Here is a 72,089-nt window from a genome sequence, read left to right on the forward strand (position 1 = left end):
CAATAACAATACACTTTGTTATTACTTATACTTTGTATAATATAGTCAACATTTGAAGCGGATCAAAACCTTTAATCAAAGGTGTCCTAACTTTTTTGATCCACTTCAAAAGTTGACTACTGTACTTTGAATTACATAATCTCACACAATACAGTTGTGCTACTATTTAAATACAGTTTAACACTTTTTCCCAAAGTTGAATGCATTTGTTTTCAAGGCCACTAAATTAAATAAAATATAAGAACATCACTAATGAAGAGACATATTTCACTGACAAATCCAATGGTTTTTATTTAAACTTAACATAGATTCAGCAAAACTTACCATGTTTTTCATTAAAGAAAAAAAATATTGGACCATGGTGACCCTCAATACACAAATAGGCCTACAAATTACACATTATATTCCATTTTCTGATGAGCTTCTCATTGTGTCTGATGGCGTTAAGAACAGCATCTGTTGACAGAATATACCAAAGATATAAGACAGCATGATCAACTCTTTATTCACGTTTACAATAGTCTGTCTAAATCCTACATTGAACCAATACTATTTTTGAACAGTAAATGAGGATTAGCAGCAGGAACTGTATCAGTATGGCATGTATTTATTGTTTTCGGTACATAGACAAGCATAAACACTTTATGAATTAATATCGTACAGAATACGGGCCGATTTGACCAATCATACAAACATGTGCCATAAACCACCACACACAAACTCAAAAACGAGATATCAATCTGAAATCTCGCTCTCCATTTGTTAAAGAAAATAAAATAAAGTTTGTTAACTGGTAGACTACAACTCACCTCCCAATAGCAGCACTTTTCTCCGGTTCTTTCAGGATCGCGTAGGACATTAGATTAGCCGGTTGTCGTCGCCATCACGGTCAGTCTGCGATGTCACTTGATTGAACTGGTCAGAATCCCCAAGATTGAGCGATATATTGCGCTTTCAGTGTTTTATTAAATAAATCATACATTGCGACATTATACTTCACCTGAGTGACTGAGCGAGAGGATTCAGACGACGACCGTGATGTCAGCCGTTCTGATTGGCTGCCCTAGTGAAAAAAAAGTATACTAAGTATACTTGCAGCAAGACTAATTATTAGTATATTTCAAGTGTGTTAATGATTAGTTCATTTAAAGTGTGCTATTTTGAAACAACTAATTTTGTACTAAGTATATTTAAGTTGAAATTAAGTAGTATTAAAATACAACTTTAAGTATATTTAGTATGCTTATGTGTACTAAATTGGAACAACTTCAAGTATACTTAGTACACTTTAAGTATATGTCTGTGTAGGGACTAATTACATGCTTGATTAGTGATATTAAAGTGTACTTAATTTGTGTTATAAGTATACTTTATTTGTGTTAAAAGTATATTTTTTGTTATAATATACGTTGTATTATAAGTATACTTTATTTCTGTTATAAGTATACTTTTATTTGTGTTATAAGTATACTTTATTTCTGTTATGAGTACACTTTGTGTTATAAGTACACTTTATTTGTGATTTAAGTACATTACAAAATAATTACGAGTGTCTTCAGAAAACACAAGCAACATACACTGAATATATTATTTTACAGGTAATAGTATATACTGTATGCTCAGTACCTTTGGCTTATTCCAAATATTAAACATTACACACTTTGCAGTCAATAACAATACACTTTGTTATTACTTATACTTTGTATAATATAGTCAACATTTGAAGCGGATCAAAACCTTTAATCAAAGTTGTACTAACTTTTTTGATCCACTTCAAATGTTGATTACTGTACTTTGAATTACATAATCTCACACAATACAGTTGTGCTACTATTTAAATACAGTTTAACACATTTTCCCAAAGTTGAATGAATTTGTTTTCAAGGCCATTAAAACAAATAAAATGTAACAACATCACTAATGAAGAGACATATTTCATTGACAAATCCAATAGTTTTTATTTAAACTTAGATTCAGCAAAACTTACCATGTTTTTCATTAAAGAACCCTAACCCTCTATACACAAATACAAATTACACATTATATTCCATTTTCTGATGAGCTTCTCATTGTGTCTGATGGCACAATGATGACCGCAGAGACTCGTGAAGAACAGCATCTGTTGACAGAATATACCAAAGATATAAGACAGCATGCTCAACTCTTTATTCACGTTTACAATAGTCTGTCTAAATCCTACATTGAACCAATACTATTTTTGAACAGTAAATGAGGATTAGCAGCAGGAAACTGTATCAGAATGGCATGTCGATATTGTTTTCGGTACATAGTCAAGCATAAAACACTTTATGAATTAATATCGTACAGAATACGGGCCGATTTGACCAATCATATGAATGTTTTGATGCTGCATACAAACATGCGCCATAAACCACCACACAAAAACTCAAAAAGGAGATATCAAGCCGAAATATCGCTCTCCGTTTGTTAACGAAAATAAAATAAAGTTTGTTAACTGGTAGACTACAACTCACCTCCCAATAGCAGCACTTTTCTCCGGTTCTTTCAGGATCGCGTAGGCCATTAGATTAGCGGTTGTCGTCGCCATCACGGTCAGGCTGCGATGTCACTTGATTGAACTGGTCAGAATCCCAAGATTGATCGATGTATTGCGCTTTCAGTGTTTTATTAAATAAATTACACATTGCGACATTATACTTCACCTGACTGACTGAGCGAGGGGATTCAGACGACGACCGTGACGTCAGCAGCTCTGATTGGCTGAAGGCAGTGAGCAACAAAATCTGATTGGTCACAGACCAAGTTGAAGAGACATTTGAATTCCGATAAGTTTAACCACTCGACATATTTTTTTTCGCATTACTTGTGCTGCTGGTGTGTTGTTTAATATAGATTTGTGTGTACGATTGTAAAATGATTCTGCCAGTGTAAACTTAATAAACATTTACACATATTTGGAAATTGTATAGGCTACACTGCATATACTAAATGGGCTTGTAATGCATTCATACTGAAATAAATAGCACATGTAGGCTAATATAATGAATTCCAAGGATGAAGAAGTAAACTTAAAAATATACTCAAATTTAACATTAGATACACTACAACTTCAGGATATTAAATAATGTATTTTTAAATATACTTTCAGTGCATTGTTACAATGATCATTTTCAGCACACTGTTAAAATATACCTCAAATAAATTTTTATAAAGTGCAAATAAATACACTTTTAAAAAATAAACTGAACTTACACTTCGTGTATATTTTTCTAAAATATATTTTTTGAAAATATACTAAAGTACAGTTATTTTAAAGTGTGTTAAAAGTTGCATTGTGAAAATATGATACTAATATACTTTTTATATATTTAATGATAGTACATTTTTTGTTAGTATATTTGCAGTGTACTATAGAAAAAGGGAATATATTTAAAATACAATAAAGTATACTTTTTTTTCACTAGGGTGAAGGCAGTGAGCAACAAAATCTGATTGGTCACAGACCAAGTTGAAGAGACATTTGAATTAATTTGAAGTCTCAAGTTTAACCACTCAACATATGTTTTCTCATGTAACATTACTTGTGCTGCTGGTGTGTTGTTTAATATAGATTTGTGTGTACAATTGTAAAATGATTCTGCCAGTGTAAAATTAATAAACATTTAAACATATTTGGAAATTGTATAGGCTACACTGCATTAAATGGGCTTTTAATGCATTAGTCATAGGCTACTGAAATAAATAGCACAAGTAATATAATGAATTTCAATTATGAAGAATTAAACTTAAAAAATATACTCAAATTTAACATTAGATACACTACAACTTAAGGATATTAAATAATGTATTTTTTAAATATACTTTCAGTGCATTGTTACAATGATCATTTTCAGCACACTGTTAAAATATACCTCAAATATATTTTCATAAAGTGCAAATAAATACATTTTTAAAAAATAAACTGAACTTACACTTCAAGTATATTTTTCTAAAATATATTTTTTAGAAAATATACTAAAGTACAATTATTTTAAAGTGTGTTAAAAGTTGCATTGTGAAAATATGCTACTAATATACTTTTATATATTTAATGATAGTACATTTTTTGTTAGTATATTTGCAGTGTACTATAGAAAATGGGAATATATTTAAAATACAATAAAGTATACTTTTTTTTCACTAGGGGGAGCTGCCACGGGACCTGCCACCGTTATATGCGCCTGCTTCGGGACCTGCCACCGTTATACGCGCCTGCTTCGGGACCTGCCACGGTTATGCGCGCCTGCCTCGGGACCTGCCACGGTTATACGCGCCTGCCTCGGGACCTGCCACGGTTATGCGCGCCTGCTTCGGGACCTGCCACGGTTATGCGCGCCTGCCTCGGGACCTGCCACGGTTATGCGCGCCTGCCTCGGGACCTGCCACGGTTATACGCGCCTGCCTCGGGACCTGCCACGGTTATGCGCGCCTGCCTCGGGACCTGCCACGGTTATGCGCGCCTGCCTCGGGACCTGCCACGGTTATACGCGCCTGCCTCGGGACCTGCCATATGGCAAGCCAAAGTACTCACAAACGCCTGGTCGGACGTCTGATTGCACACTGACGCGTCAAAAGCGCGCGTTTTGACAGCAAAACGCGCGTCCTCGACGTGTGATTTGCGTTAAGAACACGCGTTCTTAACGCGCGCTTTGGTATCATGGGAAACGCGCGTCAATAACGTGATTTGCTATTAAAACGCGCGTTCTTGACGTGCGCTTTGGAGTGACCAAAAACGCGCGCTTTTGACGTGCGTTTATCATAACAAAAATGGGCGTCGAATACGTGCGTTTTGAGTCAGACAAAACGCTCGTTATGAACGTGTGAACAGGTAAACCAAACAGGCAGTGCAAACGTGTGTTTAAAGTGTCCATCAGGCGAAGAGAACGCGCTCTTTCCTTAGAGTTCTCAAAAGTGCATGTCGAAAGCGTGTGCTCACTCTTTAGGGCTTTGAGTCTGTTATGTTTTTGTCCGCTATAGGTTTAGGACAGTATTATCATTAAACTCAATCAAAACAACATGGAATTGTCGAGGATAAATTTGGCAGATGATTATAATGGTTGAGTTATAATCCATAATAATTAATATGAAATATGCATATGAAAACGTAAAACTATTATTTAAAATAGCCGTGGGGGATTACAGTGGATATTCCTTCGATCAAGGCCAAAACTTTGTAAATTTGTAAGGAGCCAATAAAATACTACACCATATGTGTGATCATCTTGGCTATATATTACGGTGGCGTATTGCCTCATACATAATATTTTTTCCCTCAATTATGTCGTTAAGACATCTTTTCTCGTAATAACGAGAATTTATGTTGTTAAGACATCTTTTCTCGTAATAACGAGATGTTATGTCGTTAAAACGACATTTTGTTGGCATATATGACGTGAATGTATAGGCTATACCTTTATCTGATTTATAATAGAGAATTTATCATGCCTTTATCACACTTCCGCACTCGAAAAGCAGAAGCAAATATAGTGTAAAATACCTTTAGATGCCTGTATCGATGGCAATGCCCATAGAGTTATGAACACAATATTATTGTTTTATTGGCGTGTAGCCTATGCAGTTTATAATAGCCTAATAAAACACAGTTTTATTATTTAGCATTACTTACTTTCTGGAAAATAACTCGCACCTGATTATGCCACATGCACAAAGTCAGAATTAAGTTTTTGAGAGAAAAAAATTATCATTGGTGTTTCAGTCGCATTTTATTATAGGTCTATTCAAAAATAATTTTGCTAAAATACACAGGCCTGCGCTACGGATACAAAAATAATGCTATATTGTCATAGACCTATTTATCAAAATAAAACTGATGAATGAAAGTGGAGACAATACCTCAAAAAAGGTCTTCTGTGAACGAAGAAAAAACAAGATGAAATCTTATAAAAGGAATAAATAGCCTATTTCTAGCTAGGCATACACGAAATATATTAAACCTAAATGATTAACATATTAAGAAAATGAAAGAAAAAAAATGCGACAAGTAGACCATATGATGAGTTTCGATTCATTTTTGAGAAGTTCACGGAAAGGCATTGCTTGTCTTTATTTTTCAAGCAATGTTTTATTGTGTGAGTGCAAATAATAGTTACAATAATAGTTATACCTACACAGATTCGAATGGTGTTACTCTTATGACCATAAATGTCTGAGTATTTTAAGTTGTTTATGCTTTTATAAGAAAATTCAAGTGAACGCGCCGGCGCCATATCAGTTTTAGCTAGGCTACTATAACTTGACATCGCATGCAGCCTGTTTATTGTCAAAACAAAATACATTCAACCAAATACAGAAAAAGCCACTGCTCATTTTAGTCTGTGTACAATCAGGGCTGAATTTCCCGAAACCTTGTTAACTCTACGTCGTTAACGTTAATACATGTTTCCCGAAACGTTCTTGTATACCTTCTGTAAGTCATACTTTCGTAAGGTTGGTCTGGACCACTCTTAACTATACCTTATCACTGCTGACAGTCTATACGAATATAATTCTGAAGTTGTAATGCACCCAGTGTTCAATTAGGATAATGACAAAGAATAAAATGCAAAGATTCACTTCAAATGTGCTTTAGCTCTGATCCAGAGACAGACGCGCTCAGCTCTTGTCATATATCACAACTATATTTAGTGTTTTCAACCCCACATCAGGTTTATTTAGATTTCAGTCATTTAAATACACATATGAATGAGGCACTAGGCTATATAAAAATACATTTATAGTTTGTTAAATTCAAATTCAATACACCGATGTCTATAGAAGCTGCAATAATAACCCTTTCAATTATATAATTTGACGAAGTGTTTTATTAATATCAGATACACATTGTGTATGAAACATAAGTTTACTCTATTCTTCTCCCAGTTCACCAGCCACATACTTTAATGTATTTCGGGGAAAATTAAGTAAATCCGACAGCTCTGAATTGCGGTGCAAACTCATCGCGCGACAAAAATTCACTTCCACATATTTTACAATCGGAATATATCATAAAATGCTTGGTGTAGTTAACAAGTTAGTGGATATTTTGAATAACAAAGGAAAAACGATATAAACGAGTTACATACATATCTGCCAGCTGCATGACGTGTCTCCAAGGAATTAATACATTCTAAAATTATGTTCTAAATAACTGTCGCCTTAAACTCGCGCTGATGGGGGCTCCGCACCCCCAGAATATAGATAAATTACAAGATAGATTTAGCTTGTAATTTGGATTATTTTTATAAGATCCAATGAGTCCTGATAAATGCATTTTCTACTTCTGAAGTGCTTCTTTTTATAAAGAACACTGATTTCTCACATAACATAGTGAAGCAGCCCCTGTATAGAGTGAATTATCGATTCTCGATCCATCGATATCAACCAATTCAGCTTCAGTGCCATGGGCAGCACCTGGTAACGTCGCACTTAAGAAGGTATATCTTAAGCAACCTCCTAAGGTATAGTTTGGGCAACATGCCTGAAAAAGGTATACATTCAGTTAAGGTATACTTTAGGGTCTTCGTAGCGCGCTGAGAGACAACGTTATCGGGAAATCCAGCCCAGGGCTGCGTTTCCCAAAAGCATCGTAAGCTTAAGTTGATCGTAGCTCTATTGAAACCAATGGAGCTTGGAGCTACGATCAACTTAGGCTTACGATGCTTTTGGGAAATGCTACCCAGAGCGTTTAAATAATAAATAGGCTATAGGATCCAAATAGTGCATATGGAAACATTTGGATTTATGCCAAATGGGTTTCTATTTCAGTTTAGCTTTAAATTAATTTGGTTTGGGGTTGACGTTTATATATTATATTTGTCATTATTGTTCTGTTTATCTGAATACCATTAAATTTAAAAGATTTGTAGCGCAAGGGGAACTAAAAAAGCCTACGCAGTGGTGGGATTAAATACCCCTATGCCAACCATGAAGCCGGGCTAGCCGGTAAAAACGAAATTTTTACAAAAAAATATGCTAAACATGTATTTTAGGCTATTTCCACAACAAATCCTTTAAATTGTTCTATACAAAATATAAGTATTAAATAAACATAAATTATATTGGCATTCATTACCTACAAACAATATTTTAAAGCCTAAACTACTAAATTTTGTTATACATTCAAGTTAATTTTACTGCACAGAAATAGAGTTTAAAAAAAAAATAGTGTTCAAAAGATTACATGTATTGGAAAAAATATTAAAAAGAAAATGTTAGCCACATATTGCCAATCTAGACAAATACATCCCAAAAATAGCCTAAAGTTTGTCGATATTCGTATTGAATATTCATGAATATTTAGAATGATTAGAAATAAATTCAACAGGGATTGACTTGATATAGGCCTCCTATGTATTGTTCATGCATAACATTTATTAAATAGGCCTATATCGGCCTATAGCATATATATATTTTTAAATCCCTCATTTGGGGCTGAGCCCCACTAATATTGAAATTATCGACCCTGTTCCAAACATGTTTTTGCGCATGTGAGTGCTGTTTTGGGACACGAAAGCATTGTTTAACAACATAATAGGCGTAAATATATTTTAATGTCCAAGTGCTAATACACAATTGGATTTGTGCCGAATGAGAGCCCAACAGTGTCAATTTAAATACATTTTTTTAGGCTTTTAAATAAATATTGTTTGTAATGAATGCCATAATTTGTTTATGATTATTTTATACTTTTTATAACAATTTTCAGTCTTGTTTTGTATTGAATACCATTATGGATTTGTTGTGGAGATAGCCTAAAATACATGTTTAAAGCTTAATGCTTGTATAATGTGTGACATAAAAGACCAAACTCAGTAAACACCATACTAAACCATACTATGTACAGCAAAGCAGATGAGCCCAGAATATGAACGCAGTTCGTTTAATTAGCCTACATTAAGTGTTTTTCTCTTATAGAAAACCGTTATAAAGAAAAAGCTCAAGGTCGCTTAATGTAGCCTACTAAGTGATAGGCTATTAAAAGATCAAATTCTGCACGAATACAGTTTTCTGTGTAGTACCTATGCTTTCTTAGTAGGCTACAACGTTTAATATATATATTAATTATATATATATTAATTATATATATATATATTATATTTAATATATATATATGTAGGCTAGGCCTACACATTTTTCTGGACATCGCTCATTGTTTCTACCTTAATACATTGTTTAAATTAATATGTTAGCTAACTACATATAGCCTATGTAGGCTATATATGTCTGAAATTAGGCCATAACTTGTACAGTCACCTTTGATAACAGATTAGGTACTCCAAATTGTAATGTTAAAGCATTTCCTATAAAGCTGCTTTAAAACTATAGGCCTAAGTATTGTGAAAAGCGCTAAAAAAAATAAATGTAAATTGAACCGATATAGGCTATATGAGCTCTATAGATCAGACAAAGGTATAAAGGTATTTTTCGTACACGTCACGTACAAAATATGTGATTTTAACGACATAACATCTCGTTATCACGAGAAAAGATGTCTTAATGACATAATTGAGGGGAAAAAAATATTATTTATGAGGCAATGCGCCACCGTAATATATAGCCAAGATGATCATACATGTCGTTATTGGCTCCTTACAAACTTACAAAGTTTTGGCCTTGATCGAAGGAATATCCACTGTAATCCCCCACGGCTATTTTAAATAATAGTTTTACGTTTTCATATGCATATTTCATATTAATTATTATGGATTATAACTTTAACCATTATAATCATCTGCCAAATTTATCCTCGACAATTCCATGTTGTTTTGGTTGAGTTTAATGATAATACTGTCCTAAACCTATAGCGGACAAAAACATAACAGACTCAAAGCCCTAAAGAGTGAGCACACGCTTTCGACATGCACTTTTGAGAACTCTAAGGAAAGAGCGCGTTCTCTTCGCCTGATGGACACTTTAAACACACGTTTGCACTGCCTGTTTGGTTTACCTGTTCACACGTTCATAACGAGCGTTTTGTCTGACTCAAAACGCACGTATTCGACGCCCATTTGTGTTATGATAAACGCACGTCAAAAGCGCGCGTTTTTGGTCACTCCAAAGCGCACGTCAAGAACGCGCGTTTTAATAGCAAATCACACGCCGAGAACGCGCGTTTTGGTACACAAAAACGCGCGTTCTTGACGCGCGTTTCCCATGATACCAAAGCGCGCGTTAAGAACGCGTGTTCTTAACGCAAATCACACGTCGAGGACGCACGTTTTGCTGTCAAAACGCGCGCTTTTGACGCGTCAGTGTGCAATCAGACGTCCGACCAGGCGTTTGTGAGTACTTTGGCTTGCCATAGCAGGCGCACATAACCGTGGCAGGTCCCGAGGCAGGCGCGTATAACCGTGGCAGGTCCCGAGGCAGGCGCGCATAACCGTGGCAGGTCCCGAGGCAGGCGCGCATAACCGTGGCAGGTCCCGAGGCAGGCGCGTATAACCGTGGCAGGTCCCGAGGCAGGCGCACATAACCGTGGCAGGTCCCGAGGCAGGCGCGCATAACCGTGGCAGGTCCCGAGGCAGGCGCGCATAACCGTGGCAGGTCCCGAAGCAGGCGCATATAACGGTGGCAGGTCCCGTGGCAGCTCCCCCTTCCACGTATTAAAGATTTTACTCCTACTGCAGCGCTGCCCAGGCTCTGTCCGCCTGTCAGCGCTGTGACACCGGCAACGGTAAATGGCAGTGAGCCCAGCCCACACATCAGAGAAGTGTCAGCTCTTATTTTGAAAAGGGCTTATTGAGGGGGCGTGACATCACATTGAAGCAATACCCCTGATTGGCTGACTACACGTGTGGATCGTAGTCACACACTCTGCGGAAAGATAGTGCCAAAAAGATCTGTAGACGTGTGCAGAGGGATCTGTGAATGCCCAGTGATCTGCAAACACAGATTCAACACTTGCATGCTGAGCTTTGCACAGAATGTGTACGAATGTCTTTTTACAGTGGTTTGAAAATACAAGTTAGACCATGTTTGTTTGCAAATTGTAAGGAGGGCATTTGTAGATTTTTTAATGGAAAAAACAGCGAAACAGCTGTGCCAAAATTCTGAAAACAAATGCAACACAATCTACAAATAAAAAATGACCCTCATGCGCAGACAAATCACTTTGCATTCATTCAAATTCTGGTTGTCAAGTACAAGTCACTGATTTCTATTTGTGAATCATGAAGAGTCTGTTTGTGGATTTTTTATCTATTTGTAGATTTTGTTTTACATTTGCGGATCATGAGGAGTTTGTTTGCAGATTTGGAATCTATTTACAGATTGTGTTTTACATTTGCAGATTTTAAATTTATTTGTAGATCTTGTTTTGTGTTTACAAATTGTAATATGCATTTTTGACTCACAGTCTCTTCATTTTCAATGATTATGGCATTATTTTGTCACAACAGCGAAACAATAGTGTCAGAATTATGAAAACAAATGTGACACAATCTACAAACAGAACATGATCTTCACCTGCAAACAAGTCACTTTACATTCATTCAAATTCTGGTTTTCAAGTACAAGTCACTGATTTCTATTTGTGAATCAGGATGTGTTTATTTGTGGATTTTTAATCTTTTTGTAGATCATGCTTTATATTTGTGGATCACAAAGAGTTTGTTTGAGGACTTTGTATCTATTTGTAGATCTTGTTTTACATTTGCGGATCATGAGGACTTTGTTTGCGGATTTTTTATCTATTTGTAGATTGTGTTTTGTGTTTACAAGTTCTAATATCTATTTGTGACTTTTAGTCTGTCCATTTTCAATGGTTTTGGCATCAATTTACCCCCATACTAATGCCCTGTCAGAACAACATCAGGACCAAGACTATTCATCAAACACATCTTACTTTGAACATTTAACTAGTGGTTAAATTAAGGGTTAAGGCTTCTTTACATGCAGGCTGATATCTGACAGTGAACTAATGCCGTTTTTGTTCAAAATGGTGGAATAATTGTAGTCTATTTTTAGCTTAATTTAGCAAACCTGTCATTTCTTACAGTTGTCTGAAGTAGTGCAGTGGAGAAGATGTTGGTGTGATTTGAGCTGCCTATCTAGACATCATTTAGTCATCTTCACACTCCACAATATGGTTCATGTTCCCACTATCAGAAGCAAAATTATGCTGTCTTGTAAGATTTCTCATTTTAGCAAATTCTGAGGCAGTGAACATGTATCCTTCTCAATTAATATAATCCCAGAATACGTTACAATGCAATATTGATTTTACAACTATATCTGTCTGATTACAAATGAAAAACTATTTCACTCGATTAAAGGATTAGTTCACTTTTAAATAAACTTTTGCTGATAATTTACTCACCCCCATGTCATCCAAGATGTTCATGTCTTTCTTTCTTCAGTCGAAAAGAAATTAAGGTTTTTGATGAAAACATTCCAGGATTTTTCTCCATATAGTGGACTTAATGGGCACCAAACGGTTCAAGGTCCAAATGACAGTTTCAGTGCAGCTTCAAATGGCTTTAAACAATACCAGACGATGAATAAGTGTCTTATCTAGCGAAATGATTGGTCATTTAAAAAAAAATAAAAAAGTTTAAGTTTTATAAGCACAAATGCTCGCCAAATCTATGACAAAATAATCCAAAATGTCAATGTTAATTACATATTAGTATATTTGTTACAGCTCTGTTAATGTGAAATACAATTACAACTTCATCCCTTAAGGTTAAAACAACTGCATACCTTTTTAGTTTTAGTAATATTTATAATTATCATTAAATACTGTCAAATATAAATGTCAACATATAAAGACAATTTCTCTTTCATTAATTTCATATAATTCAAGTTTTCTTAGTGTGTTCTTCATGTTTATCATGCTTCTTTACTCTTCTTGGGAAAAGTTTTGAGATCTTGGGCAGAGCAAGTGTTCTTCTGGTTCCTGAATGTTCCTCAGACTCTGGGATGGACCGCAAAGATCCGAATCCTGAGCTGTGAGATGAGACTGTTGAGCGTGATGAACTAAAAACTGAACTGCTGTCTGCTGATGATAGTGATCCGGATGAACCAGAAGCAGAACTTCCCAAAGACCTTGTGTCTGACCGCTCATCTCCACTCACTGTGGGAACAAAATAAATCAGTAAACGACTTAAAGAACAATATGTTCCTAAAAATAATGTAGCCTATTAGTAGTCATTATCAGCTGTTCTTTAAAAAATTAAACACATACTTTATTAATCAGATGGGATTTAAGACTTACTCCTGTTTTATCTATGAAATTTCTGATCACTATTTATTGCAAGTATATAAAGCTGACCATAAAGATTCTGGAACTTTCAAAATGAGGTCAAACTAAATATTAAATGAGCTTTTTATTTTATTTCAGATCAGGTTTGCATTTATTGCCATAAATTAAATATCAGTATTGTTATTTGTGTTAAAATTGACAAAATGGCAGATAAAAAAAAGGGTCCAAATCTTGTGATGGGGAAAAAAATGTGGTAACAGATTTATGACAATCTACATTTAAATATTACATTTTCACAACAAAGCAGAAGGGATAAGTAGAAATCACAGGCTCTAATGCTTTAAAAGAAGGTCACAGGGAAACCAAAGTTACTGAAAGTGCCAAATGAAACTAAAGACACTCACTGTTTGGTGGTGGCCATTCATTGCTGTTATGTCGTTTTATGGCCCCTGACTCATAACTTGTGTGAGATGAATCTCTGGAACGTGATGAACTGAAAACAGTTTCTGCTCCTGATCGTGATCTGAATGAACCGTAAGCTGAACTTCTCAGAGACCATGAATCAGATCCATCATCTCCACTCACTATAATAATGAAAGCAGAGAGCAGATCAGAAGAACATTTGCATTAATGTGTTTGACAGACACTTTTATCCAAAGAAACTGACATGGCATTGAAGGAATATATTCATCAATTCATGTGATTGTAATTCATTCAGATGGTCAACATTACATCAACTCTAAATGAGTCAATGGAAGTTTCAATTCAAGCAGCACTTTGATTCACACAGAAACAGAACATTAAATGATTACAAGTTATTTGATTTTGACCCTGTAGCTCTTGCCTGGTTTTCCTAATGAAGCTAAACATGATTAAACCTGGTCAAAATCAGGATAGGAAAACATCTGAGAAAAATGAAGACTGTAAGAGATGTTAGTGAGTGTTAGAGCTCAACCTGAGGTCTGTGTGATGGACAATTTTAAATTATTTATAACTATTTATAACAAAAAAACTCTAAAATAATGATGAGGATTGTGAGACTGTGTGTAGATAATATTCATACAATTTGATCATTTCACTCACTGGTCTCTGATCTAATGTCTTCTCTCCATTTGTCCAGTCGCTCTTCTGCCTTCTTTCTACCATCCATCTTCTGTAAAATCTTTCTGTCTATTTCAAAATGGTGACCATTGTTTTGTGCCACTGTCTCCTCAATCTTCTCCAGTAGCTCCTTGATCTGAGTGTCGTCACTCCTGTTGTGATTGTTGAGAACATGATACCTGTTCCCACATTTGTCCAGCAGCCGCTGGAGATCCTGTCCTTCACTCTCAATGTGCTGCTCTATAGATGTGTCTAACAGAGAGTCTCCAAAGGTGAACAGAACTATAGTGTGACTCCAGATTCTCTCACTGAGAAGATCCAGATGATCCTGAACTGCTTTTCTGTGTGTCTCTTTAAATCTAATGACTACAGGTATGATCAGCAGTACAGCGTGTGGTCCTGGAGGACACAGAGACACACTGAGCAAAATCTCCTGTTTCAGTATCTCAGGACTGAACTCTACAGTGTGATTCATCCTCCATCCTGGAGCTTCAATGACAGTGATGTGTCTGTCTGCTATTTCGCCATCTCTTCTCACACACTGAGCAGATCTCTTCAAGTCAAACTTGTCTCTGCCCAGGATGGTGTTTCCTGATGAACTCTTACCAGCATATCTATACCCCATCAACACAATCCTCAGATCTGCTGAGAGATGTTGAGTGTCACCTGAAGCAAACAGAGAACGAAACACACAAATGCAAAATTACATTGTACTGAGAACATGTACTGTATCTGTATGTCACTGCTCTATATAAATCTAATAAATAGTCCATCCATCTCAAGTGGTCCAAAAGTTCTAAAGATAGTTGTTCATCCATTTTTTTTATTTTCCTATATATATTGGTAACTGCAAAAGCACCAGTTTTTCATTTTATTTGGTTTAACCACACTGGCTGTCTTTGTGTCATGGCTCATACAGGCCCTATGGAAACTTCAATATCTCATCTCAGGAAGGTTTTTGCTGCTTGGAACAAAAACTGATCTTTAAAGCACATTAAAAGATTATAAAAATATATAGTTATTTTGCATATTCTTGTTCCTTAGACTTATAATTTAAAGGTACACTATGTAACTTTTGACTTTCTAGCAGTTAATAAACAAAACTATATGCATCTTACAGATAAACATTGAAGCCAGAGCTACTTCTCTTTGTTTATGTCTATGACAAGTCACGCAGGTACTGGGATACTCCACAGCAGTTGTCGTCTCTGTCTAAAATAGTCAAAATATAAACACTTTTTATAGGTGTACAATAGTGATTCAGGATAAAACAAAAACACGGTTTGGAAGATGGATTCATGATGTACTCACTCATATACATTTTGTACATTTTGAACAAACAAAATTTACAAAGTGTACCTTTTAGGCTAAATGTAATGATCAAAATTCCTCAAAGTTCCACATTCAGGGTCGATTTATAATGGGAAGGATTTGGATCTCTTTTTAGGGAGTACCTGACTAAGAATAGTGTGGATGCAAACTTTTTCAGTTTTGAGACTTAAAAAATAAGATCTCAAATCTGTTTATGTGTTTGAGGATTAAAATTTGATAGATTGAAATTTTGAGAATTTTAATTTTTGATTTTCTCTGGTCGGGAGCAGATAGGAGGCTGAAATTGTATTAAGTATTATTTGTAAGTTTTGGGAAATAAACAGTATTTTTACATTTGTCAATGTTTCCATCTGTCACAACCGCACTGCCTGCACCATCAGACATGGACACTTACGCCACGCCCACTCGTTCACAATCACCGGAATTCTGATCACCTGTGCATCATCACCAGAGCCACATATAAGCACGCCACACTCAACCACTCGCAGTCTGGTCTTGGACCTCACCCTGACTGTTACCTGCTACTAACCTGTGGATTACTTACCTGTTCCAGTCTTCCTCATCTCCTGCCTCGTCTTCATCGTCTTCCTCGTCCTCCCCATCTACAAAGGAAAGTAAACAGTTATCATCCATAAAGTATTCTACGTGTCAAGATATCCTCCTGTGTTCAGCTTGTGTCTGATACCTCTGTTTATTAAACTGTTTCACTTTGCATTTACCTCTGTGTCCTCGTCTGTGTCTGACAGAAGACCAGACCGCATGCAGAGCTCTCCGGACACAGGCGGAGACCGCACCGCTGACCCATTCACTGCCCAGGTTCAAGCTGTATGGTCCTCACTGATGCAATACACCAACCCTTCACCACCAGCGGCTAGCACGACCGTACAGCCATCACCATCACCTGCGGCACCCGTCACTTCCTCAGCTGCCTCTGCGAGTCCCATGGCCTGACCAGCGACATACAGCGGCGCGGCGGAGGATTGCAGCGGGTTTCTGTTACAGTGTTCGCTATACATGGAAGCGAACTCCCACCTGTTCCAACATGAGAGAGGCCAAGTGGCATTCATCATCTCCTTGCTCTCAGGACGAGCTCTGCAATGGGCGCAGTCCTTGTGGGAATCGAATGCTCCGGTCACTGGCTCTGTCTCCACCTTCTGTGCTCATTTAAAGGAAGTCTTCGGTCAACATGCTGCCCAGTTGACCTCAGGATTACCACAATACAGGGAAAGCCGCTGGGCCAAGGTCGTGTCCGCCATTTCTCCCCCACACTTACTCTCCGCATCGGTCGTCTGCATGAGGAGACCATCACATTCATTGTGCTGGAGGAGTCAACCGCTGACATCATCCTGGGACGCCCATGGTTAAAACTGCATCAACCCCACATTCACTGGTCCTCTGGCGAAATCCTCAAATGGGGTGAAAACCGCTTCCAGAACTGTATAACTCGTTCAATTAAAGTTAAACCCAAATCCTCTCCAGTCTACCAACAACTTCCAGTGCAGTCTACATCTGTGGAAAGTCCAGACACCCACGTCAGCATAACCATTCCTCCAGCCTACCGGGCGTTCCAGGATGTCTTCAGTAAGCAGTTGGCTACCAAACTTCCACCTCATCGGCCATGGGACTGCGCCATCGACCTCCTGCCTGGGGCTACCTTACCCAAAGGCCGCATCTATCCACTGTCCATCCCGGAGCAGCAGGCCATAGAGGAGTATGTGCATGAAGCGCTCCAACAAGGTTTCATAAGACCATCTACCTCCCCTGCCGCTTCGAGCTTCTTCTTCGTGGCAAAAAAGGATGGAGGCTTGCGGCCGTGTATTGATTATCGTCATCTCAACTCCCAAACCGTCAAATTTAGTTATCCCCTTCCTCTTGTCCCTGCAGCCCTTGAGCAACTCCAAGGTGCCACCATCTTCTCCAAGCTCGACTTAAGAAGCGCCTATAACCTCATTCGCATCCGGAAAGGTGACGAGTGGAAAACCGCCTTTATCACCCCTTCCGGGCACTACAAGTACCGGGTGATGCCGTATGGGTTGTCCAACTCACCATCCGTCTTCGAGAACTATATGAACGAAGTCTTCCGTGAATTCCTGAACAAGTTTGTCATAGTCTATATAGATGATATCCTCATCTACTCTCGAGACATGAGAGAACACGAAGAACATGTACTCCAAGTCCTCCAAAAACTTTGGGAACATCACCTGTATCTCAAGCTGGAGAAGTGTGAATTCCATACCACCTCAGTCCAATTTCTAGGATACATTATTGACAGCCACGGCGTCAAGATGGATCAGAGGAAGGTGGACACCATTCTTCACTGGCCGTTACCCAACACCATCAAGGAACTACAGAGATTCCTGGGATTTGCCAACTTCTACCGATGCTTTATCCACAATTACAGTCTGTTCAGCTCACCTCTCACCTCCCTGTTAAAAAACCGGCCCAAGTCTCTGTCCTGGAACACCACTGCCAAGGAAGCCTTCCATCAGTTGAAGCTCGCCTTCCAGTCCGCTCCGATCCTGGTCCATCCAGATCCTAACCGCCAGTTCATCGTGGAGGTGGATGCCTCCTCTACCGGGGTCGGAGCGGTGCTGTCACAGCGGCAGGGGGAACCCTCACGACACCATTCATGCGCCTTCTTCTCGAAGAAGCTATCCCCGGCAGAGCAGAATTATGATATTGGTAATCGGGAACTCCTAGCTATCAAGCTCGCCCTGGAGGAATGGAGACATTGGCTGGAGGGAGCTAAACACCCCTTTGAAGTAATCACAGATCATCAGAACCTCAAATATCTGAGAGATGCCAAACGGCTCAACAATTGCCAAGCTAGATGGGCCTTATTCTTCACTCGCTTCAACTTCAAGGTCATGTATCGTCCTGGAGACCAAAACAACAGAGCTGATGCTCTATCTCGACTATATCAAGATCCTGAACCTGAAAACCCCGAGACCATTCTCCCTCCAGCCATGCTCGTCAGTCCCATTCAGTGGGCCATCCATCAACAGATCCAACTGGAGAACACCCAAAACCCTGCTCCGCCGGGAGGTCCAGAGGGGTGCCTGTATGTACCACCTAACCATTGCATTCCCCTCTTGGACTTAGCTTATTCCTCACCGGGCTCTGGACACCCAGGCAGGAGAAGGACCCTCTCGCTCCTACGTCAGCGCTACTGGTGGCCCTCCATGCCTCAGGATATCTCCCGATACGTCAAGGGGTGCTCAGTCTGTGCCATTGCGGATACTCCTAGGAGATTGCCTGAGGGGAAGCTATTGCCGCTGCCCATCCCAGAACGCCCTTGGACTCACATTGGGGTGGATTTCATGACGGATCTCCCTCTATCTCAAGGATTCACCTGTGTCTTGGTCCTCGTGGATCACTTCTCGAAATCATGCAAGCTCATTCCCCTCAAAGGGTTGCCTACCGCTCTGGAAATGGCGGAGGCACTCTTCCAACACGTCTTCCGTCACTTTGGACTCCCTGAGGACATCGTATCTGACCGTGTACCCCAGTTCATATCCCGAGTCTGGTCAGCCTTCTTCTGCCTCCTAGGAGTATCCGTCAGCCTATCCTCCGGGTACCATCCTCAAACGAATGGCCAGACTGAGCGCAAGATCCAGGAAATCGGGAGATTCCTGAAGGTTTACTGCCATCGGAACCAGGATTGTTGGAGCCAATATCTACCCTGGGCCGAGTACGCCCAGAACTCCCTCCAGCAGTCTACCACAGGGCTCATCCCGTTCTAGTGCATCCTGGGATATCAGCCTCCTCTCTTCCCATGGTTGGGTGAGCCCTCGGAGGTCCCAGTGGTAGATCATTGGTTCCGACAGAGCGAGAGGGTCTGGTACTCAGCTCACGTGCAACTCCAGCAGGCAGTCCGGAGACACAAGGCACAAGCTGATGTCAGGAGAGGACCAACACCGCAATACCAACCTGGGCAAAAGGTTTGGTTCTCCAGCCGGGACATCCGTCTCCGGCTGCCTTGCCGTAAGTTGAGTCCCCGCTACATTGGACCTTTCACCATCGAGAGGCAGCTGAATGAAGTGACATACCCACTCAACCTCCCTGCACAGTACCGTATATCACCATCATTCCACGTATCACTACTCAAACCCTTCACTGACCCTTTGTCTCCTCCTTCCACAGAGCCAGGTGATGATGCCGGACCTCCTCCTCCTGTCATCGATGAGGACCCCAACATCTACCGGGTGAGAGCTATCCTCGACTCGTGGCGGCGGGGATCACAGCTGGAATACCTTGTGGACTGGGAGGACTACAGTCCTGAGGAGCGGTGCTGGATCAACCGTAATGACATCCTTGACCCCAATCTTCTGACTCAGTTCCACCAGGACCATCCTGACCGACCCGCTCCTCAAGGCCGTGGTAGACCCTGTCGCCGCCAACCATCGCAGTCGTCAGGAGCCGCCCGTGGAGGAGGGGGTACTGTCACAACCGCACTGCCTGCACCATCAGACACAGACACTTACGCCACGCCCACTCGTTCACAATCACCAGAATTCTGATCACCTGTGCATCATCACCAGAGCCACATATAAGCATGCCACACTCAACCACTCGCTGTCTGGTCTTGGACCTCACCCTGACTGTTACCTGTGTCTACTAACCTGTGGATTACCTGTTCCGGTCTTCCTCATCGTCCTCATCTCCTGCCTCGTCTTCATCGTTTTCCTCGTCCTCCCCATCTACAAAGGAAAGTAAACAGTTATCATCCATAAAGTATTCTACGTGTCAAGATATCCTCCTGTGTTCAGCTTGTGTCCGATACCTCTGTTTCACTTTGCACTTACCTCTGTGTCCTCGTCTGTGTCTGACACCATCCAAAGTTTCAAATTTAAGTTATGTGCAAAATGAGAATATTGCATAAAACATTTGCGAATAAAGCAGCGTTTCCATCCAGTGAGATGAAGAGAACAAAATCATTACTTCCTGATAAACTGGTGCTAAATATCACTAATGCCGAGTTCACATTGATTTTAGCCTTGATTTTCACTCGCTGACAGATTTAGTGACAACCCCGACAAATGCCAGACATTGGAGGCAAATCGGTGCTGGTGGATCCAAAATGGTCAATTTTCTCATATTCATGCATTTTATTCATATATATGTTAATCATTTATGACTAATGATTTATCAATATTATTTTTGATTTCATATATTCATGTACTCCTAATCCATATATTAATTCTCATCATATTTTCAAGTATTTACTTGTTATTGTTCCCTTATGGTTATTCTTATTTTATATTTAAGAGTATGTATGCTTGCTATATTCAATTGTTCTTCAAGTGTTCCAATGTGACTGGTCATGTTGACACGTTTGTGGTTAGATATTGGACGTCTGCCAAGTACTGCAGAAGTGATGTTTTTGGAATTAGTTGCTCATTTGAAATTAATATGTCTGTTATTATTTCTGCTGACATTTGATAATGTAAGATTTGCAAAAATTCCCTTAAGGGGGTTAAAACAACCCCTATATCTATTTCTTTTTCTTTTCTTTTTTTTTTTTTTTGACATATGACCAGTCTATGATATAATGGGTAAAACCATTTAACCTTTTCTTATTAGAACAAAACATCAGTTTGAGTGGGATGTACATTTTCCTATATGCTTGTTTTAAAATGGACTGAGTGGTTGATAGTTCACCTTTTGTTTTTGTTTTTTAATATTTTTATTATCGACTGAAGTTTGCGTGTGAAGCTAAATTTAATTGCAATGAATAAATAATTTTTCTTCAATGTCATCAATTGCCTGGATCTCATTTTCTAAAGTTTTTGCATCAGAGCTCGTTCACATTAGTGACAATCACGCAAAATGATATTAGGCATGTTAAATATCTGGACCCGTCTGTGATTCAAAGTCCAGTGGCACGTTCAAGCTCAAACTGGTGCGCAACGTTTTGCTACGGTTTCTGGATTGAATGACATGTTTCCTGGAAACGGTGTGCATTGGGGTTTGAGATACGTTTTCTCTTGTTTGGTGGGTGTCTCAAAAATGCATGGGCGTCGGAAGCAAAAAAAATGTGGGTGGGTCCTCCCTCCAATTTATATATATACATAAAGATAATAGATATAGATAAAATGCCATTCAATCGGTAGTTATTGATTTTTTTTAATAGAACAACGAGACATAAACCTTTACATTCAATCGCGTTTTTGCTCCCATTTATTTTCACACATTGATCACACAGTGCATACAAAGTTTAGTCCCAAAGTGCGCACAACTGGAGAGATACACGATTACCTTTGATTTCGTTAGATAGAAAAGAAGCTGGGCCGTACGCAGGGTTTTATATTTACCGAGGTCACAAAATGTATTATGCTAGGGGGGTTTGGGGGCATGCTCCCCCGAGAAAATTTTGATTTCCTTGGTGTACATATATGCATTTTTAAGACGTTTTAAGGCCAACAAATTGGATAACAATAGCTTTAACCATGTCAACAAATACATAGCCTACATGCATGCACAGTTTTGAGGCAGATTTAATCGCATGTTTGGTAATTCCATGACTATTCACCATCATTATTACCTCAGAATAATGGTGCATGCCCGTAGTTTCTTTAGCGCTTAGTTAAGCTATAATAAAGTAATATGCAGCGTGCGCCGGCGCATTTGCACGAGCACTTCTTGAGTTCACGCTTCGAGCACAGTAGACAATAGCCTAACGGCTGATTGGAGTTTTACTGGCATAGCCTGACAACATCTCATCTGACCACAGTTCACTGTTGTTCAGCTGAAGCTACCTTTTCCACGCTCGTTTGACTTGCGCCTGACGCTGAGGCGAAGTTGGAATGCGCGTCTGAAAAGTGTCCCGTTTGTTGTGGTCGTAAAGAGACATTTCTTTATAAACGCAGCTTTTTACTTGGCGATGTTTTAAAAAATATTTTTATTTTTGGTATTTTTTATGATCTGTTGGTGGTTTGTGGAGTAGCATCACTGGGGGGATTAGACAAATGCTGAATTAGAGACGGTAAAAGTGAGTGGGTCCAATATCATTGGTCTTAAAAAGTGCATACAATGTTCATAATACAATGGTTCCAACGCCCACGCAAAAATGTCAGCCCAATCAGTGACAAGATGTATATAAACCACACGGTATTAAAGAGACAGCTTGCACAATGGTGTAACGACTGAGACAAATCAGACACAATTATTTGTTATAGTTAACCAATAATTGTCCCCATCCCCCGAGAAGACCAGCCTTATTAACTTATAGACAGACTGTTCTATAAATGAACATGTATATCCCCAGGAAATGGTATCCATTATTACTGTTGTTGTATTGCACTCATTGTATTCACATGTTTTATGATACATTTAAGGTAACTTCAATCATGCCATGTTTAGTATCTATGGGTTCGTATCGAGAAGATTTAAATGCTTGTGTATGCGGTATGTCCATACCTGTGCAACACATCAATATTACAAGAATCTTTAATGGTTCTTCTTCAAAAACTCAGCCAGTTAATCTTGCTTGGTCATAAAAGCTCTGACAGTAGGTGTGTCTGGAAATATAACATCTTCATTGGTCCGGTCAACAACTAAGAGGTGTGACTCTGACCAGAGGTTAAAAGCCAGTGAACAATGCCACTCCCTCTTTTTCCTTGCTTACAACCCAGCCATGTGCTCATATATAAGTTGTTTCATAGTACTTCATCTAACGCAGAAGATACTGGCAACAACTTCGGACCGAATCATCAAGATTTCTCCTCAGCCTGCAGATCTGATGCTCCTCAGTCTAAAGGCATCTTGCAAGTATCGTACATTTGAACACTACACAGCGATTTAGTATTGATTTGTAAAACATACCTTTGTCAGCAAAGGTGTTTTATTACTACGGAAACTGATGATTCTTTTCCAGATTGTCTTTGACTTTAACCATTAACGGTTCCCTTTCCGGTTCAACTCTATCATTGCTCATTCTTACCTACGTATGTTTGTGACCTGCATGTATGTTATGTGTTTGTTAGTTTAGTTATGTGTTTGTGAGTTAGTTAATAAAGAATTGTGCACAATACATGTTTGGTTCTGACTCCGTCTGCTAATAAATTGCCTCTTAAGTGATTTAGATCCTGACTACATTCTCTTAGTAGTACTGTACAATAAGAACGTTGTTTTTCCATAACCCACTGGACGAACAGGTTAATTGATTATAACATTATTCTTAATGTAGCTACATCCAGTTAATCTGATTAACTGATTTAAATATTCATAATTAATTATAATTAATAATCATAATGAGTTATGAATAATTATTAATATTTCCCCTTTGAGTTAATTCGCTACAATGGGTTCAAGTAAAGTTGTTTACAAATGTGTCCGCTGCAGCTCGGTATACGCATATCTAAGATATTAGAAGACATGTTTGTCATAAGAGTTTTATAGTAAAAAAAGTGTATCAATTCTTCAAAAAGAACACAAAGAATGGCCTTCTCAGCTACCATAGTTGCAACTCTTGCGTCATCAGAACAGAGTGTTCAACGCACCACTGTTTGTTTAAAAAACATTTTGCAGCCCAGCTGTGTGAAATGTAAAAATGACATCAGCGATGACTTACAGCCAATAAGAGAGCAAGATACAGGGTAGCAGGAAGTTCAGGGAGGAGTTATAGACCTGTGTTTCCCCAAACATTTCCTCCTCCATAATCTTTTTTTTCTTTTTCTCCTCTTTGCTGCAAATCAGTGCATCACAAGCTTCTTGTGGGCTAACATTTTTAATAACAATTCCGTTCTCGAACGCAGTCGTTTGAGACAGTTTTGGAAGGTAATTATACTGAATTACTTTGACGACAAACAACTACAACAAACAACAAAACAAAAAATTTTCAGACGCTGTGCAAAAATATCAGTCCGCTGGTTGGTCCAGTTATGCCGTCCCATGATATTTTTGATGCGCATTGAGGACTTTATTCTGTAAATGTGTTTCCATCATAGTTTATGCACGTGTTTCTTTATCGGATAAAACTTATCTGTCTCGAATGAGCACATACGTTTTTGATGCACATTTTTAGAATGCTTATCTTGGTGTTTCCATCCAGACGTTTTTTATGCGATATCCCAAAATGCGCATTAAAATAGGTGGATGGAAACAGCTTATGAGGTATAAAATGCTTTTCATCCAGGGGACAGGTGTCCACTAGGGGGCTTCGGCAAACATCCAAAGGGGACCTAATAACTACAAAATTGTTGTGGTCCCTGACATAAAGACCATTGCTGTGGTTAAACCAAGTCAATTCAAATAAAAACTGGTTGTTCTGCAATACTAATGTATAGAGCTAAGCTCTAAAATAAAGGAAAATTAGAAGTGGACAGGCAACCCCCATTAGACCACTTGAGATGGACTGACTCTAAAATCTCTACATAATAAAACAAGTCAGGGATAATGTAGAGTCATTATCAGACAATAATCCTGACAGGGTGAACAGGGACCCAAACATGACACTGAGTCTATGTTTGCATAAAAATTACCTTCATGAAATGATTAGTACAGTTTAAGTATTCTTGACCAACAAACACCAGAAACACCAGCAACATTTGATGTTGGACTGATAATGTCAGGAAACATGACTGTCATTGTCACACTGATCCAACAAAACCCAAGAGCCCCTGGAAGCTGATGTTTGTTGGGTCAGATCTTCAGATTCTTTAAGTCTCTTAATAAACTCCATCTTCCGCATGAAAACAGAGACAGAAACACAGAATAGCAAAACATAGCCCTGTCTGTCTGTGGACTCACTCATCTGTGATCTGATGTTTTCTCTCTGTTTCTTCATCCTCTTCATTCGTTCTTCTGCTCTCTCTTCCTCTGCTCTTCTTTTCTCTTCCATCTCCTGTAAAATCTTTCTGTCTATTTCAAAATGGCAGCCATTGTTTTGTGCCACTGTCTCCTCAATCTTCTCCAGCAGCTCCTTGATCTGAATGTCGTCACTCCTGTTGTGATTGTTGAGAACATGATACCTGTTCCCACATTTGTCCAGCAGCCGCTGGAGATCCTGTCCTTCACTCTCAATGTGCTGCTCTATAGATGTGTCTAACAGAGAGTCTCCATGAGTGAACAGAACTATAGTGTGACTCCAGACTCTCTTACTGAGAAGATCCAGATGATCCTGCACTGATTTTATCTCAGTCTCTTTAAATCTATCATCCACACGTATGATCAGTAATACAGCGTGTGGTCCTGGAGGACACAGAGACACACTGAGCAAAATCTCCTGTTTCAGTCTCTCAGGACTGTCCTCTACAGTGTAATTCTTCCACCATCCTGGAGCTTCAATGACAGTGATGTGTCTGTCTGCTACTTCTCCATGTCTCCTCACACACTGAGCAGATCTCTTCAAGTCAAACTCCTCTCTGCCCAGGATGGTGTTTCCTGATGAACTCTTACCAGCATATCTATTACCCATCAACACAATCCTCAGATCTGAGAGATGTTGAGCATCACCTGAAAAAAACAGAGAACAAAACACACTTCTTAATGTGGGTGAGATCTTAAGTCTTCTTTAAGAGTTAGTTCACTCACAAAAAAAAATCTTAATTTCTCACCTTCATGTTGTTCCAAACCATAAGACATTGGTTCATCTTCAGAACACAAATGAATATATTTTTAATAAAATCTGAGCTTTCTGTCCCTCCATAGACAGTATAGGCAACTGACAAATTGACACGTCAAAAAGTTAATAAAGATCATAAAACTAATCCATATGAACTGAACGGTTCAGTTCAAATTATCTGAAGAGACTCGATCACTTTATATGATGAACAGATTTAATTTAGGCTTTTATTCACATATAAATATTGATCAGTGCACATAAACAGAAGCTCAACCGTACTTGCTTGACACATGAGAACAAACTTCAAAACTCAAACGTGATGCGTAACGTGAGATCAAGCGAACAAAGCTGATCGATGTTTATATGAGAATAAAAGCCTAAATTCAATCTGTTCATCATATAAAGTGATTGAGTCTCTTAAGAAAATTTTGACTAAACCGCTCAATTCATATGGATTAGTTTAACAATCTCTTTATGAACTTTTTGAAGCATCAGATTGGTAGTTGCGTAGCTGTCAATGGAGGGACAGAAATCTCTCAGATTTTATCAAAAAGATCTTCATTTGTGTTCTGAAGATGATCAAAGATCTTACGGGTTTAGAATGACATGAAGGAGAGTAATAAATTGCATAATTTTCATTTTTGTGTGAACTAACCCTTTAAGTAATCTCTCTCTCTCTGGAAAAAAGTTACTGAAATAAAGTTAACCGTATCTGTATGAGTGTCAAACTACACATTACTAATAAAAATATCTCACATTAAATCAACTCTCAAATCAGAGTTGTGCAAAACTTATCGAAGGAAAATAATTATGAATTATGGACAAAAGAAAATAGCTTAACTTCAATGATCTGCACACAAAACAACAGATCAAAAATTAAAACTAAATTACAAATAGCATCAGAATAATGTTTTCAGAAAGTATATTCTTTAAAAATAATTAAAATGGTCTGGAAAAGACAAGCTGATTGCAGTGTTTTTTGTTTGTTTGCTTTTGTTGTTGTTTTTTTTTTTTTTTTGTATTGTTCTCTAGATTAGGTAAAGCGATTTCCATTTTCAAAAGCACACCCTAAACAGTATTGTTTAAGGAATGAGAGTGTTTATTTCCTTCAATAACAGATTTTAGGGGTGTCACTGTGAGCTGCTCTGAACCATCTATTGGGAATGAATCTACAAATAACAGTTAATGACAATAAGTTTCTTGTTTCTTGGAAAAGAGTTACTGAAATAAAGTTTACCATATCTGTATGAGTGTCAAACTACACATTATTGATAAAAATGACAAATAAGTGTATCTCACATTAAATCAACTCTCAAATCTCAAAGAGTTAGAGCAAAAGTTATCAATGGAAAATAATTATGGACCAATGAAAATTGCTTATTTCCAATGATCTGCACACAAAACATAACAGATCACATAAAACACAGATTAATCAAGACTAAATTACAAATAGCTTCATAATAATGTTTTTAGGAAGTATATGTGTCAAAGATGAATAAGGGTTTTCAAGCATCAAAACAATAAGTGTATTACAGCTTTGAATTGTTGTTGTTGTTGTTTTTCATTACATCAGAATTGGTCCTGTTTAATTTGTTAGTTTTTTTCTGAGTAAAAATTAAATATACATTTTTTATCATGATTTACAGAAGACACCCACTAAAATGTCATTCATTGTAACAATCTTGTCAGGCATATTTCCAACAAAAATAATTACTTTTACCCCAAATGCTAATTACTTGTAATTTTACATTTTTAAACTTTGCCACTTTCCTAGGTTTTGACCATTTGTCAGCAAGAGTTTTATGTGAATAAATCTCTCTCTTGTGTGTGTTCACACCTGGAAAAGTGTTATCAATGCACTGGTGTCTATTAGCTCCAGCACTATCTTTCTGACTTGATCAATCTGTATGCTCCGTCAAGAGCGCTTATGTCTGCTGACCATTTGCTTTTAGCTGTACCACGGGTAAAGCTGAAGAGGGGTGACCGAGCCTTTGCAGCGGCGGCCCGAAGCTTTGGAATAGTTTAAACCGTACATTAGACAGGTTTAAACACTTGCTGATTTTAAATCTAGCCTAAAAACTTATTTTTATAGTTTTTGACACTATTTGAGAGCTGCTTTCTATTATTGTTCCCTATCAAGGGAACTCGCGCTGCGTAGTCGCTATGGGAATGCCTCTGCGTGATGTCGTCATGAAGCATGTATGAAATCTGTCCAATCAGGACAGATTTCACATCATAGGCGGGTGACGTCACTGACCAGGAACCATAAAGCCAGCCCAAAAACACTCACATTTAGCTTCTGTGTCTTCAGCAAGCGCTACCTGTGATCTTGTCTGTCTTATTTATTGTTGTCTGTCACTATATATCATATATTGTGAACTATGGCGAGCGAACAACTGTTCAGGAAGTGTGTTCATCCCTGCCCACGTTTCATCCCGGGTGGGGATACACATGAAATGTGCGTTGTTTGTTTGGGAGTGCAGCATGCCCAGGCAGCTCTCGAGGGGGCTGCCTGTGTGCATTGTGAGCAGCTACCCATGAGAACGCTGCACTCCCACTGAGCTCTCTTTGAGGAGAATGGCTCGGTTCGTGTTCCTCAGGGCTTGGGTCCCACTTCTGCTGAGGCAGGGAGGCGCCTCATGTCCTGGGGTTCGCAGATGGATGTAGCAGAGGGGTTAGAGACGGGCCCAGCATTATCTCTGCCTTCACCTGCTGCATCCAATGTATCCATTTGGAGGCAGGAAGCACGCATTGTGGTTTCTTCCGCTCCGGTGGATACAGTCACGCTGATGGCGTCTAGTTCTGAGGAGCTGGATGTTGTCAGCGTGGCAACGGGAGAATCCAAAGACTCGCCACTTCAATCTCCCACGAGCGAGGAGCTCATGGAGGTGCTTTCTCGTGCTGTCACCAAGATAAACATCGACTGGCCAGCCGAGAAGCAAGAGCAGCATGTAAAAAGTAAGCTAGACGAATGCTTCTTACCGTCTAGATCTGCTCAGCCTCCACGTCGGGCACTACCGTTTTTCCGACCTCCACACCGAAGTGTCGAGGTTGTGGAAGAGACCGGTGTCTACCCAAGGTTATACACCTCAGACCACCATCTACAGAAATGTGGCTGGTTTGAGGAAACATGGGTATGGGGCGATGCCAAGAGTGGAGGAAGACGCTTGCGAGCCATCTCTCTCCATAGGCGGCATCGTCCCTTAAAGCCCCAACGTTGCCCACTAAGCAACTGAAAACAACATCAGCGCTAGTGGGCAAAGTGTACTCGGCAGCAGGTCAAGCTGCGGCGTGCTTGCACACTATGTCAATCATGCAAGCATACCAAGCTGACCTGCTGAAGGACTTGGGGGAAAGTGATGAAGTGGGGTCAGATCTTATTCAGGAGTTGCGTCTAACTGCCGATTTAGCCCTCCGTGCCACCAAGGAGACGACCAAGTCAGTGGGCCGCTCTATGGCAGCCCTGGTGGCCACAGAGTGGCATTTATGGCTTAATCTCACTGAGATTAAAGAGAAGGATAAGACGTTTCTCCTTGATGCCCCACTTAATCCTTCCAGCCCCTTCAGTGACGCCATAACATCGGTCACAGAGAGGTTTCAAGAGGCTAAGAAACAGTCTGCCGCATTGCAGCAGTTTCTGCCTCGTCGCACCCAAGTCTCTTCTGCTGCTGGGCGGGAGCAGCAGAAGCCGAGTACGAGCTCCTCGCACTATATACAACAACAGAAGCAGAGTGTTGCTACCCGTACTCCCCCTCCGAGGAGCTGGGATGCGGGACAACTCTCTCAGGCAAAGCCTTCGAAGGGCAAGACGGATCTGAGAGCCGTCATTGCTGCTAAGAGGGCTTCGTCTAAGAAATCCTGACGCCAGAACAGTCAGGATCCTGAGGGTGGTCCCCTCTGGAGTCAAGCGGTGTTCACCTCTCTCTACAGTGCCCGCTTGTCTTCGGTGCCCTCAGGGGGGCTCTCTGCCAACCCCAACCACAATGCCGGGGCGCAGTAGTTCCCCGCGTGTCACCCGAGGGTGGCGCGCTCTCTCTGCAGCCATGCCAGTCGTTCCCTGCCGGGGCTCCACTTCAGGGCACTGTGCTGGCTGCCCATATTCCACCAGAGGCCAGCCTCGAGAGGCTGGTTCCCTTAGTAGATTTTTTGTCAGAGTGGAAAAATCTGTCAAAAGTATCTCAATGGGTCCTGCACACAGTAGAAAAGGGGTATGCGATTCAGTTCAGATCACGCCCACCCCGATTCAATGGGGTCCTGACCACGGTGGTAGGCCCCGAGCAGGCTCTGGTGTTGGCACAGGAAGTAGAGACACTCTTGCAAAAGGAGGCTATAGAGAGGGTTCCTCCTCCCAGCAGGGAGTCAGGGTTTTATAGCCACTATTTCATTGTGCCAAGGTCCGAGGACTGGTTTGTGACAATAGATCTGAAAGACGCATACTTCCATGTATCAATCCTCCCGCATCACAGGAAGTTCCTAAGGTTTGCTTTCGGGGGAGAAGCATAGCAATATTGGGTTCTTCCCTTCGGCCTAGCACTGTCACCCCGCACCTTCACCAAACGTGTAGACGCAGCTCTGACACCCTTGCGTATGCAGGGCATCCGCATTCTGAACTACATAGACAACTGGTTGATTCTGGCTCAAACCGAGCAGATGACAGTTCAACATCGAGATGTTGTTCTTGCTCACATGAAAAGGTTGGGGTTGAGACTAAATGCAAAGAAAAGTGTGCTTTCTCCAGCTCAGAGGACCACTTATCTAGGCGTGGTATGGGACTCAGTGAATATGCGCGCCCATTTATCTCCGGCTCGTATATCATCAATCCTCACTACCATCTCAGACATAAAGCTAGGCCAGTCACTCACTGTCAAACAGTTTCAGAGACTGTTAGGTCTTATGGCAGCAGCGTCCAACGTGATACCTTTTTGGCCTGCTGAACATGAGAACACTTCAGTGGTGGCTCAAAACCAAGGGGTTCTTACAGAGGGGGAATCCATTTCATATGATTAGAGTCACGCAGCGTTGCTTACGTGCTCTAGTCATATGGAAGAAATCTTGGTTTCTGTCCCAGGGACCTGTGCTGGGGGCTCTCAGTCGTTGTGTCACGCTAACGACAGATGCATCCCTCACAGGCTGGGGGGCGATCATGAGTGGCCACTTGACTCGAAGTCTGTGGCAGTACCATCATCTTTCGTGGCACATAAATTGCCTGGAGATGATGGCGGTATTTCTAGCACTGAAATATTTCCTTCCAGACCTCAGGGACCATCATGTGTTAGTTCGATCAGACAACACATCGGTGGTCTCATATATAAATCATCAGGGGGGTCTGAGATCACGCCCGCTCTACAAGCTGGCGAATCAGATCCTCCTGTGGTCCCAAGGGAAACTGCTTTCCCCTTAGAGCAGTTTACATCCCGGGGTACCTGAATGTGGGAGCAGACATCCTGTCGAGGCAGGGGCCGAGGCCCGGGGATTGGAGACTTCACCCCGAGGTGGTGAAGCTCTTATTGGAGAACTACAGCGTAGCCCAAATGGATCTGTTTGCGTCTTGAGAGACGACTCACTGTCCACTGTGGTTCTCAACGTCAAACCCAGCACCTCTTGGGCTGGATGCTATGGTACAGCCATTGCCGAGGCTACCGCTGTACGCATTTCCCCCGATTGCGCTGCTCCCGGGAGTTCTGGAGAGAGTTCGCCGGGGCGAGGCCCGTCTATTATTAGTGGCCCCGTTCTGGCTCCCTCCACGGGGAAACTCTATGCTTTGAAGTGGAGATTATTCACTTCTTGGTGTGAAAATCACCAGTGGGATCCAGTCAACTGCCCGGTTAGCGCAGTACTGGAGTTCCTGCAGGAAAGATTTTCTTCAGGGTTATCCCCCTCCACGGTAAAGTTGTACATGGCGGCCTTAGCTGCTTACCACGCTCCTTTCAGTGGGGTATCTTTGGGGAGACACCCGCTTATCACTCATTTCCTCCGTGGCACTTTAAGGCTTAGACCTGCAGTACACACAAGAGTACCGGCTTGGGATTTGGCCGTTGTCTTACAAGGCCTTTCTATGACTCCCTTCAAACCCATCGAAGAGGTGTCAGAAAAGTTTTTAACACTAAAGACAGTGTTTCTACTAACTATCGCGACTCTCAAGAGAATTGGAGACATACACGCGCATTAATTATTAAAGATCTATTTGCTCAAATTATGCAGAAAATGCGAGTATGGATGTGCATAAATTAATAACTATCTATTTGCTGAAATGTGGCTTTCGTAGGGCAGTTTATATCACGGCCTTATGTCTGCTTTAAAGCATTCTCTGTGACGGCCGGGATATGAATAACTGTGTGCATTGTTCTTTTTGCCAAGTTAAAAAAATAAATAAGGCTGATACAGTAAAAAGTGCTCAAAATGTGTCTTTCATTAGGGAAGTGCGTAATTTTTCAAGGACTTATGTCCATTTTAACGTATTTAACTCTGTGGCATCCAAGAATCGCGCCGGGAAATGGGCTCAGTGTGCATTGTCATAATGCCACGTTTAATTGTTCATGAAAAAAACATTGGTACAGTAAAAATGATGAAACTTTGTATTTCGTTAGGGCACTAGGCCATATATTTTCCCATGTAAAAATACTGGAACTGTAAAATGTAAGCGTACTAAAATTTCATATTTCACAAGATCAAACGGCCTTTTATTAAACCACTTTGTGGGATTTAACGCATCCTTACAGGTGGCAGAGAAATGCTTATTTTCTTCATTCAGTTCTAAGAGCGCTTATTGCGAGCAGAGCCACTGACATAAAGGACTTTAGATATAAAGGAAGACACATGTTTAATTAAAACGAATAATTAGCTGGAATTATCCTAGATGATCTGGTCTAAGAAAGCCAGATTTTGAGCAAATACAGCTGTATTAGTTCATGTGAATCCACTCTCATTTTCTCATTAATTTTCATGATCTTTATTAGTTCATGTGCATCCATACTCTGGCTTTCTTCATAGGCAGTGACGCATAAATGAAATAGGTTATAGTATACACAAACCGGAAATTGTAACGCGTGCGCACGACATAAGTTTCTCGTGTGCACGTGAAAGTTTCTCGTGTGCACGCAATACATTTCTCGTGCGCACGCGAAAGTTTCTCGTGAGCACGCGAAACTCTGTCATTTTTTTATTTTTGCAAAGGTCCCTTTAGGGGCTCCGTACATAAAAACAGTAAACATGTTGACATTTTTTCTTTCATAAAAATAGCTTCTATTGCAAGTGCAAACCTCATGAATGTCCATTTTATTTTGACATATTTTTGCCTCATTTGAAGCTCCAAATGAAATATAGATCCACCAGCAGTATAGTAGTTTCTACTTGTAATGTTCTTTCAAAATGTGTTTGACGAGACTCACTTCCTGCTGCTTCAGAACAGACAAACATGAGCATGTCTATAGATTAAAAGATGATGTTTGAGTTATATTCAAGACAAGCTGATTGCTGTTGTTTTTGTATTGTTCTCTATGGATTAGGTAAAGTGATTTCCATTTTCAAAAGATTGTTCAAGAAATGAAAGTGTTTATTTCCTTCAGTAACAGATATTAGGGGCGTCACTGTGAGCTGCTATTGGGAATGAATTGACAAAAAATGGTTAATAACGAGAAGTTTCTTGATATTTTTGCTGTGACTGTTACATTTTCACGATTTATTTCATATATCAGTGTGAATATCTGCTCTATAAAGTATATCGACTCACTCATCTGTGATCTGATGTTTTCTCTCTGTTTCTTCATCCTCTTCATTCGTTCTTCTGCTCTCTCTTCCTCTGCTCTTCTCTCTTTCATCTTCTGTAAAATCTTTCTGTCTATTTCAAAATGTCGGCCGTTGTTTTGTGCCACTGTCTCCTCAATCTTCTCCAGCAGCTCCTTGATCTGAGTGTCATCACTCCTGTTGTGATTGTTGAGAACATGATACCTGTTCCCACATTTGTCCAGCAGCCACTGGAGATCCTGTCCTTCACTCTCAATGTGCTGCTCTATAGATGTGTCTAACAGAGAGTCTCCACGAGTGAACAGAACTATAGTGTGACTCCAGACTCTCTCACTGAGAAGATCCAGATGATCCTGCACTGCTTTTCTCTCAGTCTCTTTAAATCTAGTGTCCACACGTATGATCAGTAGTACAGCGTGTGGTCCTGGAGGACACAGAGACACACTGAGCAAAATCTCCTGTTTCAGTATTTCAGGACTGTCCTCTACAGTGAAATTCCTCCACCATCCTGGAGCTTCAATGACAGAGATGTGTCTGTCTGCTACTTCTCCATGTCTCCTCACACACTGAGCAGATGTCTTCAAGTCAAACTCCTCTCTGCCCAGGATGGTGTTTCCTGATGAACTCTTACCTGATCCTTTATATCCCATCAACACAATCCTCAGATCTGAGAGATGTTGAGCTTCACCTGAAACAAATAGAGAACAAAACACACTTATCCTGTTGTTTGTGTTTTCTGAACAGTTAACAAGAAAGCTGCACTAAAATATGATAATCATAATAATACAAATGTCTCATTGAGTTCAGTTAATCATCATCCATGGTTAACTAAATTATGAAGAAATTAATCTTTTCATTTTTTTAATCATGAGAAAACTAAAATACAGATAACATAAAACTCGAGGCTAAATTGTCATTTGTTGAAAAAATAACATGTTTTCAGTAATTATATATTATTTAATAATATGCACCAAGTAAAACTGCCAAACTAAATTAATGAATAAATCTCTCTCGTGCACACCTGACACGATATTTGCACAGCCACACACTGTAAAACACACGACTGTATTCTGCAAATAAACCTAAACACAATCCACAACAAGCCATATTCATAAGCATAAGTGAGTTTATAGAGAACAAAAATCAAGCCCTAAGTGTCTTGCAAAACATTATTAGTTGTGTCGACCAATATGAAAGTGAAAGCAGTAGTAATGTCTCACAGAAACAGTTGACATGTCAAGTTTGATTAAAATTCATTTTTACTATGAATTACGAGGAAGACGTTTATTTTTTAAAATAATAATAAATTAAAAAAGCTTACTTAATTCCATTTTACTTCACACTGTCTCAGTCGGAGTTCCAGAGTAAATGTAGGTTCACGTTGATCTTTCTCACAGGTGTTCAGAACGGGCGAGGCTACAGGTGTACGGAAGAGTGCAAAGCTTATCTTCGAGGTTGATTACACATACACAAAAATGTTAGGATTTTTTTCAAAAGTGAAATCTTTAAATCCAGATATTTTAAAAAGTGACTAACTATTCTTAATCCCATGATAAATAGATATATACTTTTTTAAGTAACTGCTAACAGTTGCAAGTTGCAGAATTATTTCCTCTCCCTGCAGTCAACAATTTTATCCATTAAAACTCATATTTGATAAACAACATAAACGTTGTGAAAATAATTTTCATGCCCTAAAATAGTTTGAATGTAACTCTACACCCTTGCTTCATTTAGTATAAGCGTATTCATGAATATGCAAATCAGTCCCCGCCACCACTCAATCACAGCGGCTCAGAATACTTGTTTCACTTGGTCAACTTTACTACAGTAACCGCAACACAATGGCAAGTGGAAATACTGGTTTATCAACCATATATGTTTGAACAAGAAACAAGTACATTGATGATACGTGTTGACATAGAGAACTGCAGTTTCAAACCGAGTCTTTGGTTCACTGCAGTTTTAAGTTGAAAATAGCAATGTTGTTGTCTTTTCTTAAAGCGAATTAAAACCACCACATAGACATATTACCAACTTAATTTTCCCCACAGGAGTCTTTCATTATTTAATCTTAATGTGAGTCCTTGTTATATACAGTACAATCAAAAAAAGTAAAAGATTCAAGCATCAACATGACCTTATAACATTTTATTTCACATCTAGTACAGAAAAGAATTGTCATTGTTCAAATGTTTTTGATACATTCCATATTTTTAATTAGGTAAAAATCCTTTTCTTTCTTCAGGATTTACAAATGTTAAAACATGGGAAAAATCTATACCTGTTAACCGTCACTGGGACGCCAATGCACCAAAGCTTCTTTGTTTAAATTAGCTCAAATTTACTGTTAAATGTAATGTAAGTACCTTGACAAACTATACATCATTAAAAAGATCTAAGACTCGAGCTTCAAGTTTTAATCTTTATTTTACTCTCAACATCGTATAGTGACCGTTATTTGTTAATATGCATCGGGAGTTATGAATATGAAAAACTGAGTCGTTACCTTTTCATTGAAATATAAGCGTCAGCCTCAGCCATTGAGAAAAAACTCCTGTGAGATCATCATGAAAAAACTCGACAAAATAACATCCCTCAGGGCTTTTAGCTTAAAGGAATGCGCATTTTGAGATATATTGATGGATTCTCATACGTTTATGTGAATTTTCTATACAGAGGAGTAATATTTATTCAATTTTTACCCACAACGCGCCGTTGTCATCATATTAATGCTGTATACACTGATCTACTGTGTTTTCAAGTCATACCTGCAGCCGGAGGGCGCTCTGTGCACACTTAGTCCAAGAATTATGACACAATGAAGAAAAGATCATGTGACCTTCCAGAAACTAACAGCCAAAGCCACTGGAAGGCAAGCCTGCAAGGTCCAGACATCGCTATGCTATGCTATATAATCCTATGCTATAATCATGGATATTACGTGCAGATCGTCTCGGTTACGTATGTAACCCTCATTCCCTGAAGGAGGGAACGGAGACGTACGTCAGTAGTGACCGACGAATTGGGATCCCAACTAAACTGCCACAGTTACGAAACCCCTTCCAGTGCCCAGCGCAAGCTCTAGCCACCCGTCGCACCAATTTGGATGGTGAAGGGGGCGAGCTTACGCCGAGAGAGTCTACTGCTGTTCCGACATACCCACTTAGTAAACTAGACTACACTGGGGAAGCAAACCCGTAGGGGACGCTGCAGAGGCCACTGCCTACCCTGTTGGGGAAGAATTTACGTGGAGAATACACATATGGACATGGAGTCCCTGGGATGGCTCCACCTGGGTAGGGGGAGACTCATCTGACAGGTGACAGCAGAGCTGGCTCTGCTAAGGGAAAGACACGGGCTCACCGCAGGGAGTTTGACCATGGACAAATACACATATGGGTCCGCTCACGTAGAGGGGGCGCGACATATGGAACCCAGCCAATCATCAATGTCGGAGACGGACGTTGGCCTGGCATCAGACACTCCGCAATGTCCGAGCCGAAGGGGGAGGCGGAGGAACTCGATAGGGTTCGACCAAGTGGAGAAGATGCGAGTCAAAGATGCATGTATCTGGCCCAGGGGTGGGAATGGCATTGCAAGCCGACACTTAGAGCGGGTTCAACGCGTCTACTGGCTGGTGGAAGCGAGTACACACGAAGGCTATAGAATCTAGCGAACGTGTTAGGTGTCACCCAGCCCGCAGCTCTACAGATATCTGTCAGCGAGGCGCCGTGAGCCAGCGCCCAGGAAGAGGCCACTCCTCTGGTGGAGTGGGCTCTCAACCCAAGCGGGCAAGGCACGCCCTGGGATTCGTACGCCAGGGCGATGGCATCCACTATCCAGTGGGCCATCCTCTGCTTGGAGACAGCCATTCCCTTCTGCTGGCCTCCGTAACAGACAAAGAGCTGATCTGAGGTCCTGAAGCTTTGCATTCTGTCTACGTACACACGCAGAGCGTGGACGGGACAGAGCAAAGCTAGGGCTGGGTCTGCCTCCTCTGAGGGCAGCGCTTGCAGGTTCACTATCTGGTCTCTGAAGGGAGTGGTAGGAACCTTGGGCACATATCCGGGCCGGGGTCTCAGGATGATGTGAGAGTCACCGGGCCCGAATTCTAGGCACGATTCATTGACTGAAAATGCGTGCAGGTCCCCTACCCTCTTGAGCGAAGCCAATGCAACCAGGAGGACGGTCTTAACTCTCTGGAGTCGGGTAACACGCCGGCGCGTTTTGCAGGATTTTTTTCGCATTGCAGCAAAACAGACTTAAAATACTCCGTCATTTCTTGTCATGGAGACATAAGTAATATATCAATTGAAACTATAGAATGTCTTCTTTTATTTGTGTAAAATAACCCTAACACTCTGAGGTCTGAGGTATTGCCGGCGATACCACCGCGTTTTTTTTCTTACCAGTGTGAAAGAGACTCAAAATACTCCGTCAATGTTGCACATACAATTAAGAGTTATACACCATTTTAATCTGTGGAATATCTTCTTTTATTTGTGTACACTCAGAGTAAAAACAAAATGTTGTGCTTTTTGCAAAATAAAGAAAACTAACATGATGCGTGATCTCTCGTCTCCCTCTGAACAAAGTCCAATCTGATAGTTCTCAGAAAATGAACTGTAACTTAGTGAATACTAATCACAAAAAAATTAGACTTATGTCTAAAAAAACGTTGAAATGTCAGGTTTTAAATCGTGTAAGTCAAATCGAAAACAAATATTCTCTGTTTATGTAATCTGTATGAAAAAAGAGCCATGTCAGAAGTCTGTGATTCAGCTCATTATCCACTAATGCGGCCACGCCCACGGAGCGAGTGCTTTTCAGACGCAAATTCTGAGGCAATGCATGCATTCATCGTCTCAATCGTGTATTTATTGTCTTGAAAAGTGTTTTGAATAGCTATAGTTAGCGATCTCTGGCCTCTGTTAATTCGGTTAGTTCCTGGATTGCCTATTCTTCTTTAGCAGGCATTTGTGGACTAAATGTGTACAGAGCGCCCTCCGGCTGCAAGTATGAATGGAAAACACAGTATCCAGCGCTCATAGTAATGACAATAAATCCTGAATCAATATTACTCCTCTGTATAGAAAATTGACATAAACATATGAGAATCCATCAATATTTCTCCAAATGTGCATGCTTTTAAGCTAAAAGCCTATATGAAATGCCATAGAGGTAACATAATTGTTCAGACACTTTGCATCACAGAAATACATTATATTTTAAGTATATAATAGAATACCATTGTTTTAAATTGTAAAAATATTTCACAGTATTGCTGTTTTTTCTGTATGTTTGATTTACACCTTGATGAGCTTTGAGACATCAGAGATCACAGGGTTTTTTTTTTCACAGCTTACCTGACTGAGCTCTTTATGTGATTCTTTTGTCTTCTCAGGTGAGAATCACCCATTATTCATGATGATTCACGCCTCCACACATACTGTGTTTCTTGACCAAAGATGTTTTCGAAAATTTAAATCTCTCTATTGTTTTATATGAAGGAGTAGGAAGGATAATTTTTACATAATTTTGAAGCAAAAACTCTAGTCTACAACCTCCAATACCCAGAAGTTTTGTGAACACAGATTTAATGTTATTTTTTGGCCTTATTTCAGTGACTTAAGTTTTTTGTTTTTTCAATAACCACGCATAAATGTTATTCCTTCAAAAATACAAACGTACATACATGTTACTCACATATTATGGTAGCCTAGTTTGTGCTGAATACAGTGTAATGACACTTTTGTCATTAATATGTTTATGAACAACTGAAAAAAGCACAAATGTCAGGGCATGTCAAAACTTCTCCAGGCCCCAAATCAGCCTCAGACTCCAGAGGGTTAAGGGACAGTACTTTTAACTCAACTGATTGCAAAGGTTCGAAGGGATGACCCCAGAGAGATGTAAGAACCAGGGTGAGATCCCAAGAGGGTATGGAGGAAGGGCGAGGGGGATTTAGTCTCCTCCCCCCCCCTCAGGAACCTGACGATCAGATCGTGTTTCCCCAAGGACTTGCCATCAACTGCATGGTGATGTGTAGGGATAGTGGCAACATACACCTTGAGGGTGGAGGGAGACAGCCTTCGCTCCAGGCCCTCTTGCAGGAAGGAAAGCACAGATCTGACCGAGCATGATCGGGGGTCCTCTCGGTGAGAGGAGCACCATTCAATGAACAGGTTCCACTTCAACGCATAGAGGCTCCTCGTGGAAGGAGCTCTAGTGGAAGTGATGGTGTCTACGACCGCTTGCGGGAGATCACTCAGAACCTCAGTGGCAGCACGCAGCTCCCCAAGCAACTGTTGGTCAAGCCCTCCCTGGGGCATTTCCATCAATGCTTTTGCTTGATATATTTGCAAAAGGGCCATGGCATGCAGGGCGGAGGCAGCTTGCCCACAGGCTCTGTAAGCTTTCTCAGTCAGCCCAGATGAGACTTTACAGGCCCGGGATGGGAGACGCAGTTCACCGCCATCCAGGGAGGTGAAGGCGGACGAGGGTCCAGGTTTCACACGAACGCTATATGGCGTCTGCCAAGACCTGGTCACCTCATCGTGCACTTCTGGGAAGAAAGGCATCGGGGCGCTGAGGACCAGCGCAGGCCAAGGTACCAATCGTCAAGCCGAGAGGGACCGGGACACGGTGGAGGATTCCACTCGAGCCCGACCCTCTCTCGGCCGCCCGGGAAAGCACAGCCGTCAACTCTGGATTGGCCTCGGGCAACGTTACAGTCCCAGAGGGAGGCAGCGCAGCCGAGTCTTCATCTCCCGAGGACTCCTGCTCACCTTCCGATGCTGAGACGCGCCGTAGAGGGCCCAGCGGGATTCAATGGCAGCGCCACGGGCTGCAATGCTGGAGAGGGGACAGGTGCGCGAGGAGCGGCGCTCGGCAGGAAATCCCTGCCTATACGCTGCCGAACCGTCATTCCGACCGGAGCCGAAAAAAATGGCCGAACGGCGCATAGGGGAGGGGACCCCCTCTCCCTGAGAACCAAGGAACGAGAGTCTAGATCTCAGCACTGCGATAGTCATGTTCCCACAGTGAGTACATGAACTATCTACAAACGCTGCTTCAGCATGCTGAACGCCCAAACACGTGATGCAGCGATTGTGCCCATCAGCAGGGACCAGGGAACGACCGCACCCAGTAACGCACAGACAAAATGACATCTTGAAAAAGATGCAGGGTTCGTCTGTGAAGCTCTTTTAGAAGGGGAAGAATCAGCTCGTGCTGAAGCACACAGGGGAGTGACGCGATGTTTTCGGGTACACCACTCCCCGAACACACCAGAGGAACCAGCCCAAATCACAACAGACAAACTGCGTTTTAGATGGGACTGTTTGCTGTGATAACAGCAGTTGAGAGCTTGTTGTGAATTAATTTAGAGTAATAATAGCAATTACAGAATGTTTAATGAATTGTCATTGATAATAACAGATAAAGTTTAAATTGTCATATATTGGGTTGCTCAGCTTTAAGAAAAGTCTACCCATAATAAGCATAATGAGCATAATGAGCAAGTGAGAGCGCACAGACAAAGAACATGTGACTGATTCAATGTGTGTGCGCTGCATCTGTGTTATCCAGTTCAAAAACTAAAGTAAACAGTTTGTTTATTTTATTTCAAGTCGACAGTGGTCATTATTGCTTACTAAGAAGAAAAGACATGACAGAGCTTAAATGCTCAGGCTCCTCGGGAAGCTCGCGACCTCGCTGCTGTGCCGTCACACCATCACAAGACGCTGGAATCCTCTTGTTTAGGCTTGTTTAGTTTCACTATAGTGAAGTCTGAAAGCTGGAGACACCAACTGTTGGCTCCGAAGCGAAAGACAGAGTGCGATTGCATCTGCTTCCTATTTATATACACCTGACGGAGGCGGTGCGCATTATGCAAATATCGCATGCCAATTCCATTGGCCTGTTTTAGTTCATTCGAAGCTGATAGGGCTCTCTAGCGATATCCCAATTCGTTGGTCACTACTGATGTACGTCGAACGTGACCGTCTGAAAGGGAATGACACTTTTGAAAGTAATAAATACACGATTGTGACGATATGTGGTTTATCTGTGTTCTTCACGCCATGTCAGGTATTCATAATAGTAGATTATATTTATAATGCAATGCTAATCGAAATAGCTTTTCTCATTGTGCAGAATAGCCTAAAATGATATATTTTCTGTCTGATTTTTGATCCGAAGCCACATCACATCACAGAAGGTTATTTAAAACACTTGACTTGTAGCAAAAACGTGGTTTTAATCTTATACATTTTCGTGTTTTGTTGGTGTGCTAAGCTCACATGCTAACAAGCCCAGAGATGCACCTGTTCTGAGCCAATGCAAATAAATATTTTGAATTGTACAGCTAACTGATTTTTTTTTTCAAGAAGGGCATTAGATACAGTTTCAAAGAAGATGAAGTGAGAAGTTTGGTGAAAGAAATCAGGATTAAATCATCTTGAATAGCACATCAGTAATTATAAATATAGACAAAAGAAAAGAATAATTAGAGCCATAAGCAGGCTGGAGAGGTGTGAATGTGTTCAGGGGAGACTGAAACTGAATGGGGCAGTTAGCACCACAAAACAATATAGACAATACACTTGAATAGATGACAATAAACATCAGTTAACATTTTAGAGTCTTTTCTAAATAAAATCACATGACATGGTCTTGAAAAACATAATAAAACTCAGAGTTTTAAACTTATCATCTTCAGATTTGAAATATAACATGATCAGACATGTGGCTTTAGCTGCAGGGAATTTCTAGATTGCTAAAAGGCCAACATCACTTTTATTTCCATAAAGATATTTCATAAAATATCAAAAAAAGATATTTCATACATTTCTAATAACTTTTCAAAACTTTGAAACTATTTAACTATTTTCTTCATTGTGACAACAATTAATTATGACTTTACAATAAACTGCAAAGTGTCTGCTTTCAAATGAGACCATACTTATGCTTTTAGTGCAAAGGGTTCATGAACTGTATCTGTTTTAATTTGGGTATGTAATTTCTTGGGATTTTCCAAAAGAGGGGGTGCAGGTTAACAGATTAAACAAATGTTATATTTGCAGAAACAATATCAGTTTAATTGTTAGTCATAAGGCAGTCAGATTTTTGTTGTTCAGGATGTTAAGAGCTCTTCTGAATGACTGAGATCCCGTCCATATCCAGCTCCACTGAATGAACACTGAAGGAACCAATGCCCTGTCAAAACAACAGCAGGACCAACACTATTCAGAAAATACATTTTACTTTCACCATTTCTGTTCTTCTGTTTTTACTAGGACACTAAACACACGCAGGTCTTTCAGCAACAGTCCTGTTGAGTTTAAATCACACAGATATTGAATGATTCAGAGAGAGGAGCTTCTACATTATCAGTTTAGAAAGGGTTAAAAACAACCGTTCTTCTTCATGTTCTCATTCTGTAGTGCTTGAACCAGTTTCTCTGCCTCACCTGTATGTTTGTGAGAATCTCTGTCCTAAACTCAGCGGCTGAAGAGCGTTTATCTTGGATCTCACTCCCGCTGGCTGTGTGTGTGTGTGTGTGTGTCAGGTTCAGCTGCTGGTATAGTCTCAGAGATTTCATCAGGATGTGGATCTGTTCCCTACACGCTGACTCTCAGTGTCCATGTGAGCTCTCCAAAGCCCATCTCCAAAGGGAAAAGAGCACAGATGCGCATAGAAAGCGCAAAGGTAAGATTTAAAATGTGCATTCAGGTCTGTTGACATGCAGGTATTCGGTCACACAAACAGACAGAAAATTCACTTAAAACTTGAAGAAAAATTAGTTGGTTATCAAATATTCAAAATCTTTTCCTTCCTAGCTGCTAGATTATCAGCAGATGCAGTTAAATTAAAATCATGTAAATCATATCTCTACGATGTTTGGTTGATATACCAAGTGATGCTAACCTCATCTTCCATTTCTCTCACACTTTCTAACTACTGAGAAACAGCCGCTTTGCTGATGAAGTGAAATACTCAAGTGTGATTGATTTGGTACCGCATAGCTGACAATAATTCAAAAAAAGACACACTTCATTATCTGTCCATGTCCCTCTATAGGACACTCTGCTGTTACTGTTGAAGAGTCTGCCCATGGGATGCTACTTCAATATCTATGGATTTGGCTCTAATTTTGAGTCCTTCTACCCGTTAGTATCTAGATCTTCATTCATAGATATTCAGTTTTGAAATGTGTGAGAGGAAAGATAGCATTGTGGTTTTTATTGCAGTCAGAGTGTCGAATACAATCAGAAAACTATGGATCAGGCTCTGAAGAGAGTGAAGAAAATGAAAGCAGACATGGGCGGCACAGAGATTTTGGAGCCTCTAAAACACATTTACAGTCAGCCCTGTTACCCCGACCACCCCAGACAGGTACAACAACACCTCAACATGCACATTAATGATTTACTGTACAGTTTATCTTAACAGGAAGTGAGTTGCTGTCAAAACAACAAAAAACTTTACTTACTGTAATTATGTAGCAACAATATACTCCATCACAGCTTCCCAGGAACTAAATGTCTCTTTACTGCAAATAAACAATTCTAAAAATATTTTTTTATTTCAGCCTTAACAGGAATTGTTAATATTTTTTAAGTAGTATATATGCATGTACAAACCCGATTCCAAAAAAGTTGGGACACTGTATAAATTGTGAATAAAAACAGAATGCAATGATGTGGAAGTTTCAAAATTCAATATTTTATTCAGAATACAACATAGATGACATATCAAATGTTTAAACTGAGAAAATTTATCATTTTAAGGGAAAAATAAGTTGATTTTAAATTTCATGGCATCAACACATCTCAAAAAAGTTGGGACAAGGCCATGTTTACCACTGTGTGGCATCCCCTCTTCTTTTTATAACAGTCTGCAAATGTCTGGGGACTGAGGAGACAAGTTGCTCAAGTTTAGGAAAAGGAATGTTGTCCCATTCTTGTCTAATACAGGCTTCTAGTTGCTCAACTGTCTTAGGTCTTCTTTGTCGCATCTTCCTCTTTATGATGCGCCAAATGTTTTCTATGGGTGAAAGATCTGGACTGCAGGCTGGCCATTTCAGTACCCGGATCCTTCTTCTACGCAGGTATGATGTTGTAATTGATGCAGTATGTGGTCTGGCATTGTCATGTTGGAAAATGCAAGGTCTTCCCTGAAAGAGACGACGTCTGGATGGGAGCATATGTTGTTCTAGAACTTGGATATACCTTTCAGCATTGATGGTGCCTTTCCAGATGTGTAAGCTGCCCATGCCACACGCACTCATGCAACCCCATACCATCAGAGATGCAGGCTTCTGAACTGAGCGCTGATAACAACTTGGGTTGTCCTTGTCCTCTTTTAGTCCGGATGACATGGCGTCCCAGTTTTCCAAAAAGAACTTCAAATTTTGATTCGTCTGACCACAGAACAGTTTTCCACTTTGCCACAGTCCATTTTAAATGAGCCTTGGCCTAGAGAAAACACCTGCGCTTCTGGATCATGTTTAGATATGGCTTCTTTTTTGACCTATAGAGTTTTAGCCGGCAACGGCGAATGGCACGGTGGATGTTTTCTGGAAGTATTCCTGAGCCCATGTTGTGATTTCTATTACAGTAGCATTCCTGTATGTGATGCAGTGCCGTCTAAGGGCCCGAAGATCATGGGCATCCAGTATGGTTTTCCGGCCTTGACCCTTACGCACAGAGATTGTTCCAGATTCTCTGAATCTTTGGATGATATTATGCACTGTAGATGATGATAACTTCAAACTCTTTGCAATTTTTCTCTGAGAAACTCATTTCTGATATTGTTCCACTATTTTTCGCTGCAGCATTGGGGGAATTGGTGATCCTCTGCCCATCTTGACTTCTGAGAGACACTGCCACTCTGAGAGGCTCTTTTTATACCCGATCATATTGCCAATTGACCTAATAAGTTGCAAATTGGTCCTCCAGCTGTCCCGGCCTCTTATTGCTACCTGTCCCAACTTTTTTGGAATGTGTAGCTCTCATGAAATCCAAAAGGAGCCAATATTTGGCATGACATTTCAAAATGTCTCACTTTCAACATTTGATATGTTATCTATATTCTATTGTGAATAAAATATAAGTTTATGAGATTTGTAAATTATTGCATTCCTTTTTTATTCACAATTTGTACAGTGTCCCAACTTTTTTGGAATCGGGTTTGTATGTATGTTCAGTTGTAAGAAAAACTAAAAGAATTAAATGATTTCATATGTTGTTTCATGCTTTCAAACTTTTTAATGCGACACACAGGTGGCATAACTATATTTATATAGGTGTCACATGCTTAGAAGTAATTGATTCTTGTACACAGATGACAGGAAATTGTCAAAACAATGACAAAGTTTCAGGTGGCACTTTTCTTAGAGCTGATTTATAATCTTCAAATTTCAATACATTTTAGCTGTGCCTTTTCATAGTGGAGAGAGAGAGAGAGTCTGTAAAACTGAAAAAAATCTGAATATTTACAGCTCTGATTAAGTGGTTTGTCTGATATAAATTATTGTTCTCTCTTCAGCTGTTCATCTTCACTGATGGAGAGGTGGAGAACACTAAAGAGGTGCTGGATCTGGTGAAACATCATGCTCACTCTCACAGGTAAAGGTCTGCTGGGTTTGATCTTCCCATCATTCATATCTTCATCACTTACACTAACAGAGTTTATTGTGTGTTCAGGTGTTTCTCATTCGGGATTGGTGAGGGTGCAAGTACCGCCCTCATCACAGGAATGGCCAGGGAGGGATCTGGTCACGCTCAGTTCATCACAGGCACCGACCGCATGCAGCCCAAAGTAAAGCTCTCCACTGGATTTCACAGGTACAAATGTTTCCTAGTCACATGTTTCAATGGTTTCTCTTTCTCTTCAAACTATATCAGGTGATGCAGTCCCTCAGGTTTGCGCTGCAGCTCGCTGTGGATAATATCTCTGTGGATTGGACCCTTCCAGATGGCATTACTGTTGACACACTGTCTCCACAGATTAATGTGCTCTTCCAGGGTCAAAGGTCACTCATTTACGCCCAACTTAAAGGAGAGGTGAGATGATGTAACATTTTTCTTTAATGAGAATTAAGGTGTGTTCACACTTGGCAGGTTTGGTTTGATTTAAACAAACTCTAGTGCGGTTCATTTGAATAAATGTGAACGCTGCCATCTGAACCCTGGTGCGCACCAAACAAGTGCGCCGAGACCGCTGAAAAGATGGGTCTCAGTCCACTTCCAAACGAACTCTGGTGTGGTTTGATTGAAATATGAACACAACACGGACCAAAGACAGGACGTGATGTCACAAGATGGCGACCCTAAAAAGGTTCTTGTCATCATATGTTGCCCATTACAGTTGGGTACAGGCGTCTTCTGGCAGATCTTCATTTGTGTGTGTAATGGAGGAATTCCTGCCACTGTTTTGACTCCTTTACACATTTTCTAAGCTCTTCATGAGTTCTCAGCTGGTTAAAATACCATGTACGCACTTACAATGAGCGCATTTAGCCAGCGCAAATATACATCATAAAAGCCTTTTTTGTTTTGTTTTGTAGCTTTAAGGCTGATTTATACTTCAGCGTCGGACTTACGCCGGAGCCTCTGCGCCGTAGGCCATGCGTCTGTTTTCATTTATACTTCGGCGTCGTTGTCCGCGTCGACGTGCATGCAGACCACTAGGAGGCGGTGTCCGCGGTCATGTTGAGTATCAAAACAAAAGCCGAAGAAGAAGCAGCTCGTCATGTACGTTGTCAGAGAAGCTTACAAACAGAAAAGGCAGAGAAGCGGCAAATAGGTAACGTTAATGACTTTTGTTGCAGTTTGACTTCATGTATGGAGTCAAATTAATGCCTTAAAGTTTTGCACAAAAATAAAGTTTTGCAAAACAAAAAAAAGAATTGAGCAATAAAAAAATGTTTTGCAAACAAAAATAAAGAATTGCAAAGGAAAAATAAAGTATTGAGCAGAAAAAAATAAGTTTTGCAAACAAAAATAATAGATTGCAAAATAAAATAAAGTAGTGCAAAAATAAAAATATAATCAATTACAAAAATCAATGACAGCTGTAATCCTATTTTATCTTTGCCACATATTTTTCATGCTCAAACCTACTAAATCATTTGCAACGCTCATTTTATTCTGCGTTTCAGTCAAGCGTGCGCTCACGATACCGGTTTTCTTTTGCGCTGCACTTTTCTGTGCGGTTCTCTTTATGGCACTGGTTTGACGTGGGGGTGGAGTCAAGAAACGGGGCACGAAATGCATTGGAGGGGAACGTAATCGGCGACAGGTGAAATAATTCTTTGACATGATTAAAAATAATGAATGGTTTGTTTTTGTTGGTTTGTTTAGCATATGTTGTCGCCAATTACGCCCCCCTACAATGCATTTCTTATAGTAATATGACCTGTCTCACTGCCTGTATCCACTTTTGTGTCCTTAAACATTCGTTTTTTGTGGTCGGCAGCTTATAAAAACTTATTTCTGGGTTTTTTAGCTTGTTAGCTGTACATCTTGTCACACAGCAGCTTTTAGGCATTGTTCTGTTCTTTGTAATGAGTCAGAAAAGACAAGGAGGCAGCCTCACGCAATACAAAGTCAATGGAGACGGTTGGATTGTTTTCCCCCGGTGGGCGTGGTTTTCAGATTATAATAAATGCGCTCTGTCTCTATGCTTGATCTGTTCTGTTGCGATCTGCGTCTCCTGTCGATGACGTGTTTTGCGGGGGCGTGCCCCCGTTTCTTGACTCCACCCCCACGTCAAACCAGTGCCATAAAGCGAACCGCGCAGAAAAGTGCAGCGCAAAAGAAAACCGGTATCGTGAGCGCACGCTTGACTGAAACGCAGAATAAAATGAGCGTTGCAAATGATTTAGTAGGTTTGAGCATGAAAAATATGTGGCAAAGATAAAATAGGATTACAGCTGTCATTGATTTTTGTAATTGATTATATTTTTATTTTTGCACTACGTTATTTTATTTTGCAATTTATTATTTTTGCTTGCAAAACTTATTTTTTTCTGCTCAATACTTTATTTTTCCTTTGCAATTCTTTATTTTTGTTTGCAAAACATTTTTTTATTGCTCAATTCTTTTTTTTGTTTTGCAAAACTTTATTTTTGTGCAAAACTTTAAGGCATTAATTTGACTCCATATTCATGTGTCCTCTGAAACAGAGTATTTTTTCATTCATAGTGAAGTTGAAAGCGCTCGCTCTTGTCCGAGTGCTCCGCGCCAGTTTTTTGACCCGAGGGAGGGGTTCTAGCAGACCAATCATAGCGCTCGCGGTCCGCGTAGAATTGATGCGTTGTTACATTTTTGAAGAGGTGCACGTCAGGCTACGTCGTAGGCTACGCACAGCCTATGCCGTTGCTACGGCGTACACTCGACGCAGAAGTATAAATCAGCCTTTAGGTTCGGTGTTAAAAATGACAGTGTGAACGCGAAGTGAATCAGGACTTAATGTATACTTTTCTGTTTTGGTCCAGACCAAAAGAACCAAGAGAACCAAACTACGCGTGTGAATTGTGAACACACCCTCATTTGTTTAGATTATAAAATCTTCCTTTTCCCTCTCTCATAGAGTTCAGGAGGCTCTGAGGGAACAGTGACAGTCAAATACAGTTTGAAAGATCAACCAGTAACAAACCAGCTCCACTTCTGCCTCAAACCATCTGAAGAAACAGGGTAACACACACTATAGCTGCGTTTCCACCGAAATTACCTGTCCCAGGAACTTTTCCCCCAGACCTCTTGCTGTTTGCGCCTCCATCGCGGTCTAAAGTACTTTAAAGATCGGCAGTTTAAGACATTAAATTCATAAGCACATAACGCAAGACACTTCTCTTTCTAACACACACACATTCACACTAGTTGCAGAAATAAAGGAAGTGAGGAAAGAATGGGTTTGAAGAGAGTGAAATGATGAAATCAAATTCTTAGCAATATATGGACTTCATCTGAATGAACCATCAATCATTAATTTAACCCTTCTATCACTTCTTAGGCGGGTTATTAGACTTTAAATCAATGCACCAGTTCAGTAAGAATCTGAAGGTACTTGCGTTTGTCGTTTGTGTCTTTAAATGGGGATTCCTTTGTCGGCATCCTTGGCTTAGAGAAAGGTGTTTCCCAGGTTCATTGCTGAAGGTATTTTCATGTCCGGATTGATGTCGTGGGAAGCTAATCATGTTCTGGTGTGCTGACAGAGGAGTGGAGTCTCCCTCGTGGCTGAAGTTTAAAGCGTTGAGGCGGGCAAAGACTGTAGAGTCCTTGAAAAACTTAACTTAGAACACGAGACTCTAAGTGGAAAAGAAAAGAAAACTAAGGAAAAGAAAGGAAGGTGAGTGAGTGAAACGAGAGTAGTTGGATGGCTTGAATGAATCTGTTATTCATCTGATCTTGATCTACCTTGATCAGTTCATCTGCTCGTCATCGTCTTTTTGATCTTCGTGTACTGAATATTTAAACTGAGGTGTTTGTCCAACCTCTTTGAGGAGATCTGACCAATTATGTGTCGTGTTTGATTCAGAGGTGGCTTTCTCCTCCCCGATCATAAATTAAATGTTATCTCCTGGTCTCTTAACTTTCCCGCTCTCAGCAGAGAATACAGAAAACACATGATTTCCCTAAAAATAATACGATACATTTTACACAGATTTAAGTCAAGCCATCCTTTGAGTTATTAGAAGTCAATCACGCACAAAGAAAACAACACACTCTTCTAATCAACCATTCAAAGGTTATAACAGTTACATGAATTGTGAGAGTTCGGAGCTTAATAGACCCGTATACAGTTTGTAGACATAATATAGAATTATGCAGCAGTTGGATGTCTGTTTAAAAATGTTTTGATGCATTTTTGATATGTAAAGGCAGTCTCTGTGGATTTTAACTCTTTGTCACTCAGAAGAAGAAGGCCTGTTTTATCTCACTGTCTCAGGTGATCAAACACACACTGGTGTTATCTTCTTGCAGCTCAAGTTGCGTTGTCTTGTTTTTTCTTCTCAACATTTATAACGTTCTTCCTTAGCTAGGAAGCATGCATAGCCATAAAGTACTTAGCTGAGGGTTTTAGTAGACTGAATGGAGCCGCAAATGACAGATTCTCTGATTTTGGGCTGTTCTGCGTGTTGATTTGGGATCCTCAGTGTTGAGATGAGTTTTGTATGGAGTTATGTTTGAACGAATCATCTAGAAGATTAATTTGTCTGGTTCGTCCTCAATTCCTACATTGGTATTGGCCAGAATTAATATTTGTGTATTCCTATCAAAGTCACTTTTTCACTTATTTACTTACATTTTGATACTAGTTAATTGCATCTGCTGTTTGCTTTTCTAAGCCCATAATAAATCCCAGTTTCCGTTGCAGGTTGGCCGTCCACCGGCTGGCAGCTCGGACCCTGATCCGCTCTCTGGAGCAGGAGGAGAGGTCAGGTGATGCATATTTTGAGAGCAGGATAGTGGAGCTCAGTGTTCAGGCAGGAGTGAGCAGTGTTCATACAGCCTTCATTGCCGTTAATAAAGACAGCAGACAGATTGTGGAAGGACCCCTGCTGCAGAGAAGAGTGCAGACATACGGTTAGTGCTCTGAATATGTGTGTATAAATCGCTTTTACTGTCACTTGACTATTTACAGCATGTGTTCACCTCATTAATATGAGAAATCAAATGTTTTTCAGATGTGTATCAACAACGTGCCCTGTTAGGTAAGACTGTTATTTGTATGTATGACACGCCACCCGTCAAAAGTTGACTGGACTTGAACTTTAGCCACACTTGACTGAATTTATGTTTGTCATGATTAAATTTTGTTAAGAAATCATATAATAATAATATATAATATACACTTTGTGTGCAACTCATTAACATGAGAAATCAAATGTTTTACAGGTTTGCAACTAGGATGTAGCGTAGTAAACGGTAACCCACCCACCTCACCAAAATATTATTTTTTTTAAACAAATCATTTAAAGGGACAGTTCACCCAAAAATGAAAATTCTGCCAACATTTACTCTCCCTCAAGTTGTTCTAAACCTGTATGAATGTCTTTGTTCTGCTGAACACAAAGGAAGATATTTGGAAGAATGTTTGTAATCAAGCAGATCTCGCCACCATTGACTACCATAGTAGGAAAAAAAATAATACTGTGGCAGTCAATGGGGTTACAAACTTTCTTCCAAATATCTTCCTTTGTGTTCAGCAGAACAGAGACATTCATACAGGTTTGGAACAACTTGAGATGACAGAATTTTTATTTTTGGGTGAACTATCACTTTAAATAATATATTATAAATTTTTGTGTGTTGTTTGTTCTTTTTAAGCAGTGAGATCCCATGATGGCATCGATGAACAATCGTTTCACTGCTCAAAAATGCTCGGTTCTTTCAGTAAGAAGGCAATAAAAGGTAAAGACCCCAATGTACTCATGGTGAAGATCTTTTTTGTTCTTCACTTGAGGGTAAAAAGAAGATTGAAATACTTGAGGAGCGATATACTGTAAGCGAACATCCCGATGCCACCCACGCTTCTGACAGCGGCGTTTACACTGTCTTAACCAGACGTGATGCAATGCCGCGACGTGATAAAAGGCGTCTTTTTCATATTAATCAGAGGATTTGTCCTAACCAGCTGTAATATGAGACAATTCTGTTTCAATCCGACCATATACTGTTTGATTTCAGCAATGTTTTTGTTAAATACCAACTCTCACTGTATGAGTAAACCGAATGCAATGCAAAGAAATTAACTCATTAATCAGCCCAAAAACATCAACCTCACGGTTATCTTGCAGATTTGGCCACTGTACAGAGAGGAAGTTGCCATTATTTTGTTAGTCCTGAAATAGGAAATGTTACATTAACATGTTAACTGCTGACGCCTTTCTGTGTTTTATTTTATTTACATCCCTCAGTGCTATATATATATAATTGTTAAATACATTTTTTAAAATAGTGAAGTAAAGCAGTTGAAATAATAGTCACAGTCATAAATGTTTTCATATCTGTGAAAATGTTCTATCTGTTGTTACGAAGTAAGAAAAACATAGTTTTCATTTTAACTCTTCTCTTTTTTCCGTGACAGCACCTGAACAGAAGATTGGATTTATTACAAGTAATACAGTAAATACAGTGTCAGTAAATGTGAAATACAGATGCAGCGTCGCCTCATGGTTAATAATCATTGTTTATCATTTGCAGAAGTCCAGAATGTTTTCAGCCGTTTTAAGACTGCTGCTCCGACTGCTCAAACAGAGTCTCAAGTCAAACATTATGGTATATACAGTGTACACACACACACACACACACACACACACACACACATATAACTGGCAAACACAACATGAGATGGACACAGTGGTTATGTTTAGAAAGTCTAGCTTACTTCTTGAATGCTGTGCAGAATAAAATTTAAACTACAGTACCCACTACTCTTTAAACAAATATATGAGGCATTATTCCACAATTCATTTTTGACAAGGACAAAAGTCCTTCCAAACAAATTTCATGCACATAAAATGAACAATATAACTTTGTGTGTTTAGCCGCTCCTGACCCCCAGAAGGACCCGTTACTTCAGCTGGTTTCTCTCCAGAAGGCGTCAGGCTGCTGGGAGCTGGACGCCACACTGGCTGATGTGTTTGGGAAGACGGAGGACGAGCTGACCAATCAGAAACCAGCACAGGTGAGAGATGTGATGAAATAATAAGACAGCGATGATTGTGTCCAGTGTCCAGTAACAAATGCAGTGGATGATGGTTTGTACACAGGTGGATGGGTCAGTATGGGCCACTCTCCTGGCTCTGATCTGGTTATACGGCTGTAAAATAGAGCAGCAGGTCGAGTGGCAGTTTGTGGCCATGAAGGCAGCGTCATGGATCGGCTCTCAGAAAGGTGGGATCTCCATTCCAGAACACATCCATTCAGATATCTTCAGTTCTTTGACACACACTGATGATTTGAGTGTGTGTGTGTTTCAGTGGGCGATCTGTCTCAGTGTTTGTGTGTGGGTAATGTCCTGCTCGGATCTCAGGTGACCAAAGAGACTCTGGGAATCTGAAGACGTCAGTGTTTCCACATCATGTGCTTTAATACAAACACTGTTAACAATTCGACAGCATGGGTTCATCAGTGTAATAGCTTTAAATGTTTATAAGATTTATAGCATGAAATTCAGACAAAATGCAGCAAAATCCACCAAAATGCTTTAAAAATGATCCATAATGGAGATAGCACTAACTGCACTTTATGCATTTGTAATCATCTTTGTTTTAAACAAACATCCAGTTCTTTATCATTGTGCATTTATATGTGACTTTACTCCTGTACTTACCTGTTTTGTCCACTAAATTAAACATTATATATATATAGGCTATATATCTTGGGTGTTTCCTCCAAGGAGGCAAGGGAGGCAGTGCCTCCTCAAAAAAATAAGATAATAAGAAAATTAGATTTATAAAGACTACAAGTGTTTAAAAATTAAAATAGCGACGGCTCTTGTCTCTGTGAATACAGTAAGAAACAATGGTAACTTTAACCACATTTAACAGTACATTAGCAACATGCTAACGAAACATTTAGAAAGACAATTTACAAATATCACTAAAAATATCATGATATCATGGATCATGTCCGTTATTATTGCTCCATCTGCCATTTTTCGCTATTGTTCTTGCTTGCTTACCTAGTCTGTTGATTCGGCTGTGCACAGATCCAGACATTAATACTGGCTTGTCTAATGCCTTGAAGATGGGCTGGCATATGCAAATATTGGAGGCGTACATATTAATGATCCCGACTGTTACGTAACAGTCGGTGTTATGTTGAGATTCGCCTGTTCTTCGGAGGTCTTTTGCACAAATCAAATTTACATAAGAAGGAGGAAACAATGGAGTTTGAGACTCACTGTATGTCATTTCCATGTACAGAACTTTATTTAACTATGCCGAGGTAAATTCAATTTTCAATTCTAGGGCACCTTTAATGGATCTTGCATTGTGTCTTGCCTGTCAGGTCCATAACCAGTGTGTAACCATGACTATAATGTCACAGGTATCATGTGACAATGAGTGTTAATTAAATAATGTGCATTTTTTTACAAAAAAATAAAAAGATTAAAAGGCTTCAATCATTGGACAAAATGGCATCGCGCCTCAGACTGAAAGGCAGTGATGTGTCTGTCTGCTACTTCTCCATGTCTCCTCACACACTGAGCAGATCTCTTCAAGTCAAACTCCTCTCTGCCCAGGATGGTGTTTCCTGATGAACTCTTACCAGATCTTCTATACCCCATCAACACAATCCTCAGATCTGAGAGATGTTGAGCGTCACCTGAAACATAAAGAAAATATACACTAATGCAAAATTATATCGTACTGAGAATCTATAAATATCTACTCTATATAAGTCTCTATTCACAAGAAGTAATATAAGCTTCCCCAGAACATGTCTGTGAAGCTTCAGCTCAAAATCCCCCACAGATCATTTATTATAGCTTGTCAAATTTGCCCCTATTTGGGTGTGAGCAAAAATATGCTGTTTTTGTGTGTGTCCCTTTAAATGCAAATGAGCTGCTGCTCCCGCCCTCATTCCAGAAGAGGGCGGAGCTTTAACAGCTCTTACAAACCGGATTCGACACTGATGGAGAGACTCAGGAAGAAGTTACAACTTTTAGGACATTTCTGAACGGTTAGTGGATAAATTTATGTAGTTGCTGTGAAGTTGATTCAACTCATCGACTAGCATGTGCCGTCATGTTAATCATGGCATCTTCCAAGAATTTTTCTATTTAACACAAAATAAAAGGAGAAAATAATCAGGAGAAATTGTATTCTTATTCCTATTAAAAACAGACCTCTGTAATAATGTAATTTTGCTTTTATTCATGGAGTTAACCGGTTAACTAAAGTTCAGGAGCAAGCCCATGCCTCAACATCAGATCCTGACAACATAGCAGCGTTTGTCTCAGTTTCTCAACCCCACCTTCCCTCCTCTTCTACTCATATTAACCCACTATAACCCTGTCGTCGTCTGTTGTCCTGATGTTCAGAGCTCTTCTGAATGACTGAGATCCCGTCCATATCCAGATCCACTGAATGAACCAATGCCCTGTCAGAACAACAGCAGGACCAACACCATTCATCAAACACATTTTACTTTTAACATTTATGTTATTTTTGCATTTGAACTAGTGGTTAAATGAAGGCTTCTTTACATGCAGGCTGATATCTGACAGTGAACTGATTAATGCTGCTTTGTTTAAAATGTTGGAACAATTCTAGTCTATTTTTAGCTTCATTTGCCATGCTTCTTTCATTTGTCTGAAGTAGTGCAGTGGAGAAGATGTTGGTATGATTTGAGCTGCCTATCTAGACATCATTTAGACATCTTCACACTCCACAATATGGTTCATGTTCAGTCAGAAGCAAAATTATGCTGCCTCGAAAGATTTCTCATTTTAACCAAATTCTGAGGCAGTGAACATGTATCCTTCTCAAGTAATGTAATCCCAGAAAACATTATAATTCAGTATTGTTTTTAAATATAACTATGTCTGTCTGATCACAAATAAAAAACTATTTCACTCGATATTTGTGTTCAGTGTATTTTGTGCTTTATTGGAGGAAGTCAATAAATTCAGACTATTTTAAATTAATATAAGCATTAGTTGAGTCACGTATGCACTTATGATCTCTTGAGGAGGATTTTGATGTTTAGGACGCTGCATTAGAAGCTTCAAATCATAAACAATACATAAATATTAGCTAAAACACTTTAGCTTTCAAAAGAAGCGAGTTGCATTTGCCAACAGTAGACAGCAAAGCTTCTGTGTGTCTGTGTACATGTACATAAATCTGAGATTAATACAGAAATATACAGAAAGTTTAATTGACAAATCTATGACAAAATAATCAAAAAATGTCAATTACATATCAGTATATTTGTTACAGCTCTGCTAATGTGAATTACAATTAACTTCATCACTAAAACAACTGCATACCTTTTAGTTTTAGTAATATTTATCATTAAATATTGTCAAAATAAAATTATAAATGTCAACATTTAAAGACACAAATTCTCTTTTTATATTTTATAAAATTTCAAGTTTAATTTTATATAATTCAAGTTTTCTCAGTGTCTTCTTCATGTTTATCATCCTTCTTTACTCTTCTTGTGAAAAGTGTTGAGATCTTGGGTAAAGCACGTGTTCGTCTGGTTCCTGAATGTTCCTCAGACTCCGGGATGGACCGCAAAGACCCGAATCCTGAGCTGTAAAATGAGACTTTTGAGCGTGATGAACTAAAAACTGAACCGCTGTCTGCTGATGATTGTGATCTGAATGAACCGTAAGCAGAACTTCCCACAGACTGTGTGTCCGACCGCTCATCTCCACTCACTGTGGAAACACAATAAATCAGTAAACGACTTAATTCAGACATTTAACACTTATATGTAGCCTATAGGTAATCATTACCAGCAGCCCTTTAAAACAATATACAAATATGTTATTAATCAGGTGAGATTTTTTTATCCCTGTTTTATCAATGATATTTCTTTATTACAAGTCAAATAGCTATTTATTGCATGCATATAAAGTGGACCATAAAGATTTATAGGATCTGAAACTTGTCAAACTAATTATTATATGAGCTTTTTTATTTTATTTCACATCAGGTTTGCATTTATTGCCATGTATTCCCTAGTGAAAAAAAAGTATACTTTATTGTATTTTAAATATATTCCCTTTTTCTATAGTACACTGCAAATATACTAACAAAAAATGTACTATCATTAAATATATAAAAAGTATATTAGTATCATATTTTCACAATGCAACTTTTAACACACTTTAAAATAACTGTACTTTAGTATATTTTCAAAAAATATATTTTAGAAAAATATACATGAAGTGTAAGTTCAGTTTATTTTTTAAAAGTGTATTTATTTGCACTTTATAAAAATTTATTTGAGGTATATTTTAACAGTGTGCTGAAAATGATCATTGTAACAATGCACTGAAAGTATATTTAAAAAATACATTATTTAATATCCTGAAGTTGTAGTGTATCTAATGTTAAATTTGAGTATATTTTTTAAGTTTACTTCTTCATCCTTGGAATTCATTATATTAGCCTACATGTGCTATTTATTTCAGTATGAATGCATTACAAGCCCATTTAGTATATGCAGTGTAGCCTATACAATTTCCAAATATGTGTAAATGTTTATTAAGTTTACACTGGCAGAATCATTTTACAATCGTACACACAAATCTATATTAAACAACACACCAGCAGCACAAGTAATGCGAAAAAAATATGTCGAGTGGTTAAACTTATCGGAATTCAAATGTCTCTTCAACTTGGTCTGTGACCAATCAGATTTTGTTGCTCACTGCCTTCAGCCAATCAGAGCTGCTGACGTCACGGTCGTCGTCTGAATCCCCTCGCTCAGTCAGTCAGGTGAAGTATAATGTCGCAATGTGTAATTTATTTAATAAAACACTGAAAGCGCAATACATCGATCAATCTTGGGGATTCTGACCAGTTCAATCAAGTGACATCGCAGCCTGACCGTGATGGCGACGACAACCGGCTAATCTAATGGCCTACGCGATCCTGAAAGAACCGGAGAAAAGTGCTGCTATTGGGAGGTGAGTTGTAGTCTACCAGTTAACAAACTTTATTTTATTTTATTTTCGTTAACAAACGGAGAGCGATATTTCGGCTTGATATCTCCTTTTTGAGTTTTTGTGTGGTGGTTTATGGCGCATGTTTGTATGCAGCATCAAAACATTCATATGATTGGTCAAATCGGCCCGTATTCTGTACGATATTAATTCATAAAGTGTTTTATGCTTGACTATGTACCGAAAACAATATCGACATGCCATTCTGATACAGTTTCCTGCTGCTAATCCTCATTTACTGTTCAAAAATAGTATTGGTTCAATGTAGGATTTAGACAGACTATTGTAAACGTGAATAAAGAGTTGAACATGCTGTCTTATATCTTTGGTATATTCTGTCAACAGATGCTGTTCTTCACGAGTCTCTGCGGTCATCATTGTGCCATCAGACACAATGAGAAGCTCATCAGAAAATGGAATATAATGTGTAATTTGTATTTGTGTATAGAGGGTTAGGGTTCTTTAATGAAAAACATGGTAAGTTTTGCTGAATCTAAGTTTAAATAAAAACTATTGGATTTGTCAATGAAATATGTCTCTTCATTAGTGATGTTGTTACATTTTATTTGTTTTAATGGCCTTGAAAACAAATTCATTCAACTTTGGGAAAATGTGTTAAACTGTATTTAAATAGTAGCACAACTGTATTGTGTGAGATTATGTAATTCAAAGTACAGTAATCAACATTTGAAGTGGATCAAAAAAGTTAGTACAACTTTGATTAAAGGTTTTGATCCGCTTCAAATGTTGACTATATTATACAAAGTATAAGTAATAACAAAGTGTATTGTTATTGACTGCAAAGTGTGTAATGTTTAATATTTGGAATAAGCCAAAGGTACTGAGCATACAGTATATACTATTAGGCCTACCTGTAAAATATATTCAGTGTATGTTGCTTGTGTTTTCTGAAGACACTCGTAATTATTTTGTAATGTACTTAAATCACAAATAAAGTGTACTTATAACACAAAGTGTACTCATAACAGAAATAAAGTATACTTATAACACAAATAAAAGTATACTTATAACAGAAATAAAGTATACTTATAATACAACGTATATTATAACAAAAAATTATACTTTTAACACAAATAAAGTATACTTATAACACAAATTAAGTACACTTTAATATCACTAATCAAGCATGTAATTAGTCCCTACACAGACATATACTTAAAGTGTACTAAGTATACTTGAAGTTGTTCCAATTTAGTACACATAAGCATACTAAATATACTTAAAGTTGTATTTTAATACTACTTAATTTCAACTTAAATATACTTAGTACAAAATTAGTTGTTTCAAAATAGCACACTTTAAATGAACTAATCATTAACACACTTGAAATATACTAATAATTAGTCTTGCTGCAAGTATACTTAGTATACTTTTTTTTCACTAGGGCACGTATGCACTTATGATCTCTTGAGGAGGATTTTGATGTTTAGGACGCTGCATTAGAAGCTTCAAATCATAAACAATACAGAAATAGCAGCTAAAACACTTTAGCTTTCAAAAGAAGCGAGCTGCATTTGTCAACAGAGGACAGAAAAGCTTCTGTGTGTCTGTGTACATGAACATAAATCTGGGATTAATACAGAAGTATACAGAAAGTTTAATTGACAAATCTATGACAAAATAATCAACAAATGTTAATTACATAAGAGTATATTTGTTACAGCTCTGCTAATGTGAATTACAATTAACTTCATCACTCAAGGTAAAAACAACTGCATACCTTTTAGTTTTAGTAATATTTATCATTAAATATTGTCAAAATTATAAATGTCAACATTTAAAGACACAATTTCTCTTTCATTAATTTCATATAATTCAAGTTTTCTCAGCGTCTTCTTCATGTTTATCATCCTTCTTTACTCTTCTTGGGAAAAGTTTTGAGATCTTGGGCAGAGCAAACGTTCGTTTGGTTTCTGAATGTTCCACAGACTCCGGGATGGACTGTAAAGACCCGAATCCTGAGCTGTGAGATGAGACTTTTGAGCGTGATGAACTAAAAACTGAACCGCTGTCTGCAGATGATCGTGATCTGAATGAACCGTAAGCAGAACTTCCCACAGACCATGTGTCCGACCGCTCATCTCCACTCACTGGGGACACAAAATAAATCAGTAAACGACTTAATTCTGATATTTAACACTTATATGTTGCATATAGGTAATCATTACCAGCAGCCCTGTAAAACAATATACAAATATGTTATCAATCAGGTGAGATTTTATCCGTTTTATCTATGATATTTCTTTATTACAAGTCAAATCGCTATTTATTCCATGCATATAAAGTGGACCATAAAGATTTATAGGATCTGAAACTTGTCAAACTAAATATTATATGAGCTTTTTTATTTTATTTCACATCAGGTTTGCATTTATTACCGTGTATCATTTGCCATATGTGACCCTGGACCACAAAACCAGTCATAAGGGTCAGTTTTTTAAAACAGATTTATACGTCATCTGAAACTTGAATAAATAAGCTTTTGATGTTGGTTTATTTGAAAATCTGGAATCTGAAGGTGCTAAAAATTCAAATATTGAGAAAATAGCCTTTAAAGTTGTCAAAATGAAGTCCTTAGCAATGCATATCCACTCACAAAAATATTTTTTGATATATTTACGGTATGAAATTTACAAAATATATTTATGGAACATGATCTTTATTTAATATCCTAATGATTTTTGGCATAAAATAACAATCAATAATTTTGACCCATATAATGTATTGTTGATTATTGCTACAAATATACCTGTGTGACTTATGTCTGGTTTTGTGGTCCAGTGTCACATATGTCATGTGTGTAAAAATTTACAAAATGGCAGGAGATGTAGAAAGGGTCCAAATTTTGTGATGGGGAAAAACGTGGTAACAAATTTATGACAATCTACAGTAAAATATTACATTTTCACAACCAAACAGATGGTATTCATGGAAATCACAGGCTTTAATGCTTAAAAAATGTCACAGGGAGACCAAAGTTACTGAAAGTGTCAAATAAACCTGAACACACTCACTGTCTGGTGGAAATTCAATGCTGTTATATCGTTTTATGTTCCCTGATTCATAACTTGTGTGAGATGAATCTCTGGAACGTGATGAACTGAAAACTGTTTCTGCTCCTGATCGTGATCTGAATGAACCGTAAGCTGAACTTCCCAGAGACCATGAATCAGATCCATCATCTCCACTCACTATAATAATGAAAGCAGAGAGCAGATCAGAAGAACATTTACATGAATGTGTTTGACAGACACTTTTATCCAAAGAAACTGACATGACATTGAAGAAATATATCCATCAGTTCATGTGACTGTAAGCCATTCAGATGGTCAACCTTATGTCAACTCTAAATGAGTCAATGGAGGATTCACTTCACTGCAGCTCTTTGGTTCACACTGAAACAGAACATTAAATGATTACAATATTCAAGTTGTTTGATTTCTGCAGCTCTTTCCTGGTATCCTAATGAAGCTAAACAGGATTGAACCTGGTCAGTATCAGGATAGGAAACCATCTGAGAAAAATAAGACTGTAAGAGGTGTCAGTGAGTGTTAGATCTCAACATGTGGTCTATGTGATGGACAATTTTAAATTATTTATAACTACATCTGAAAAGCTCTAGAATAATGAGTAGGAAACATATCTGAGATTGTGTGTAGATAATATTCATACAACTTTATCATTTCACTCACTGGTCTGTGATCTGATGTCTTTTCTCCATTTGTCCAATCGCTCTTCTGCCTTCTTTCTACCATTCATCTCCTGTAAAATCTTTCTGTCCATTTCAAAATGGCGGCCATTGTTTTGTGCCACTGTCTCCTCAATCTTCTCCAGCAGCTCCTTGATCTGAGTGTCGTCACTCCTGTTGTGATTGTTGAGAACATGATACCTGTTCCCACATTTGTCCAGCAGCCGCTGGAGATCCTGTCCTTCACTCTCAATGTGCTGCTCTATAGATGTGTCTAACAGAGAGTCTCCATGAGTGAACAGAACTATAGTGTGACTCCAGACTCTCTTACTGAGAAGATCCAGATGATCCTGCACTGCTTTTCTCTCAGTCTTTTTAAATCCAGAGTCCACACGTATGATCAGTAGTACAGCGTGTGGTCCTGGAGGACACAGAAACACACTGAGCAAAATCTCCTGTTTCAGTATCTCAGGACTCTTCTCTACAGTGTGATTCTTCCACCATCCTGGAGCTTCAATGACAGTGATGTGTCTGTCTGCTACTTCTCCATGTCTCCTCACACACTGAGCAGATCTCTTCAAGTCAAACTCCTCTCTGCCCAGGATGGTGTTTCCTGATGAACTCTTACCAGCTCCTCTATACCCCATCAACACAATCCTCAGATCTGAGAGATTTTGAGCGTCACCTGAAACAAAAAGAATAAAACACACTGCAAAATGATATTGTACTGAGAACATGTATCTATATATGTCTCTGCTTTATATACATTTTATAAATAGTCCATCCATCTCAAGTGGTCCAAAAATTCTAAAGATAGATAGTTGCTCATCCATTTTCAATTTTCTTATACATATTGGTTATTGCAAAAACAGACAAAGTTTCATATTTTATTTGGTTTAGCCACAGTGGCTGTCTTTGTGTCATGGTCCATACAGCTCTAGTAAACTTCAATATCTCAGTCAGGAAGGTGTTGCTGCTTGGAACAAAAACTGATCTTTAAAACACATTACAAGGTTATAAACAAAACAAATACAGTCAATTCGCATATCCTTGTTCCTAAGACACCATGTAATGTTTGCCGCACTAGCAGTTATCAAACAAAAGTCTTCCAGAAGAACACTAAAGCCAGAGCTACTTCTCTCTGTCTATGACGAGTCACATGTACTGGACGACTCCGCAGCGCTTTGTCTAAAATAGTCTAAATATAAACACTTAAGGTGTACCATAGTGATTCAGGATAAGACAAAAACCTGGTTTGGATTCATGATGTATTTATTATACATTTTGTAAATTTTGACATTTAAAACAAATTTACATAGGAACATTTTAGGCAAATGTAATGAACAAGATCACTCAAAGTTCCATTCAGGGTCGATTTATAATGGGAAGGATTTGGATCTCTTTTTAGGGAGTACCAGGCAAAGAATATTGTACAAGCAAAATTTTTCAGTTTTGAGACTTAACAGACTTGAGACTTGTTGATTCTCCACAGAGCTGGGGGATGGTGTCTTGTAGTTGGTGATAACTTTCAGACCTTTCCACACTGAAGCTGTGTAATTAGAAGAGAACTGATTCCGAAGTTTATCAGAATAATTCCTCTTTGCCACTCTGATCTCCTTTTCCAGTGTGTATTTGGCCTGTTTGTACAAGACTCTGTCCACTTTTCTGTGAGCATCTTCTTTGGCCTGACGGAGCTGGCCGAGTTTTGCAGTGAACCAGGGTTTGTCATTGTTGTAAGTTAAATGAGTCTTTGTAGGAATGCACAAATCCTCACAGAAACTGATATATGAAGTTACAGTCTCTGTGAGCTCGTCCAGACTGTAGCATTAGGTTGGCTAGTTTTCAAAATATGCAGGCCGCTTTATGGCCGCTATTTTTGTAGCCTCCTATGTTAGAGTAGCTTCTCAGCTAATACTTTAGTTTGGTTTGAGTTGGCACTCGTCGCTTCAGTTATTTGTGTACAGGACGGCTTATCGGCCACCTGACACTGTTTGCTTGCAGTGCTTCTTTTCTCCTCGTATTTGAAGGTTTCAAATGAAGCCCAAGCTTTGCTTGACCCATGTCTTCGCATGAGCCCCTTGAATTATATTCAAGTTTGAGATTACGATGCTAAATATTCTAGCTTTCGTTCTCTGAGGGTTCATTACAGATCTCAGATCGTTTCTGTGAAACATTTATCCTGTTTGGATGGCATGTATTACAAAGCATTCACGTTTGCTTTGGGGTTCTAAGCTTTAGCCCTACATACATATGTGAGCTTAGTGCTGCCACAGGTTAACGCCTGTTTCTGTGATAGCAGGCTGTGATTAGCCTCTCTCTATGAACGTGGTGTTTTGTTGTACTCCCCGGTTAGGGTTTGTGTTTCACTGAGTGCATCACCTGTTGGATTGCACACTCAGGTTGAGTGTAGAGAGTTTTATTCTGGTTAGAATAATATGATCTCTGTGAGCTCCCAGTCGATCATGAACACAGCAGCTGTTTTGCATTTGCTGTTAGATTGTTGGGTCTTTATTGTAGCCTCTCTCTTAATACAGCTTGTTTTTTGGGCGCTGTTGGTTTACGATCATGAGTTTGCTCACGTATTTTAGCACTGCCTCAGGCTTATGCTCACATTGTTTGAGGTGGTAGGCCTTATAGGCCTTCCTTAGACCGTGATAGCATATTTATGTGTACTGGTACATTGCCTGTTGGAATGTGTAGGCTTAAGCTCAGGTTGTGTAGCTAGTTACCCACAGTTATTGTGTAGGGCCTAGAGATGGTCCCCTTTGAGCTTGGGCCCTGTTATGACCACGGGCTGGTGCCACATGGTGCTTAAAGTAGTAGGCCTTGCCAGGCCTCCTTTGTAGCCTCTGTGTTGGCCCTGCTGGGTTGGTTATATCTAGACTCGTTCCATTGTTGAGTCATGTCTTATGACTCATGCCGCCATCGGCCACACCCACTTCCATATGAATAGGCCCTAGGTCAGGCCTCTTGTTGAGTTCTGTGGCGTAGTGTGTACTACATAAGGGTTTCTTGAGTACTTGGCCTGTTGGCTGGCCTTAGTCATAAAGCTACCACTGGTTGTTGAGATGTGTTCATGGAGGTTGTAGGCTCCCATCAGGGCCTCCTTTCAGTCTGCATGTTGGCACAGCTTTGTGTGGGTTTCTGTATGACTCATCACCATGGGTGAGTCGTGACTGCCACTAGCTGATGCCGCGTGTTTTACGAGTCGTAGGCTTTCACAGGCCTCCTAGGTATCACGCTGGTGTTTGGCTTTGTACTCCTTTCGCTTAGAGAGTAAAAGGTGCTTTTACTGAGTACATTTCTGAGTGGCTTGCCTCTTGAGGTGAGCTCTTGTAGTAAAACCAACTGTTTGTCTGGTTTTATGCATTTGCTTCCTTGAGCTTGGTTTCCTTTAGCTCTAGTTGAGCTAAGTAGCTACCTTGTTTGCTTTGCGTGATGCATACGCTGTACTCCTCTTGCTTAAAGAGTAGAAAGGTTCTTTTATCGAGTACACTGCTCGTTGGATTGTGTTGGACGGGCTGTTTCGTGGGCACTCACAGCTACCTAATTATTTGGTTGGTCACGCACTCATGATGCTATGTTTTCAGTCGAATGGCCTTATGGGCCATCCTGAATACCACCATATGGATTGGGTTCTTGTTGTGATATTAGTTCATTTATAAGAACTTTAGTTATGTTGTAGGCCCCTTCTGGTCGGCCTCCATGGCTATGTGCCTACAGTATGGTCTGTCCGTTAGGTTGAGCTTCGTACTTCCCTTTGGGTTGACTGCGTAATTGTGCTTAGCTCCCTAAGCTGTAGACTTCTGTGAAGTCTCCTGTTCAGACTGGCCCCAGGCTGGTTTGTGCTCCCCTGTACAAGGGTTTTTCTAGCGCACAGCCGCCTCAGCACTTTTATCAGAAGCTGAGTAGATCCTTAGGTGGTTTTACTCCCCTCAATACAAGGGTTTATAGTGCTCAGCTGAGTTCCGTTCTCCGGGATGCCCATCTCTGCGTGTGGGTTTGAGTTGCTTACTGCCTTTTCGCAGTTGCTCTTTCCTGCTCTCCTCTTTTGGAGTATGCGCTTGGAGATTCTGTATATCAGACAAGGTTGGCCAGGCTATGTTTGGCTTTCGCTAGATTAGTAAGGCCTCCTTGGTGGCGTTGGGGGTGATATTGTCCCCCCTAGTGACTGGCCGGGATTCCTTCTGGACTCCTGGCCCCATTCCCTTTAAGGGACCACTTTCTATGGTTTGTTGGTCCCAGATGCTCGAGCAGCCTTGGCAGGCCTTTTACGGAAGGCCTCTTTTAGGCTCAGCTTGGGCTGTTGGCCGTAGGGAATGCTGTCACTGACAGCCTTGGAGAAGTTGCTCCTGGTTTTTCCCTGGAACTGCCGGACGTTTGTCCAGACATTTGGGCATGCATTCTCCTCTAGCATGGCGGCGTTGGTATATCGTTCCCCAAAGCGCAATCAGCGCAGAGTTGAAGTTCCCTTTCGAAAGGGAACGTCTCAGGTTACGCATTTAACCATGGTTCCCTGAGAACAGGGAACGAGACTCTGCGCATCCCTGCCATGCTTCGGGATGCCTGCTGAACAGTCCCTCAAAGACGAGAAGGTGTTGACTGCTTCCTCAGGCGCTCCCTTTATACGTCACGGTTCGCGCCGTTCAACGTCATATGCTGTTGCCGGCCAATAGGATTGGAGTGTTGTGATTCTTGGCATTTCGAACATCTGTCACGAGTGACAGTTCCCCAAAGTGCAATCAGCGTAGAGTCTCGTTCCCTGTTCTCAGTGCACGGGCGGACTGGCCATCTGGCATACCGGGCACTTTCCCGGTGGGCCGACGTGCTTTTTGGGGCTGACGGTCGCTGACCGCAAAAAAAAAAAATGAAAGTGAAAGTGGTAGGCCTAGATCGGCGGCCCAATACTTTTTCAATTGACACTGGGCTGCTGGCCCAAAACACTTTAGTCAAAAATATCACATAGGCTAGTTTTCTTTTTTCCTTCTGACAGACGCGGCTCATGAAACATGTAGCTCAGCGGCCCATTGGTTGTTTTCTTGATTGACACTGGACTGGCCCAATCATATCTTTGAACAGTACCATCTATAGGATTTCTGCCTGCATGCAGTTTGTGTGATGGTGATCATGGAGAAGAAACGCAAAGGAGGTGCAGAGAAGCTGCGTGAGAAAAAAAAACGCTGCCAAATGTGTCAAATTGACACAAATGTTTTTGGCAGTAGCAGCAGGTGCATAAATAGCGGGGGTGGGGGGTGGGGGGTCAGGACCCCCCCTATCTGAGTGCTGTCCCACCAAAAAAATATAATTAATAACCACGCTAAGTATTGTGCATAAATTATATAAACTTAAAATAATTATGTAAGTAGTAAAGCAATACAAACGCAAACGGGCGTTTTAAGTTTAGAAACATTTTGAGTCTCCCCTCCCTTGCCTCACAGTGGTTTGGTCCACCGCGCACGTCACACTCGCTTGTGTGTAGATTCTGTAGAAGTCCGGCGGCGCCGGCGGGAGAGAACAGTTCTACAGACAGATGAGTTCTAGTAAGTCGGCTGTCAAGGCTATTTTATACAAAAACATCGGATGAAGTGATTATTTTCTCTTTAGTCATAACAACAACAACAAAAAAAGATGATAACTGATGATTTTTTCCCGTGAGTCCGCTATTTTAGCGATTATAATGTTACCTAGCTTGTTTACCATAGCTTGTTGGATTTAAGTCACCCACACCAACAACAATTAACATTGTGATAAGAATATGTAAACTGTAATAAGGCTAATAGATTTACTGTTGTGTGTTGGGTTATGCTCAGTGTGTATTCATCGTATTTTGGTGACTTGGTTGTAAACAACTTAAAACAAAAATAAAATAAATTTTATATATATATATATATATATATATATATATATATAATGAAATTATATAATTAGTAATATATAACTATATGAAATCATGAAATTATATATATATATATATATATATATATAAAGCGGAAGGACGGGTGGTATTTGTGATCTTATGTGGTGGTGGGCCGGTCTGGGCCAAAATGCCAGGGCCGATTTTTGGTCCCAGTCCATCCCTGTCTCAGGGAACCATGGTTACATGCGTAACCTGAGACGTTCTCCAAGCTTTATAATTGTTGTGAATGGCTGCCAAAAAAAGACAAAAAAATGCATCCATCCATAAAAAAAGGCCTTTTGAAGTGAAGCGATGCCTTATTGTAAGAAAAATATCCATATTAATAACGATTAATTCAAATAACTAGCTTTTGGCGGACGACGGTAGGCATACTGAGCACATTGATTTGGGCGGAAGAGCAACCTTTGACCTGACATGATGACACATTGATGAACGCAGAGGCGCAGAGGAGAGAGCAAAACAAAACACAGGTCAGGCAAAAGAATGGCAAAAGATGACGCACAAGACATCATGTCATTGTGGCATATGTTTGTGTGGAGAGTTGGAATCTGTGAAGCATGTAGTAATGGAGTGTGTAATTCATTGTGATGCAAGAATCCGATCGAATTTTCTGATCTGTCCGGAGTCTCATCTATATCTTTGTAATCAATTCTTGAAAATAAGGATTATGAAACAACAAAGATTGTTATAAACTTTTAACTCCACACTGGGCTTTATTTGAGGATTTAATATATAAAATGGAGTTCTTCAGATGATCTGAGGAGGGCCGCAAATTACACAAGAAGGAGAAGAAGAAGAAGAAGTCATGGCATTGGGTGCTTCTCAATATCCCTCCTCATTTCCTCGCTCCTCCGTCCTCCATCCCATGACCCGGAAAAAGATTGATACACAGGTGTATCCTTTGCGGAAGTCTTTCTCCTCGAGAAACCTGACTCACGTATACATTCTCCTACCCCTTCATATCTGGCACAATAATTTAAATGTATGCTTTACTTTTACAGTTTAAATAAACTTTATATCTCACATATTTCAATGGGGCATCTTGCTTTATTAATATTTATTATAATTTTTTTAAATAACCAAACTTTAACAACATGTGGGTAGATCCCTTGAGTGCAGCTGATGACGCTTTGAAGTGACCCTAAAGGGAGCGAGAATATATAATTTCACTTGATTCTATTCCTCCGTCCTCGCATCTTTTCCTTGCGTCCTTCCCTCGCATCCTGAAGGGGTGGAGCTAAGATGCAACGAAAGGAAGCGAGGAAAGGAAACGAGGATGCCCAAATAAGAATTGAGAAGCACCCATTGTGTAGCTACTATGTCGTGAAAGTTAACGCTTTTTGGACGTGAATGCATACGGCTTGTCACGCCAGAAGCTTGCTATTTTACTTTATAAAGTTTTAAATAAGGATAGTTGTCTTACACATATGCATCGATTCACTTCAGAAAGACTTTATTAACCCTCTGGAGTTTTTTATGGATGGATGCATTTTTTGGCTTCAAAATTTGGGCAGCCAGGATATTTTTTAAAATATATTTCTAATTGTGTTTGTCTGAAAGAAGGCTTGAGGGTGAGTAAATCATGGGATACTTTTCATTTTTGGGTGAACTATCCCTCTAAACAGATTTAAGATCTAATTTTTATGGGGCTGAGAAAGTGCAATTTTTTAAAATACCCCTCACTTTCGGATTGATTTTCTCTGGTGGGGAGCAGATAGGAAGCTGAAATCATCACAGATATGAGTCCTGTATGGCAGCATTCTGCTATAAAAATGATGAGATTGAGATTCTGCTGATTAAAGAGCAAGAAGAAATCTGGAAAAAGTCTACTTTGTGTGTTTTGGGAAATAAACAGATGAAATATAACCATAGCAAATAATACAAATTAACAACATTTTACAGCAATTATGTTTATAATTGACATAAAATTGTTCATGCATGTCAATGTTTCCATCCAAAGTTGCAAATTTAAGTAATGTTCAAAATGGGAATATTGCAACATTTGTGAATAAAGCAGCATTTCCATCCAGTGAGGCGAAGAGAAAAAAACTTCATGATTTTCAAACTACATGACTTTAGCCCCGCTTTTCAATTTTTTCATTATCAAAGACGCCATCTGAGAGAATCGACGATGCGTCACCGACACTCATTAAATTTTTGGTATGCTAAATATCTTTACCTATCTGTGATTCAAAATCCTGCAGTGTGAAATGTGTTCTGACTGAATATTGCATCGGTGATGACCTACAGCCAATGAGAGAGCAAGTTTTAGGGCAGCTATAGTTATAGACCTGCGTCTCCCCAACCATTTCCTCCTCCAGTCGTGCAGTGTGAAAAGCACAGATAAAATGCAAAAAATTATGTTTTATTAACAAAGTTTGGGAGGAACACATTCAAATGATATAATCATCACATCACTCCAACCAGCAGTCAGCAATCAACATATCTACCCAATCAGCATGAGTGGAGACCTATAGATCTATTTTGTAATTTTACATTAACAGTGTATAATGTTCTATTTATCAAAACCAAGTCAATCTCATCAAGTTCGTGTTTTAAGCATTTCTACATTCATTCCAAAATAATAACTAAAAGGCTGTAACAATTTAAACAATATATTTTATTTGTGTATTGATGTTTTTCTTTTTAATTGTCAACCTAGGATATTTTGGATCATCAGTCATGCTCCGTAAACACTGTCTGTCACAGACACAAAGATGTATTTTTAATTTCACCAAGCTGATTGCACTAAAAACCCCGCAGTCATCATGCTTTCAGTCCATTTCAAGTTTGATTTTGACGTGACATAAAGCGGTGATATGTAACTGTGATCTGTTTACTTACTTTTCAATTAGTCTTCCCATTGACGCCATCATTTGTTCAGTCAAACTGACGCGCAGAATGCGCACATCAGCAAGAGGCGGCACAAACCAATCATATCCAATCATAACCAATTACATCCAATCATAGCGTGATGGAGACATTGCCTCCTCTCACGTGACTTTCCTCCATTCATTCTCAATTACCCCCCACAAAACCCACCGCACGCTTTAGGGGTCTGATGGTTTTCTATGAGAGCAAAGGGAGGCATGACTCCTACTGTAACTTCACCTGTGGGTGTCGCTGTTGGGCAGTGTTCCTTTAGAAATATGCGTGACTTGCGCTCTTTTTAATATCATAATTTGTAATATTTGTGTTGTTTTATATGTAACATGAATTAATTTCTCATCCTATTTTTTTTTTTTTTATTGAGGAGGCACTGCCTCCCTTGCCTCCTCGGAGGAAACACCCCTGATATATATATATATATATATATATATATATATATATATACACTGTCGACTCACATATATTTCTCAACAGTTTCAAAATCCCTCCACCACCCCGTCTCCTCACACTCATCTGGTTACTTATAACCAGAAATACAGGGAGTACTCTGGGTTCGGCCCAAATACCAGCTCGGAGCAGCACGCCAAATACGCTGTTTACTCCATCTGATTATTTGTAAGTGTGAACTTATGAAATGCATTTCAGAGGAAGAGGACTGCTGTTTGGGAATACAGTTGTGTAAGACAGCTCTGGAAGGTAATTATATTAATCATACGGAACCACTTTGACCACAGACTTTGCTCAGGCATTTCAACCAAAACAGCATTTCAGATGCTGTGGAAAAAGATCGGTTCGCTGGCTGCTCCAGTTAAGCCATCCCATTGCGACAAGTTATAATATTTTTGATGCCCATAAAGGAATTTATTCTGTAAATGTGTTTCTATCCTAGTTTATGCACATGTCA

General features: G+C 39.6%; 3 protein-coding genes across 3 annotated transcripts in view; 1 reads left to right on the forward strand and 2 right to left on the reverse strand.

Moving 5' to 3' along the window:
- Window positions 1–14,305: 14,305 nt before the first annotated feature.
- On the reverse strand, window positions 14,306–40,546 carry LOC125261593 (GTPase IMAP family member 8-like; the record flags this gene model as incomplete). Its single annotated transcript, XM_048180147.1, has 4 exons — window positions 40,369–40,546; window positions 33,949–34,650; window positions 25,406–26,110; window positions 14,306–14,965 (listed from the first exon to the last, which is right to left on the reverse strand). Coding segments are annotated over exons 1-4 (2,245 nt in total), but the record flags the coding sequence as incomplete, so codon positions are not given.
- Window positions 40,547–43,646: 3,100 nt separating this feature from the next.
- LOC125261594 (von Willebrand factor A domain-containing protein 5A-like) lies at window positions 43,647–54,083 on the forward strand. Its single transcript, XM_048180148.1, has 14 exons — window positions 43,647–43,676; window positions 44,049–44,137; window positions 44,219–44,363; window positions 46,518–46,597; window positions 46,676–46,790; window positions 46,877–47,035; window positions 49,566–49,669; window positions 51,354–51,562; window positions 51,664–51,690; window positions 51,875–51,904; window positions 52,307–52,390; window positions 53,527–53,666; window positions 53,752–53,875; window positions 53,962–54,083. Exons 1-14 carry the CDS (start codon window positions 43,656–43,658, stop codon window positions 54,039–54,041), a joined length of 1,407 nt encoding a protein of 468 aa, XP_048036105.1. The 5' UTR covers window positions 43,647–43,655; the 3' UTR covers window positions 54,042–54,083.
- Window positions 54,084–60,081: 5,998 nt separating this feature from the next.
- The window catches only part of LOC125261595 (GTPase IMAP family member 8-like), a 21,540-nt gene continuing 9,532 nt past the window's right edge, over window positions 60,082–72,089 (reverse strand). Inside the window, exons 3-5 of the mRNA XM_048180149.1 lie at window positions 62,384–63,064; window positions 61,706–61,882; window positions 60,082–60,781 (exon numbers count right to left, since the gene is read on the reverse strand). Coding sequence (XP_048036106.1) covers window positions 60,507–60,781; window positions 61,706–61,882; window positions 62,384–63,064 — 1,133 coding nt within the window. The 3' untranslated portion in view covers window positions 60,082–60,506. The remainder of the gene's footprint in view (window positions 60,782–61,705; window positions 61,883–62,383; window positions 63,065–72,089) is intronic.

The sequence above is a fragment of the Megalobrama amblycephala genome, unplaced genomic scaffold (genome assembly GCF_018812025.1).
Source record: "Megalobrama amblycephala isolate DHTTF-2021 unplaced genomic scaffold, ASM1881202v1 scaffold437, whole genome shotgun sequence".
NCBI classification, from domain to species: domain Eukaryota; kingdom Metazoa; phylum Chordata; class Actinopteri; order Cypriniformes; family Xenocyprididae; genus Megalobrama; species Megalobrama amblycephala.

What these genes read in the sequence shown, in the direction of transcription:
- LOC125261594 (XM_048180148.1), top strand. Translation starts at nt 43,656, where the DNA reads ATGCGCATAGAAAGCGCAAAG. An exon ending in TGCGCATAGAAAGCGCAAAG is followed by an intron (nt 43,677 to 44,048) that starts GTAAGATTTAAA and finishes GTCCCTCTATAG; the next exon opens with GACACTCTGCTGTTACTGTT. An exon ending in ATGGATCGGCTCTCAGAAAG is followed by an intron (nt 53,876 to 53,961) that starts GTGGGATCTCCA and finishes TGTGTGTTTCAG; the next exon opens with TGGGCGATCTGTCTCAGTGT.